The 72,089-nt window shown below is 38.0% G+C and overlaps 1 long non-coding RNA gene across 1 annotated transcript; it reads left to right on the plus strand.

Annotated features, from left to right (window-relative positions):
* Positions 1-10,551: 10,551 nt before the first annotated feature.
* On the plus strand, positions 10,552-41,036 carry LOC135315311 (uncharacterized). The gene is made up of 3 exons (XR_010374748.1): positions 10,552-10,624; positions 38,408-38,459; positions 40,967-41,036. It is a non-coding gene; the product is annotated as an uncharacterized LOC135315311 (long non-coding RNA).
* Positions 41,037-72,089: the final 31,053 nt, after the last annotated feature.

Consider the following 72,089-nt stretch of genomic DNA (forward strand, 5'->3'; position numbering starts at 1 on the left):
TTGAGTATAGCTGAAAGTAATCTTAGACTTAATTCTTCTCCTGCAGTTGTTAACGCAACACAGAATGCAGAGCCGCTAACAAATATCAGCATCCTGTCTAAAAAACCTGAGCTCTGTAACACCAGAAAAGCCACTGTGTATGTGGATTCCACAAACGGTACACATTATTTGCTTATATGAGAGGAAAAAAATCACCATTTTTGCACATCACAACCTCTGTTAAAGAGTACAGTGCTGTATCAAGATTACAATATCCACAGGACATGGCATTCTATATGATCATTATCAGACTCAGCATTGCAGAAGGGAAATGTAGGGTGCAACTAATGGAGCTTACTTAGGATACTGAAATGGAAGTTGTAACTCCATCTCTGTTGGTGCTCATGTACTCAATTCTCCATCCTATTGTACCAAGAGAACCAGGTATGAACTGGCCATGGGCAAAATTAGTCTGGAAATTCTTCTGTCATAATAATGATGTTCTGAGACAACATTCTAATAGGAATATCAAATAAAGGCATCTAAAGAGTTTAAGCTGAGGTGTGCTAAACTTGGGAAAGGATTAGATATTTGTCATCTGTGCTAGCAAGGGACTAGACAATGATCATGGCTCTTCAGTCTTATGTTCTCCTTTTGAAGAATCATCCAAAAAGAAGTAAGAGGAAAAAAAGTAACAAGTTGCAGCAAACATGTCATAAGAAAGTAAAACTGTAGGGGTGTTGTGGTTCAGCCCCAGTCAGCAACTGAGCCCCACGCAGCCTCTCCCTCACTCCCCCACCCCAGTCGATGGGGGAGAGAATCGGAAGGGCCAAAGTAAGAAAACTCGTTTGTTAAGATAAGAACAGTTTAATAAAGAAAATAAAGTAGTAATAGTAATAATAATAACAATAATAATATAATGAAAAGGAAAATAACAAGAGATAGGGATCAGCTGTCCTGGCTGTGCCCCCTCCCCTCCCAGCTTCTTATGCACCCAGCAGAGCATGAGAGGCTGGAAAAGTCCTTGACTAGTGTAAGCACTACCCAGCAACAACTAAAACATCACTGTGGTATCAACATTATTCTCATCCTAAATCCAGAACACAGCACTATACCAGCTACTAGGAAGAAAATTAACTCTATCTCAGATAAAATCATGACAAGGGGTAAGACACTGGAAGAACCACCTCTAGAAGAAACACTGTCATATTTCTGAAGTTTTCATGAATATTCAATGCAGTAAGAAATTCAGTAAGAAATGACTCAGTGGTGCTGTGGGAATAGCAGAAATAGTTCTGTAAGTATTCTATGAGAAGAACAATTTGGCATGCATTATGTAAAAGAAACTTCAAGTAATCTTTAAGTCTGACAGTACTGGCAGAGTTCCAAGGATCAAATATTTGCGTAAAACTGTGTACCTGGGGACTGATCAATGGTATAATGTTAATGATAAAATCTGACTATTGTGAAGGCTAATTACTATAGGTTACAAAAAAAAAAAAAAAGAAAATCAAGTATTGCCAGGCTGTGAATGAAGAAGCTAAATATTTACCAGCTTCTGCAAAGGACATTATTCTTCCTTTTCTGGACATTTTAGCAAAAATATTGCTGCATACTTGCAAAGAGATAAAATAAGAACTCTGATGCAGTCTGTATAATTATAATGCTACCTGACACATATAACTATACTGCATTCTGGGAGGTGCTAGTGGCAGAACAAATGATGTCATGAGAAAAATCAGTGTTCTCCTTACAGAATGCCTGGCTTTCTAGCTTATAAGAAAATACAATGATATTAAGACACATGCCATGAGAAAAGGAGAACATCTTTGCCATTGTGCCACAAATGCAGCACCATCATCTTCAGCCTCCAAGAGTTTCTAGTAAATCAGTTAATGATTGCCTTTATAGGGAATAGTGAGATAAATAAATTATAAGGAGTTTGCCATCCAGAATGATACTAGTACCCAAAGTACTTAAATTCTGCTTTTTTTCTTTAAGAAAATAAAAAAAATCCACAAGATTTGACCCACTCTAGAAAGGAATGATTTTAATCCTGCTCCTTTTCAGTTTTCAGTAGTAATAAAAATAACACTAAATGCATACTAAATCCTTCAACTTATCTCTACTGGAAAGAATCAAGGTCCAGGCAAAACGCTCCCTATAAAATATCCCTGATCAGTTCCCCAGAGACCCCTCTGGCAGTGTACACGGAGCAGCTCTTAACAGAAAGATGTAACCAACTGGGGATCCTTCCATACATGGAAACAGAGATGGAACTGGACCCCTAGAAAAGAATCAAGTCTGGCATATATGGTAGTCATGAAAGGTCACAGGATAGGCGACAGAATTAAAGCAGACATGAGGTTGAATTATACATGAGATTAACGTAATCTTGGTGTTATAATAAGAACTGCTGGGCAGTGTCAGGCCAAAGGGCCAAACAGCTGTGAGAGCAGCCAGTGGGGCATAACCAGGGAAGAGCATGGCAACGACAATGTCTTTGATGTGTGGTCATGATTACTGTATGTCTGAGCAGCTGATACATGTGGAGGTAAAAAAAGTAAATTAGTACGGGACTATACCTCTCGTAAGGTTAAAACAGGCATGTAAAATCCCCCAAGGCGTTAAACCCCTGCCTTTCTCCCATGCTACATAATTGCAGGCCTAACAAAAATACAACCTGCAGGTAAGAAGGCTGTTGAGTAATCTGATATGTCATATTGTATTCATGACATATTGCACTACAATATGGCACTCATAATGAGGACGCCACAGAAAGGTGGATACTACCAACTCCTGACGGAGAGCAACATGCGTTAGTTCACAGGTGGCCCAATGTGCTAATTAGTCACCATGTCTCCAGGTGGGAACAGCTGGACACAAGTCCTTTTTGATGACAAACTGCTAGAATTGGTATGAGCAAAACTACAAAAACTATAAAAAGCTTTGTATTTAAAGGGACACACCACCATTTTGCAATTTGAGGACTGTAATTTACGGTTTTATATTTCTTTTACTTTGTTTTGTAGTGTCCAATGGAATACCGCATATCAAAGCTAGGTTATAAATAGAGCATGTCAGTCCTTTAAAATCAGGCAGCCTTGCCAACTGGGCAAAGAATTTTGAATTACATTTCTACAGATTTACCACATCACCAGAGAAAAATGAAAAAAATGCAAATAAGATATTTAGTACTCAAGAAGCCAGATGGCAGAAGTTGTCTTAGTGCATTCTGAAATAGCAGTAGCGCAAGAAACCAACTTCTTCTTCTGACAAAATTCCACATCATAGCCAAAGTGAACAACTTGGTAATTTGGGCAAAAATTAATAGATGGATTTTAAAATATTTTTAAATAAATTTTGGGTATATCAAGTTTTATCACAAACCACCTCTCAGTGTTGGTAAAGAGTGGAAGAACCACTCTGTGTTTTGAAAGAGTCAAAGTGGACTGAGATTCTATTAGAAGGAAATATATTGATTTCTTAATCCAAAATGTGTTTTCATTTTGAAAATATTCTTCCTTTTCCATTAAGTTGTCCCCTTAAGTTTTTGCTTTTCAAACAGCAAAGCAAAAGATATGTTAGTTGGAACCCTTTGGTCATGGTACTTCACCAAATAATATGACATTTAGATATGCTTGGTAGACAAACATCTGTTATTTTGACAGTTCTGTTGGGAGGATGAGGTCCAAAACTAGGCCAAAGTATATTTTTTCTATATTAAGAGTTACTAGGTTTCTCATAAGGATTATGCTTGGATCTGTAAACTGTACTTCATGATAAATTAACATGGTAATGAACATATGTCTTACATATTTGGCTATCACAGTACTTCTCACCCAGCTGCAACTATTGACAAAGAAAACAGTGAGACATTAAAAAAATCAAACTAGAGAAAAAAAGACTGTCAGTCCTTAAAGTAAAATGTGCTTCCCTAATATAATGACTTACTCTTGGGGCATTTATAATCAAAGAATCACTGCATAACAATGCCAAAGAAAATGACTACATATGTGATTCTCTGATGCTGAAAGAAAACTGATTGATGAGAACAATATTGACTTAAATATCACCTAATCACAATCAGGAACTTTTAGTCTGTAACCTACCTGCACCCCCAAATGCATGTGAAAAAAAGGCAAAGTTTCACTGTTCATTCACAGGAACGTGCAGCTGAGAACCAAAACACATGATGGCAAAAACCTCAGTGCACATGTCTTTAAATATTAAATAGTTGAAAATTAAAGTATCAAAAATCCAGACAAAGGGGTATTATGCTCCACAAGGTCTGCACTTGAACTTTATGTGACAGAATGGTTTTCTTTCAGATCTTTGTGAAAAGCTTTTCCTCTGCCAGCCACTATTCTCCTCTGAAATAGTTTCTACTGCTTCACTGCTGGTCAAACATCAAACTCTCACACTGGGGAACCAGAGAACTGTAGCCCATCCCTATCATCTTGGTCACACCAAAATCTTCAGTAACTACTTTTCACCATTCTGCAATAAGTAGGTAACAACACTCACCTGCCCTCTGAAGATATTTCCCAAGCAGGAAACGCTGAGATACAACATTGATAAGTGGCATCAGCAGAAGTACAGTTAAAAATCCATCCTTTGTCTGAATAAATGCACAAATTTCAAACGCAACCATTTTATTCTAATTAAAAAACCCACATTGATGCCTGCATGTAATTTTTTTAATTTTCCCATGCTGAGAAGTCCAAACCCTGCATATAGGCTATGTCAACATCATCTTTTTTCTAGACAGAGCTCCTTTTAAACAGGCTGCCTCAGAGGCTGAAGGGCATGGAGTTCAGTGTGGGCAAGACAGCTTCCCGTATGTCAGCATATGCTGTCAACAATACCTGGGAGAACTAGCAGCGCGGTAGCTAGACACATCTGCACACACTGAACTGGTCGCATCTGAACAGCATGAGCAGTCACAGATATGTTTGCAACTGCTACTTCTCTGAGCATCAGATTTTATCCTCTCCAGCACTAAAAAGACAAAAATCAAATCCAAGAGTAGGTAGTAAATGGTAAAATATGTGGGATTGGTGACAGCCAGAAACATCTTGTTAAGGACTAAAAATTTGTGTATGGTCTGTGGCACTTTCTGGAAAAAAGCATTCATAGTTGTTAATTGCCTTTGATTGTCTTAACAGCCTGAATGTATTAGGGCTTGGGACTAAAATATTCAAGCAAATACAGAATGGAAATGCTATTCAAAGCAATGAAACACCACGAAGACTGTGTCCTTTGCAAAGGACTTCACCTTCAGAAAAGTCAAAAAGAGAATCAGAGATACACAAATTGATTTTATGATCATTATTTAATGTAGAAGGACATGAGGGTCCTTTGAAGCCAAAAATTATTCTAATCAAGCTATTATTACCTATTTTCATCCTAAATCAATTTCCCTCATAGGCTTTCACTGAAATCAGTAAGGTAATAAATGTCAGTCCTGTAAATTCAACGTGAGAGAAAGTTCCTAAGCATCTGTTCCTTAAAAAGATTTATGTACAAACTTTGTCATCTTTTCCTGAAAGCCTGATGATGGATGTGTAAAGGTTCTTAGCTACGCCTGACAGGGGTGGACACTTTGTAAAACATAAGAAACAGTGCCCTTGTAGATGAAAGGCAAACAGCCAAGCTTAACCTCTTGGAAAATGGTTACACCTGCCATAGTTTAATCCCAGCTAGCAACTAAGCCCCACACAGCTGCTCGCTCACTCCCCACCCTGGTGGGATGGGGGAGAGAATCAGAAGAGTAAAAGTGAGAAAACTCATGGGTTGAGATCAAGACAGTTTAATGGGGAAAGCAAAAGCCACGCACACAAGCAAAGCAAAACAAGGAATTCACTCACTCCTTCCCATGGGCAGGCGGGTGCTCAGCCATCTCCAGGAAAGTGGGGCTCCGTCACCGGTAACGGTGACTTGGGAAGACAAACGTAATTGCACCAAGTGTCCCCCCTTCCTTCTTCTTCCCCCAGCTCGATATGCTGAGCATGACGTGGTATGGTGTGCAATATCCCTTGGGTCAGTTGGGGTCAGCTGTCCCAGCCGTGTCCCCTCCCAGCTCCTTGTACCCCCCAGCCCCCTCGCTGGTGGGGTGGGGTGAGGGGCAGGAGAGGCCTTGGCTCTGTGCAAGCCCCGCTCAGCAGGAACGAAAACATCCTGGTGACAGCAACACTGTTTCCAGCACAAATCCAAAACACAGCCCCATACTAGCTACTGTAAAGAAAACTAACTGATCCAGCCAAAACCAGAACACACCTCACATTCAAAGGGAGCTACAATTTACTTTGCTATCGTATTAAAATGTTAGTAAAACTACTGAATGGTATCCAGTTTCCCCAGGGGAAGCACAGAGACTGACAGATCCTGGGTTATAACAGAAGCCTCCAGAGGCTGTGACAATCCAGAGGCAAACTTCACACTTGGTGTACAACGATTCCTCTTGAGGTAAACCAGAATAATTTGGGGTTTTGTTTACTGTTAAAAAAAAAACATTTAATACTGACCAGGATAAACATATTGTATCTAATTGCAATTGGGCATGTAGAAGTCCACCAGGACACGGAGCTGAATCCATGGCAGGTCCCACTGGCTCTCCCATAATCTGCAGGCACAGTTTTAAACGACCTTGTTTATAACCATAGCCGCCTTTCTAGCAGAAGAGTTTAGAGTTCTGTTTGTTTCCCTGGCAACTATTAGTAATGCAAGCAAGACACAATATGGAAAAAATAATATTTTACCCAATCCTATTTCCAATAATTGTGCTAATTTCCCTCTCGTATCAAGGGGAATTTTACACTAAAATTTTCCCTCCCAAATCAAGGGTGGCAAGAATAACAGATAATGCAACAACTCTACCACAATAAAGGCCTTTTCATAGCTCTTTAACCATCACATACGATCCTGCCTAGAGTTGTACAAAATAAAAGCTGACCTTATCAAGATGTTTTCTGCAAACAGCTTTTAATCTGTGTAGGTTAGTTCTGTTGTGTTTCTGGAGGGACCAAGGCAGGGAGGTTAAGCAAAACACAGACAATTCTCACTGTTCAGCTCTATACATTTTTCTGAACATACTCCCCTCTTTTTCTGTAACACATGGTGCATCGGCAGCAGTGCACATAAACCACACTCCAGAAGAGACAATTCAGCCTAATTTGGCAGGACTGGTTGGTGACTTCTCTCTGTTTATTCTTTTTCATTATTATTCTAACACCAACTGAATTTAGTTTCTGCAGAAGTGCCTGATATCTTCTTTTCCCCCAGTACTGGTCCTCACAGCCTACCTTTGCTGCTTACACAGATTCACCTTCTCAACATGAATGTCACATTCAAAAGGGAGACGATTGCTGACTTGTAAAATCTGTGTCAGTTTATCCTCTGTTTGGCAGAGTCGGCATTTACATGGACAAGTAATACTTGGTCACATTGCAAAGCTTTCACCGGAACTCAGAAATGAGCAGAGGATGACCTTGAAACGTACAGATGAAAGGAAACATTATGTGGCAACCACAGCTGTGAAAAGCAGGGGAAATCCACCCCCCAAATAAATAAATAAATAAAACCGGAGATCGGCTGAGAGGAACAGGAAAGAGTTAAATGTAACAGAGAATGTGAAGATTAAGTGAGTCTGTAGCAGGAAATGGAATTTCAGCTCTTTACTGACAGATCTGGAGGGAAAAAAATAGGTATTTATATTTTTGAAAGGCTGTGTTTACAGCAAGGATTAAAGGGCAGGATGCGGAACTGAAGTGTTCTTCTAAGGGGTGAACATACAGTTGTTCATTAGGATTTTATATAAATGATTTACAATATATAATTTTCAGCTATAGGCTATAGATTTACACCTCAATATTCTTTCTATAGCTTAAAAAACGTTTTCATATTTTTACAGAATACATGGATAATTCTCTACTTAAATAATTTTTACAGGAAAAGGGTTCTCAGAGAACAGAAACTAATGAAGATTCTAACGTATATAAAACCCTGTGTCTTCACCCACAGGCTTTTCTGTCTGTGCAAGCCCATCTCATTAACATAATTTTATCTCTAGACTAATTGTGTCAAGCCAGATGCAGTTGACAACAGGGTAACACATCTACTCTTTCCAGGCATTTCTAGCAAATGAGATGCATGAAGCCTGGAATATTAGTAGCATTCTTTAATAAAATGCACCAAGGAAAACTGTATTGCTTAGTGACGTAACTCAGAAGCTCCAGTTTGCAAAAGGTAAATCCAGAGAGAGCATTAAATTACTTCATAGACAGAGTGGGAGTGAAAACAGAAGAGGTAAGAAGCAAATTGTACCAAACTGACCTTCTGTGTACCAAGTCAAGTGACAACCAAGTCCTGTAAGCATGTGTGCCGCTCGAAGAAAGGGCATTTGCTTTGACTCCACCTTTAACTTAGGATCTGCAGTTGTCTTCACACACCTACAGTGCAGTGCAGTCTGGTGCAGAGATGCAGCCAGCGACAAACAAGCAAGTCCTGAAAGTTGCTGCAGGAGAAATACAGCAGTGAGGTGCTAATTAGCATGGCCAGCACAAACACACTGCTTCCAGGTGCTGGTGTCACTGTAAGACACCTTTCTGTGTCAGGTAGAAGTACCAACTTATTGATTGTTAGGTTAGAATCTTAATCCAGGGTCAAACTGTGCTGTACAAGCCTGCGCTATGTAGAACTTCTTCGCAGACATTGTGCTATTTGTTATTTTCCTTGAAAGGAACCACCACTGGCAACCAAGGGCTCATGAAAGATGCTCACCTTTCACTTTCCTTTTCTTGAAGCAACATCTGGCTTTAACGTTCACTGAAAAAAAAAAAACTTGAAACAACCTGAGTGGCTCACACAACTGGAAGCCAAATGAAGAAAATAATCAGGGGAAAAAAATCCCTCAATCATTCAATCCATGGAATTTGAGCATTCATATCTGAACCTGTATTGTACCTCCTGTAAATCCAGCCCTTTACAGAAAGAGGGTATAGTGTAGACACCATTCCCAGTCCATGTTTTGGAATTTAACTGATTTGAAAATGCTGTTCAATAGCTTCAGTAACTCTGCTGGCATCTTAGAGACACAGTCAGTCTTACATCAATGGGGAGCGTATACAGAAGTTAAGATATATGTCCATTTGTCCTTCCTCTAACTAGATTCTCCTGTTTTCAATTTAGCCCAGTGAAGCTTCTGTCATGGCAAGGGTTGTAGACAATAAGGCTCATGAAGATAAATGTGGGGTAACTCCCACTGTCTTAACCCAGCAAGCAGAAATGACTGTTCCAATGACGAGACTGGATTTGATTTTTAGCTCTCACTAAAAAGCGCTGCCCTTTTAACAGCTATAATTTGCAGGTCAAAAATTACTACAAATGCACTTTTGTGGCCTCTAACTGTATAACAAGTATCTGGGTTTCTGATTACGCTTATTCAGATGTCCAAATGACAAGTTTCATCTGGAAGTAACTGTGATAACAAAAAGGGACTAAATCACAGAAACTCACTCAGCATGTCGGTGTGATCCACAGTGCCATATCATTTTACTATGGAAATGCTGTCCAAGAAGGGAAGAACCCCCATTTTGATGAACTAAGTTACCTAACTAAAGCAGCTCTCTGATAAACTTCCATTCAATAACAAGACTTTCACAGTCTATTCTCTGCAGGTGCCTCTCTTCTGTGCAGTTGTGGCTTATACAGGGACCTGACAGGGCAGAACCAAGGACTTACAAATCTGTTCCTCAACCACATTCCTCTGCCTTTCCAGTTTTACACAGAAAAGGACAATTCAGTCACTACTCTGGATTTTCTCGCTCCTTTTCTTTTGGAAAACATGCATACTTCTTTTTTGTGCCATACATACATAATGCTTATTATAACAAAAACCAGCAATTCTAATTAACCTCATTAGGTCATAGAATCACAGAAATATTCAGATTGGAATAGCCCTTTAAGATCATTGAGTCCAACTGTAAAATGGCACAGTCCAGAAAAGACAGTAAAGATAGAAAACCAAACATAGCTGTACCTGAAAGGGCGTACCTCCACAGATGCTGGAGTACAGTATGAACACCTCCAACTAACTCCAGAAGCAGAAACAGTCTCTGGAGCAAAGAACATTCCTGCTTTGCTATGTGAAATGTTCTTACAACAAATGGTTCCTAGAAAAGGCTACAATTTTGTCACTGTAGTTGGAGAGGAGAGGAGAGGGAGAGGGAGAGGGAGAGGGAGAGGGAGAGGGAGAGGGAGAGGGAGAGGGAGAGGGAGAGGGAGAGGGAGAGGGAGAGGGAGAGGGAGACGGAGAGGGAGAGGGAGAGGGAGGGGGAGAGGGAGAGGAGAGGTCCTGAGTTGGAAGGGACCCACAAGGATCACCAGGCTCGGTGCCGTGATGCCTCCCTGGGAGCCTGTTCCAGGGCTCCACCACCCTCTGGGGGAAGAACCTTCTCCTAATACCCAGCCTGACCCTCCCCTGGCACATCTCCCTGCCATTCCCTCGGGTCCTGTCGTTGGTCACCAGAGAGAAGAGATCAGTGCCTGCCCCTCCTCCTCCCCTTGGGAGGGAGCTGCAGACCGCGATGAGGGCTGCCCTCAGCCTCCTCTGCTCCAGGCTGAACTCAGGAAAAACATAATCAAGGTATTTAAGCTTTCAAAAGGTCCCTAAGGCAAAGAAAAAACAGTGTTGTATTATGGGTTTTTCACAACACAGACTTTTATAAAATAATGGAGATATTAGCCTTACAAACTACTGAGTCTATGGGATAAAGAACCAATGCAGGGAAATTCATTCAGCAATACTTTTGTTCAGCTGTTTTAACCATTCTTGCAAGAAATAATGTTTTTCTTGAACTTTGCCTTTACCTTTACTAAAACAAAAGGCACTTCAGGACTACAACTTTAATTACTCCTTTATTATTAATAATTATGATGATACTTAGAGCAAATGAGCAATTTTTGAAGTATAGAAAGATTAAAACTTGGGTAAAAACTGTTTACATCAAAGAAGTAGGACTTTATTCCTTGAATCAATTATATCAGGCATTTAGCTCATCTTCAGTAATTTCTCCTAGGAACAGAAAATGCTTCCATGAATTTAACCTTGATAAGTGGAGACAAGCCTTGTTTTGTATGTTATTCAATGCTTCTGGAAGACTACCAATGAAAAAAAAAAAAAAGAGAGAGAGAGAGAGAGAAAGAGTTTACTAGTGTCCTAAAAATTGCTTATTCTCTTGAACTGATAAAACTAAAAATGATGAGTATATTGAGACTGTTGAAGATGTAAAGGGAATAGCTCACAGAACAGGAAGGAAACAGAAACTGCCAGCTTATGCTGAAGAGTATCCACAAGGTTGGACAGCAGAAGTACAGTAGTCAGCAAAGAGAGAAACACCAGTCATAGACGTAAATAGGCTTACAATGACTAATGGACCTCAAACACTGCTCATTCTCAGTATATTCCTGACCCAAAAACTTTCTTTTGGGGGTGCCTGGAGTATGAAAAGATTCAGCCTCTGCTTGGTGAGTGAACTGAATGTATAGGCAGTTTCCACTTAACATGTGCATCTGGCAAAAGCATTGACATTCCAGATATGATTTATTAAATAGTTCAGTAAAGTTCAGCAGAATTACAAACCAAGACATGGGGAGGCAAGGGTTAAATTTAGGATGTTAGTTTTGGTGCCTTAGAGTCAAAATCCCTATATAGTCATTGGAGGGACTGAACCCAAGCAAAGGCTTATTCAAAGGATCTAGGCTGTGGGCCTAAGGCTCTCTCCATTCACTGTGCAAGACCTGTAGGATAGATGGCTAGTATCACTTTGTGTCAGTACTCTGCAGCATGTGTATGCTTTTGTTGGTTCGGGGAGGGGGGTGTGAAAAAACAAAGTGACCTAGACACTTGCGAGTTTACATCAAATAATACATGATTAACATTTGCAATGAAGAAATTTGTTAACCTGCTGCGCAGATGAAGGCAGTAAAAAACACAAAAACCAAATGGTTTTGATCTATTTGGAGATACTGTCATCACGAAGAGCAAGTGTAAAGCTGTTTCTGTAAATATTCGAATAGCGTCTGAATTTAGTGGGTCTTCCAGCGCCTAACTCCAATTTCTACCTAATTGGGTAGAAGGCTTACACGTGCTCAGGGAAAGGCAGATAGAAATATCAGGTCTGGAAGTACTGTGTGTTTCCCTTGTCACACATCAGAGTCTGCAGCAAAGGGAAGTTAGGCAAAATGCCCAAGGTCAAGGAGAGTGAGATGTAAATAGGAACTGAAATGGGGCTAAACACTCACCCATTAGCTTGCTGAAAGCTGACTTCCTTATGTTCCCTGTCATTACCCTTACTGGGCTAAAGGTATCGTTTTTCAACATAAATAACTCTTCCTCCTTTAACCAAAAACCAAGGCTTCATTTAAAATTACAGATTCTGTTTTGCTCTGAGAGACACAGGTCCACTGGTAGAAGTAGAAAGAATAACAGTTACAGGAGACTTAAAAATCATGTGTCAGCAGTGTAGGGTAGTGTCATTATTCCAGTTTCAGTAGGGGAGGAAGGAAGCAGGAGGAACAGCTTCTAACAGGTAAGTTATAGAGTCTTCAGTGCAGCTACAGTGAGCAAGAGCAGTGCGGTTACCATCAATAAAAATGGCTTGGTAAATGATACAAAATTCTCAAAAGGCTCAACAAGAAAGTTTCAAAGTACATTAAGGAAGGAGATATCGAGATGCTAACTTTGGCATTACAGTTAAAACCAAAACAAGCAAAATTTTAGGCTTTAAAAACAAAGTTAATACGATAAGAGTTATCACAGCATATATAATGACTGAATTCATTTCTACAATAACCAGGAAATATATTCAGGTAAATGTAAAAAGGCAACACCTAAAGAAATATTTTTAAATGGTCTGTAATAGGGAAGAAAACCATAAATAAAAAAAAAAAATACTCTCATTAGCCAAGTTTCCTGAGACCACACTGCATATCATACATTGATCCATAAACTTTCAGATTATGTACCAAATTGATGTTTCATCCTTTACAAGGTGAAACAAATGAAGCCAAACAACATTTCAGTGGCTTCAGGTAGTGGTGCAATAGAGATGCCATGTAAGTATGACTTTATTATACAGTCAAATATTTGTAAATGTGTTTCAGGTAAGAAATACCCATGAAATTTAGTCACGGAAGTGCTAGCATAACAGTGCTATCGTAAGAATTCATCTTTTTCATTAGAAGCCTGCTCAGAAGCATCTTCGGCTCTAACGTGGCACTGTTCCTATGGGCTTATTGAATTAACTCAAGTCACTGTCGTAACAAGCATTCAGTTTAGTCTCTATAAATTCTGACATTAACTTAGACTGTGAAGAATTTTTGCCACATTAAAATAGAAAATCTACCATTAATCACCAGATTATGCAAAACTGTGCTCATGGAAATGTTTCCATAGTTTAGCAAGCAAATCATCAATGGAATTGCATGAAACTGAGATGAATATCATACCATACTTCCTAAAATTTCAATTATAAGTGCTTATAAATAACAGATTATGTGGAAGTGCAAATATGAGCACTGTTATTCTGAAGAGACATCTTGTTTTCTAAGCTTTATAGAAGTGCTTCCAGTAAAGTGTTTTGCACAATATTTATTAAAATACAAAACAGGACTTTTTCCTCTTAACTGAGCTTCTTCAAGAGAGTAGCTTCAAAGCTATGAGACATAATTTTCGCCTGTAAAAAACCAATGCTCCTTATGAATAAGTAGCTACAAATCTGCACACGAATCAGTTGAATTTCCAAACAAACACGACCAAATAAATCACTCAAAATGACATCAAAACAATGAAAATTTACTGCAAACACAAAACAGCATTAAAGGAGACCTGGGGACACATGTCACACTATACATAAGTGATAATACAATTTGCTCAGACTGAACCTTGATTTGTTCCTTTCTAAGATGGTGATGACCTTCAAAATATGGAAGTTTAAGTTGAACGGTAGAGAAATGTCCCTGCCTGATCACAGTGGAGAAGTTCAAATAGAGTCCTCCTGCTCTCAGTGGCACAAATCGTGAGGTGAAATGTTATGAATATAAACAAGCTGGCAGAATTTAACAACATCCAGAGTTAACTTCTACATGAATCAGGAGACAGGAACAGGATGGACTTTGGTTTGGCAACACCCCTGGGGAGGACCCAAACTAGTTCAGCATGGACAAGAAACTGAAGCTCTCCTGCGGAAGAGACAGGTAGCAGACCTCTAACAGCAAGAAAGCCTCTGCTCTGAGATGCGCAAAGGTGTCCCTCTGTGGGAGAGGTTTGCAAAGCCATGAAAAATTACTACTAAGGTTCTCCCACTGCCCAACTTTTTAAAGGGAGACAGCAGGATATATTGCTGTTTCTTGGTTTTCTTCCTGAATTCTGAAATATTTAGATTTCATTTGATACTAAGGATCCATTTGTAAATTGTTTATAACAAAGCTAATAAATTATCAATATATGTTTGGAGCACTCAGTTAATCTTGGTATGAACCGTTAACAAGTTCGACTGGCAAACAGCTTGCTAAAATCACACCTAACAATTACAGTAACAAAACTTTCCATTGATATTGTTTCAATATTCACAATATTACTAGGGTTTGTTATGCATATAACTTTTAATAATAAACGTTTTCACTCATTATAATTTATGAAGCCATGGCATAATGAATTAAAATTTAAGTGTGACTAACATTTTCTTTCAACATGATAAATTTTAAATTTACATTGGACTACTGATATATAAGTACTGGAAAATTTACAAACCAAATGCCTTCTTTACGTCTAGAAAAAATACTTTAATACATACTTTTCAGGGAATGCAAAATCCGAGGTGAAAAAATAACAGCAAAAAACTGTGATGAATTAATTAATAATATTGGTGGACTTGGCAGTGATAGGTTAGCTGTTGGACTCGATGATCTTAAGGGTCTTTTCCAACCTTAAAGATTCTATGACTGTAAACACTGCTGTAAAAATTAATTTCCCATACCTCACTGGATGTATACAAAGTTTATCTTCAGGTCTTGAGTATTAGGAAGGAACAATACCTTTTAGAAAAATACTTTTAGAAATATTTATATTGTGCACAAGGTTACCTCAAAGCTATAATTTAAGGTTTTAGCTAATTATGGATACTTTCTTTTTATTATGCTGCAAGATGGGAAATGGGTAACCAACAAAACTAAAGGTGAGATATAAATCTTCCTGTTGATTACCATCATATATCTCATGAACTGCATGAACTCTGAAGAGAAACCTGAACCAGTACAGATCCTGCGCACCAGTAAGCACAAGGGAATTTCCACCACATGAGCAATTCTCTCCATTCCCAGTTCCACACCTGTTTGCTCCACTTTAAGCATGCTAGTTTCTTAGATATTCTGAATGGAGCCCAACTAGTATTTTTTCCATTAATCTGGCTTCTCACTTCATTTAAATGTTCTTGTATCTTTGTTTCTTACTTTGCCTCCCCATTGAAAATAGTTTGACAAAGTTCACCAGTAGTCTTTATTAGTCAGTTTATGGCTTATCGAATCAAAATCCATATTGCTACTCCCCTATTTTATGCTTCCTTATAACTACATGTTAAAAAAGCCTGCTATCCTTTGAAGGTCTGATTTAAACTTCTGCCTAAAGTAACTTTGAAATTGAAAATGCTTTGAATAAGATGCTTCTATTTTTTTTCCATGATTTTCCAATGTTCTGTTAAAAACAATTAGTTAATATACACGCAGAAAAGTTGTTTACAGCTTTATATTGAAACAAAACATCCAATTACAACCAATGATTGATTAATGCAAATTTTTTTTCTATAGGAATGTGTGAAAATTCTGAGTGTGATTTTTGTCAGAGTTTTAGCTATAAAATCCTTTAGGTAGATTTTAGGTTTTCAATGCATAAAGAAGTCATTTTCTCTCTCAGTTCTAGCCATATTCGTTTGAAGTCATATTTCTTTGAAAGAAAGAGATTTCAGAAAGCCACGGAAACCTGAATGAGTAGGCCAAATAAGACTTAACCCTAAGCTTAACTATCCATAAGCTTAATTTTAAATCAACAGTACTTTCTGTTGACTCAAAAAATATTATTTGAAAAATCATATATAATTGCATGATTGGTGTCTGTATTTGCAGCATATTGTGATGAATGAAAATTCATACTGTATTTTATTGAGATAAAGTTCTGTTTCATTTGAATGGTTCAAAAGTTATATGTAATACAGCAGCATACCAATACTTCTATATGCAGTCTACAAAGACAAATTTACCCCAGTCTTTTTTAACATGCTTCTCCAATAAACCCATGGTCTTCTCCTGTAAAGTAGCATGGCTTACCACTGCATTCATCGTCAACCCCGGTAAGTTCTGAGATGCAGGTTACTGGAGGTACAGGTTATATAGCGAACATACAGTATTTATAACAAAGAATATAATTATTGTAGACTAAATAATGACTGCACAGTAATTTATAATATAGAGATGTATTTACTAATGAAATACCAAAATGCCTTAACTTCTACCACATAAAAGAGTGTACAATTTAAAGTGTTAAAATTAAATGCTCTGATCTATAATTTTATATTCTACTATTAAAGAAAATGAAAGAAGAAAGTGGCCTTTTTTTCCCTTTGATGATAAAGAAAGATAACCCTGGGGTGGAATTCAAAGGCTCACCTGAAAAGGTCCCTTTTTCATTCATATCTGGTTTCTTTTCCATATTTTTCTTCTTGGAGGTAATACCAAGCTATAATTTCTTCTTATACACAGTTTGTAGGTACTTTGATAAAAAGCAGGGAAAAGAAAAGCCTCCACTGGTAAGATCAACTAATGTTGCTTTGGAGCAAAAGCAGGATGGCCACATTTCTGTCAAGAATTTCATACAGGGTATGTAAATATGCTGAATCGTACAAATGCAGCAACCCCTCATTTCACATAGATGGAACAAAACATACTGGACTTCTTTTGCTTAAGCTATAAATTTTACCTAGACATGTTGATCCCACACATTCCAGGAATTTCTAGGCATTTAGCTAATCCCAAACACATACAATCCTTCTATCATGCTTCGCTATGCAGGATGGATGAGCCCTCTCTGTCCTTCTAGAAGTTTCCTTTCAGTCTCTTTTCTATTCTGTCTGTCTGTCTATCTATCTATCTATTCATTCCAGCTCTTCTCTGGACCCATTCCAACACTAGTTTTTTTTTGAAGCTGTATAACTTGAATAATAAGGTCTTAGCAGGCTCTTAAGCAACTATACTGATACTTTACTATTTCACCTGGGAACACCTTCCCTAACATATTCCAAAATTATATGTAGTGTTTCAGCAACTATACCACAATGACAACTCTGGTCATTCTGTCATCAAAATCATCTCCTTGATCTCCTGAACCATTTGCAACTGAAGAGCCTCCTTCTCTAGAAGAAATAGTCATTATTTTCCCATGCACACAATACTCGTGCATTACTGCATTTTGACCTAGTTCATCACTCCATTCTCCAAAGTTATTCAGGACTTTTTACAAAATGATGGATCTTCCTCTACACATGATTTCCAAATTCATGATCACTGCAACTTTAATACTTCAGACTTTGTGCTACAGTTTTACAAAGAAAATGCCGAACGGTTTTCAACTCATGAAAAACTCTTCAAAACTTTCACTAATAGTTCTACCCCCTTTCAAGTAAGTTAGTTTTAAATTCCCTCTCAGACACTAATTCAGATTAGTAGACAGGTTGATATTACCTTTTATACTACTTTGAATTTTAATTATTTGCCATTCTATGCAAGACCTGATTAATCACTGGCAGCAATACTTGTGTTCTGCATCACGGAATCCAGTTTCTCCTTTTGCAGCAAAGAGGCTGGATGTACATTAAATCCTCAGGAGCTTAAAATGAAAGAAGATTTCTGATAATTAGCAAACCAGTAATGAAAGAGTTAACATTTCAGAAAGAGCGGGGGAGAAACAAGAAAAGGAGAAGATGATTATGAGACTTAAATATAAACAATCAGGAGAACAACATTATTCCTACATATCCTTGCAAAAGAAGATATACCTAGTAGGAAAACAAATCAGTTCTACCGTATTCTTCTGCATGGCTTCAGCTTGCAGTCAAAAGTTCAAAATATACATAAGATGCATTACAACTGCGGTTGTTAACTTTATTGTCATTCTCTAAAATATTTGAGCTGTGGATTTATTTCATCTTTGCAATGTGCTTTGTCCTCAGTTTCTTTTTAGCTTAATATAGTACTTATTTTATAGCTGTCTCTCTGATACGCCTGTGACAGGCAGCACTTACTTGCAGAATTAATGATAGGTTTGTTTGCCATTTCAGCAGTTGGTGGCTGACTGATGTTGAGAGCTGTCTTCTGAATTTTTGTCTCCGATAAATTATAGTCAAGTTTGCTGATAAGATGTTGAATTTCAACGCCAGTATCAACGCCACCAAATGTTTTCCAAATTATGAAGGCATCTAAACCACAAAATAGTGTTTTCTCTTCTCCCACTAAATCCCTGTCCCATGTCTAGCACACAGATATACCCAGTAGCTCTGTCTGGACAAATTATGATTTTTCATAAAAAGGCCAAAGCAGCGCAATTGAAAATATTTTAGTTCCATAAAAAACAGCTTAAAGGCAGATAACCATTTATGATTTAAATCACTGATAAAAGCAATGGCAGCTTAGTATAGCCATTGCAAGTCAAGATACTGAGATACAACTGGATCCAGAGTCCATGTTCTGTTTCTTTCTAACCACTGAGGAAACTAAAGTACAAGGAAGTTATTGTCTTTTGAGACAATAGATGAGGCTGTAATTTCTACCTTTGAGACAACCTTGGAGTAGATATCTGTGGCCTCAACCTGATGCTCAAAGTCAGAGGTAAGAGTGAACATTAATATATATTTTTTTTTCAGGCTAAGCGTTAAGAAATACTTCAGCAAATCTATGTTTCTGAGAGACAAAATATGTAGGGTCAGACCTAGAACAAATGAAAACCAAACAGAACTATAAAAGTTCCAGATATATAGTCCCAGCACTGAGAGGGAAGTGGGAGGCAGGAAATCATTTATCCAACACAGTTTGACTTTAGACATGCTCTTCAAACACTGAAAATTCAAGTGCGAACCAAATCAGAATAGCTTACTACACTGCATTACTTATAGGGACAATATTGGACTTACTTGGGGGGAAATCTGGCCTGTGTTACGCAGAAGGTCAGACTACAAGTTTATAATGGTCCCTTCTGCTTTTCAGATCTATGAAGCTATGAATAATTTAAATAACTTTGCAGGACAAACAGAGGAACTGGAATTTAACTGCTGAGAAGGCAAAAATATTTTTTCACCTCACCAAATGAAGTTAGGCAAGATTTGCAAATATCTGCAAAAAATAACATTTAAACAGCGAATACCTGCTTTCACAGCCTTACCATGGCCAATATAGCTGGTTTTGGTGTTTCAACCTACTTACTACAGAGATGTATTCAGTAGTACAGCTGTATAAACCAGGACATTCCACTTGGCTGAAGATTTTTGCTCTGTTTGCAAATGAATACAGTAAAATGTACTCCAAAATAGCTTATTTTGGTAATTGACTTACAGATCCTTGGCCCTAAGAACATGAGGCCGTGTCCACTTTAATCTGGCATTAGCCCAGGATGATGGTGAAGAGGAGCATCTGTCCAGACATCCAAACAAGTATCTGACTCCAATCACTCGGGAGGACTGATGCAGCTCACAAAGTGGCCACACAAGTGCCCATGTCAGCACAATCGAGTCAGCTGTGGCAATTGGAAAGACAGGCCTGAATTTATGTCAGATTTAAGTAATGCCATAATCACGGTCTGGTTCTCTACCAGTTCAGTTGACTGAAAAACCTAAGATGATAGCTTAAAGCAAAAGCATGCTTACTTTCTAACTCACATTAACTCACACTCTGCAACATGTACAGTGGATTTTTAGGTCATTACTTTTGTACTTGTGACCCAAAGATTTATTCAGTTTAACAATTCCTTCATTACAATTCACACTGCATCATTGCACACTCAGAAAGCAAGCTGCTGAATACAAATATGTGAATTAAAAAAACCCAAAGTCTGTCAATAAAGCCTTTATATGAAAAACAAAGAGAAAATAAACACTCCTGTGTTTGGCCTCCAAAGGAACTCTGTTTTGTGTGTTATTAGAGATAGAAATATGTTAAGAATCCTATCAAATGACATGATATTTTAAACTATATTCATATCACAATAAAAAAGAAAAATGTAATCTGTGGGGACAAACGCAAGGGAATTTTGAAAAGGAAACCCAGAAAGATAATGTATCGAAGAGTAAATGTGAAGATAATTTTCTCCCCTCAGCCTTTGAAGGACATCCAGGAAGTGAAATAGTTTTCTCAGTATCCAAATTCTCTACATGTAGGAACCTATTGCCTACACTAGGGATTACTACCATCCAAGAGCACATCATAAAAGACCTCCAGGATCCTCATAAACCATTTAAAGACTTTTAAACTACAAAGCTGAAAAGTACATGACAAACCCAACTACAGGAGAACTGCACTAACGTGCATCAGATCATTAGAGAATTTTTACATTCCTCTGTCCCATCTATCTATCTAAGAAGCTGTGTGGCTCCACAGCTGCTGCCCCTCCTTTTGGAGCATTTCTTGAGAGACAGTGAAGAGGCATCATCCCTGATCTAAAAAGGTTTTTAGTTCACTATTATTATTTGCATGACCAAAATATTTACAAGGCCTTGGCCACTGTACTAGTTGCTATAAAGAATAGAAGGAAAAAAGCATGAGCCTGATATTGCACTTCATCTCCAGAATCTCTTCTGTTCACAATCTTTTTATGTCTCCATGAGCTCCTCTAGACCTCTCTACGCAATGTTCTATACTATACTGTATTCTATACTTCTTCTCTACTCCATCATTTATAATTAGGTGATCAAATAAAACCAGATGCTGATTCCCACAGCCCTGCTTTTCCACAAAATTTATTTTGACACCCACACATAGGGTAAACACTATCTGGGAGCCTAAATAAAAATAAAAGCCCACTTTTGGTCACAAATATAACTTAAAGAAGTTTATATCTAAAGGGAGTCAGCAATATTTCCTCAGCTGCAGAGAAGTAAAAATGTACCCATGAGTCTGCTCATTTCAAACTAGGAAACTGCTTGCTAAAGTCTTTCATCTATTTCTATTCATAGTTGTTAATTTTTAAAGAGACCAAAACAGCAAGAGAACAGAACAGTCAATCCTGCCAGATCCAGAGAAAAAACACATTAGTCACCTCCTGAAGTGTGGCTCCTTATTCCAGCCCTCCTATAGTTTATTTAGCAAAGTCAATGTTCTGCTTTTTCTCTTTGGCCCAGATACTGTGCCTCCCACTCCATCTCAGCTAACCGTGCTCATGCTTTGGCTTGACAGAGAGAAGCAAGAGAGAAATATAATCCCTAATGCTCCACTCTACAACATAACTCCATCTTCCCAGCCACACACTGATTTTGTAGCCCTTCCTGTTATAGCTCTTACTTAGGGATTCACTTGCTCTGTGAACAGACACACAGAGGAATTGCAGCCATAGACTTGCTATCCCAGCGCTAACTTTGTGGGAACTACTGCATAAAAATTCAAGACATAAAACCATAATTTACCCCATCCTGCAGAGTGCTGATAGATGGGATATGAGATGCTTTTAGAGCTGTCTCAGGAAAGGTATAGAGGTTGTATAACCCTTTTCTAATGTTCTCCAGTCTCTTCTTTGCTTTTATGATATAATCCACTTCATTTAAAATCTCATGTGCTGAGTTTGTGTGAGAAAGACTAAGGGTCCATTCCTCCAGCCCTGACAGTGCATAAAGCCTGACGGACTGACTTCATGAAAGTAGGTTTACTTTCATGAGTAAAGTTTCAGAAACAGATTTTCTTGAGCCTTATTTTCATCTTTGATGTTCAGGAGTTCCCCGTGAATGCATTACTGCTTATAGCCGATTACACAGATTTTTATAACTCAGGAAACATGATATTCAATAAAGATACCAAAGAGACTGGAATGCCCAGACTTTGGTACAGCATTTTTCTAATGAACTACACTGGGCCTTTTTTCCAGCGCTTTCCCATTGTTTGTAATTACAAGCATGGTTTTGATAATAACAGAGCTGTCCCATAGGTTTGATCTCCTAGATACACTATCTCTGTAATGAAACAGTATCTCTTTCCCCCTCACGCTTGAGTGCCTTGTTCCACAAGCTATGAAGTCTGTCTGCCTGTCTTTCCCTGCTTTCTTCCAAATTCTTCACTAAGTAGTGGTTCCCCTGCACTGTTCCAAGTCCTTTCTCCCCTTGAGGCTTTACTGTTTCTTGACTAATTACTGTGATAAAGAAAAATGTCCCTGCAGAAATTTGTACACTGGAAGGCTAGATGCCTCATAATACCAGAAAAACCAAAATGCATCAAAAAATATTGCCTCATAAATGACAAAGTATTAGTATTTGGAAGTCTATGTGGGTCTGCTGTGGTTTAATCCCAGCCAGCAACTAAGCCTCACACAGCCGCTCGCTTACTCCCCACGCCGGTGGGATGGGGAAGAGAATCAGAAGATTAAGAGTCAGAAAACTCATAGGTGGAGATTAAGACAGTAAATAGGGAAAGCAAAAGCCACGCACACAAGCAAAGCAAAACAAGGAATTCACTCACTCCTTCCCATGGGCAGGCGGGTGCTCAGCCATCCCCAGGAAAGCAGGGCTCCATCACGTGTAACAGTGACTTGGGAAGACAAACGTAATTGCACCAAGTGTCCCCCCTTCCTTCTTCTTCCCCCAGCTCTATATGCTGAGCATGACGTGGTATGGTGTGCAATATCCCTTGGGTCAGTTGGGGTCAGCTGTCCCAGCCGTGCCCCCTCCCAGCTCCTTGTGCACCCCCAGCCCCCTCGCTGGTGGGGTGGGGTGAGGGGCAGGAGAGGCCTTGGCTCTGTGCAAGCCCCGCTCAGCAGTAACAAAAGCATCCTGGTGATATCAACACTGTTTCCAGCACAAATCCAAAACCCAGCCCCATACTAGCGACTGTGAAGAAAACTAACTGTCCCAGCCAAAACCAGCACAGGGTGTCTACAAGAAAAAAAAGAAAATTAAATGTATTTATGTGTAGAAATTATAACGTAATATGGTAATAGTATAACAGAACTTCTACTGTTACAGAATTTTGAGTTGAAACAATATCTTTGATACTTAAACCACAACCTGATAAACTTCTTGACATGGATTATTGTCTTACTCCCTGACTGTACAGAATTATGCAGCGAGTATAACATTACTTTGTGAAAATAAATAAATGAATGAAATGTATCTTGAACTTTTTCATTTGCAACTGCTTAATTCAAGCAGAAAATGTTTGCATCCTGTCAAAATATTCATAGTGGAATAACATTGCTACAAAATGGAAATACACCACCGGATGATCAGTGGGGGAGAAACCAAATAAAAGATTTTTTTTAACTACCAGTTTCAAGGTGAGAAACATTCTAAGTACTCTGTTACTAAATTAGTCATTATGCAAGATCACATGCAAGAATGGCATCTAGGTTGAAAGAGAACAACAATTTAATGCTCGAAAGATGACCTGTCAGAACAAAGAACAATACAGCATTTGCATTTCATAAAAATACCACAGAAAGAACCCAATAGTTTGAAAATGATTGCAATCTAGATGAAAAATAAGGCTGGAAACAAGGGAAAGAGAAGGAAATTTTAACCCCTTAGACAATAAAAGTAGAGAGTAATTTTTTTTTTTGCAGGAATCGCATGATTAACGTGCATGGCAAGATAAGCCTACATCATAAATTATCTTTACATCTGACTCGACCTTCTCTCCTTCTTTTGGCCTGATAGACGCCATTTTATATCTGTTCCAGAAACTGCAAGGTAGAGGTGTGTGACAGACTGCCTAGTTATATTTAATTTGTTTGGCCCATCCTACTTGTAAACATCTGACACGGTGGTATCTGTCATGACCCATGGGAGACCATGGGATAGTCTCTCAACACTCACAAGTTCCTTTCTCAGCACTAGCAAGGTTTTGTCTTGGGTCTACAGTGCAGATGAAAAATATGAACAATTTATTTAGGCAAGCTTCAGAAGGAGAGTTTTTCCTTTGCCTTAACTACCCCTAGCTCAGTGAGCAGTGGAAGCTAGGCTGTCATTCCTGAATGAAAACAGATTGCACACCAGCCATAGGTGTTTGCTCCTTTTCCAGGATAGCTACAAAGACGTTAAAATAATCAACCTTCAGAGATGGATTTATGGAAGAGAGACAATGAGATACAGACATTGGGTTTCCTCTGTCTCCCTGCCCAGACTGGAGGTGTAGGAATTCCCCCATTAACAACCCTGGTTCTCTCCTGCTTCCCAGTCTTCATGTAAAAAGAGTAACAGAGTAGTTGTGTTGTTAAGTAGGGGTGTTTCTCTCCCAGCCAAAGAGGCCTCAACATAGTCACATATCTAAGCATGGCTGCAAAATCATGGTGCAGCCAGGCTGCAGCCATTTGGGTTTTACCAAGAACATAGCCAATCTTTTTTCATTAGTGCTACATCCTCTGATAAGCAATAAGTATCCGAGACCCACATGTACACTATAACTCAGCACTGGAAAGACATCACAAAAAGGCTCATTAAGAACATAATATTTCTCATACCCTCATAATTAACTGCAAATTAACCTTAAAACTTTTAGTTAAAACAAGAGGCATTGCAAATGTTCTAGTACAAACAACTAGAGGTGCACTTTTTAATTGGCATGTATGTCTGCTTCCACAGAGCGTCATTTGGTCGCCGTCTGCTCTTTTATTCTAAGTGACAATTGTAGCCAGAAGAATTTTTCCCCTTGCTTGAGATAGATGATGAGGATTGTTGCTGTTGGAGAACAGTCATGCTACAACGGCATAATTAAATCTGACTGAAAATCTCTCCTGGTTTGCTATATCCTACTACCTAAAATTCAACCTCTAGAAAAAACAGTATTTAAGATTTCAACTAAAAGGCAATGTAGACACATACTTCCTGAGCAGCATCTTCTGCAAAGATCATATATTTGTAACCCACATAGTCCTCTTACTCAATTATTTTTTTTACTGGGTGTATTTCAAAATGCCAATTTTCACACAGCCTTACAGTTTGGCTACTAGCTTGCTAAGTGACCATCTTGTTCCATGTATTCCTTTTTTCTATTGAGATGATCTGAACACTCTTGCCAACTGTCCTCAAGTTTGTGTAGAACTGTCAATATTAGAAACTCATATTTTATGTACAGTTAATTAGACATAAGGCAGTTTCATCAGAGACATAGCTTTTCTCTATTTCTTGGCTTTCTCAGTGCAGAGACATAGATAAGCCAAGATACTAATGTGATTTGAGAACAGTTTCTTTGCACAGAATGCTGTGATATTACAGATGGTAGCATGACATGAAATAACATAATATAACAGACCTTAATTTTTTTAATGAATGTTTTCCCAACTGCATTCTCTTTGGTAATTGGATATACTGAGTCTAAAAAGCTCCACTGTATAAACACAATGAATTCATTGGATTTACAGTTTACTAGAAGTCAGAAATGAGGCAAACACTGTAAAAGATATTTTAGGATTAGCATCTGTATGCTAGATGGTCCAAATGCTAATGAGGACATTATGATCATGCAAAATTTCATACTCAGTTATGACATTTCTGCCTGTGCTATTTGCTAAATTGACTCACAACTCTACCTGCTATACAGCAGCAGAAGGGAGGTTATTTCTCATTGACTCAAAAATTGGCGACCCCTCCACAAAAGCCCTTGTGACTTTTGCAACACAGGAAAAAACTGAGTTGTCTTTCCTAGAAAGGCATGAGTCAACCAATTAAATGACTACTGATCTCTACGGAGGTGAAATAAAGTTAGAAAAATAGACGTTATTGTTTTAATAAAACATGGTATTGTATTGTCTGCACTCAAACATAGGTACAAACCAAGAAACTCTAGGTTATATACTTCCACCACTACATGCATGCAGCTTTCAAATGGGTAAAATGCAATTCTGTTCCACTGGATGCCACCTTAGAGACTCACAGGCAGATTCTGGAAGACAAAACCTCTTTCAATTAGCAGTATATATGTATTTGTATTTTTTAACCAATGCACCCTTATCATGGACAGAATTATACCTTTATAAACTTGGCTTATCGTCTTTTAGTTAGCACAGTTAATTTCCTTCCCAAATGAATAAAAGCTGTATCATTAATACACTTTAATTTTTATATCCTTGCAACCACACAATGATTATGAGGCACAAAATGTTGTGCCCTTTTGGTTTAACCATATACTTAAATTTCAGTGAGAATACAAGTTTATTCAGGTACCAGTAATTACCTTTCCTGTTCAAAATGTTTGAGTTATTAATATTAGCTCACCACATTCAGCACGAGCTTCCTCACCAGTTGTCTCATTCTTTGCTATGTGTAGTTGGGCTATTACCTTTTTGGTACACTCAGCATATTAGGGACTATGTGTCAACACTATAGCATCTTCTTATTTCTCCCAGTCTGCAACAAAATAAGATAGAACATGACATTTCAAAGGTGATTCTACAGGGCCAGGCTACAGATCTGTAGTGTCTAATACTCAGTGCAACAGACTTTAGTTATTCAAAGCTATGTAAAATCACAGCGTATGACAATTCTTTAAAATACTCTTTTTTTTATATCACTATCAACAAATAATAATAATTTCTTGAACAATGACAATTTCCAACAGCATTCTTTTCTTTTCCCACTGTTTTCAAGACATTCCTTTCAATTTAAGAGAGGACACATTTTCATTAGTTTTAACAATTCTATTGTAACAAAATATTTTAAGTTTATTGAAACTGCCTTAAAAATATACTTTAAGGTAAATAAATAATAGCATATTCTTTCCTAGAGCAACTACAGTTTGATAAAATAATTTAATACTATTTAGATCATGTTTTTCCTCAGGACAAAATAAATATGTATACTGAATACCATTCCGTCAATAACTTTTGTTGCCCTTACAGCAGAACATTCTGATCAGTTTCCTAGCACGCAATTTAAGTCACAGCTCTGTGAGTTGTACATCAGTTTAACGAGCGATTGTTACGCTGCTGACCCAAAATGCAATGCGCTCAGTGCAATGCATTGACTTCAACATGCATTAGAGGGGTTTTTGCCTTTTTTTTTGTTAAGGCACACCTCCAGTATTAGAGGCTAGATTAACCCATGCATGCACAGAATACATCTTCCATTAGAACAAAAAGGTTTAGCAAGCACTAATACTTGTCTGAGTCAGATTTCTTCCGCTCTTATAAAAATGAAAGCAATAGGCTGGGGACAGGCACATATAAGAACTTACCCATTAATATTATTTTAATCACTGTTCGCTCCTGCTTCTGTTTTTCTGTGTGGCTCCAAGCTAGTTTCCACAGTCACACAGTGGTTCCTTTTCAAAGAGCACTCTCTTTCTAACAAGCTTTCCATCAAAACAGTTACATTTGTTTAATGCAAAAAGCTATCTGACACTTAGGATGAAACCATTTAACGTGTGAAGAAAACCTAATTAAATAGGACTGATTTGCACATCAGTTGCAAAATAGTAGAGCACTTTTGTGGACACATTTGTCCAGAAAGTTCTCTTTGAGCTTCAGTCTGCATATTTTATTTTGTGATCAATTATTGCTGATGTTAATGTGAGTGTTGACTCAGTAGAGAGGTCAAGATTCAAATTTTTAAGGGTGAAAGTTTCCCATGGCTCACCACACCGAAAACTGCCTAGGTCGTTTTCACACAGAAATTGTCCTTTAGCAAATGCCCACTTAAGCAGATGAATGAAACAGATTTCTTCAAGAGTCCCTAAACTTTGATCATCCATTCTTCTATTTGGAGCTACTGGATGTTCTGCAGTTGAGAGAGTAATTATTTTGCTTAGGGGTGGAAATGGGAGCTCCACATTTTTAGAAGTTTAGTCCTCAGTTGAGTGTGCTAGAGGTATTTGTACAGCTATCTAGCCAGACTCGACAAAGCTCTAATCAAGGTCCCAAAAAATGGAAACATTTGCATGTCCAACTTTGAACTAGCTTAGCAATCAACCTACCCAAACAAAAATGAAAGAACTGGGCAGAATTGGTTCAAGGTTTTCCATTAGTCATACAGGCAAAATTAATACTATCCTCATCCTCAGGGTAGAAGAATCAATTTTGCAGGACCAGCAGCAGAGACTCCTGTTTGGAAGAAAAATTAAATAAAGATCTTGCAATGTGATTTATATTTACACTTATCTAATGAAAACCTGATGAAAATCCTAAAATTCAGCAATATTTGAATGAGCCCTAGAGTCTCCAGGGATCCAACAGTCTTCCTATTGGAAGAGTGCAATAAAATAGGACAAGAATAAACTCCCTGAGGGTATCCTATGGTTTTCATATTCACAGAATCCTTCCACAGAGTCTAAAAATGGGATGAATCCAGCCTTAAATAATAATGCTTTAGCTATCCTTCAGTTCATTTGTATTTCCGGTAGATGTAAAAAGCCTCAGACCTTCATAATCCATCCTCACTGTAGGCAGGTATTACCAGGCATGTCAGAGCACTCAAGTTTTAGGGACCTAAAGATTTCTTTACCCTCTAGGCATTTCAACAGATGATTTTTATGCTTCTCTCCCTGTTTTTTCCTCATAGAATTTCCCTTCACCCACAGGCCATTTTTCATACATATTTCCTATCTCAATAACTAAAGCATTTCACATGAAGTGGTCTTGCTTTCATACCATTTCCAAGGTCGGTGAGCTTTTTCTGTAACTTGGAAAATATGAATTGTGTCTTGCAGACAGATCTTTAAAAAAAAAGTTAATGCACTTTATAAATTCAGACCCTTCAGCATACTCTGGAAAACCAGTTATTTTCATGTTTGATCTTCTGTGGTGATTGTCCAGATTGTCAACCTTCTCAAGGAGATAAAATATTTCCTTGTTATGTTATTCTTTATCCTTCTTATGGCCTGAAATACCATCTTCTGAATTACTAATCCTTTCCTCTACAGTACTTGCTCAAACATATATTTTATTTATTAAATAATACCAGGTCCTCTCAGTCTTCCTTTCCTGTGGTACCATCAAGACTGAACCAATGCAGAAACATCTCTATGCAAAGAATAAAAAAAAAAGCGCTTTGTGTGCATCTAATTATGCAGACCTGCAGTGGTGGCAGAATTACTTATTAAGTGATTATCTACAATAAAGAACATTCTAACCCAGAATTTTTTCCCAAATATGTTATGAATCCACAACTTTAATTCCAAGACTTATTAGCCGTATTATCATTACAGAGAGAAATGCTGGCCAGGGAAAACTCAGAGCATGTCTGTGAGACTGGAGAGCAAGAGTAGATGATGCTTTTTGACAGAAGAGGCAAAAAGCCTACTGAAAAGGGGGAAAAACGTTAGGATAGGTTATTAATTGGAATTTTTAGTCCTGAAACTCGCTTCATTTGAGAAATTCCATAATTACTTAAAATGAGGGTTCTAGTTTACTATTCGGCTGAAGAACCACCAACTGCTTTTAATTCATACTTTTAAGTGCTTTTCATGGCTAAACTGAAAAAAAAAAAACCAATAAATATTACTCAGGTTATGTCATTTTATGTTTTCTTATGGAAAAAGAGTGAAAGCAATTCCCTGTCCTTAGAAAAATGCTTCAAGTGATTTGAAGTACATAATATTTTGTGAAGAAAGGGATATTAAAGTGCCTTACTCAACTGATGAATTTAAAAATTTAATTTTTTGTTATTTGTCCAAACAGTGAAGGTTTAATCAACATTGTCAAATCATTCTGTTAAGAGTACTTTCTAGAAAATATATTGGTTCTAATGTTAGAAACATCTTCCAAATATGAAAATTAACCTAAAGATTTATTAAACCAAATAAAATAGTTTATTAGTCATTATTTTGTACCTCCTCTTTGAATATGAAAAATAGCCTATTAAGTAAATGTGAACAGCGCTTGTACAAGCTTTGAGACACTTCCAGCTAAGTTTTGCATCAAATTTTATAATTCCTGTCCTCCCATGCCCCTCCCATAAAATAAAGGGTGTTCTTTGGAGCTGCAAAATTATGGACCATTTCTTTAACTCTAGTTCAAGTTAAGGCTGATTTCCGTGTGGACACTAGTACTAGACTGCAAATCAATATCTACCATGACTATTATTAAAGGCAAAGGGTGTGCATGTGTATAAGGTCCCATTACTATATAGGTATGTAAAGATTAGCATTCTGCATACCCTTAGGCTTGTGTGGTTAAAGACTTTAAAGGCATAGAAAATATTAATTCCTGAATTTGCTGATTTTATAACAAACATGGAAGTAGGGCAAGTTTGGATCCACCTTGATCTTACAAAAAAAGTAGACAATTATTTTCAGCTTGAACACTTTCTGTGACAAGGACACGGCCATGAAGCCTCCCAGGAAATTGCACCCCAGCCAGAATCTGAGGCAGACCTAGTTCACTTACCTCGTGCATCTACATTGATTCCTAACTCCACTGTTGTGAGACATGAGAACTTTAAAACACCTGCATTCTGTGGCAAAGTTCCCTAGATTTTGCAACATCTCACTGGAACAAGCTAGAAAACAGAACTTGCTATTAAGATAATGTTATCATCAATTCAGGAGCCAATTGTTCCCAATATTCAGGAGTGCAATTGGGCATCATGTATTTTTCTGCCGTCAGAGGAGGTAGAAAAATTATTATTATAAATTATATATAATTATAAATTAGATATTATTATTTATATTATAAATTATCATAAAAACAATCTGTTTATAATGAAGTTTGGGGGGCAATAGACATTAAAAAATATTATGGTGTTTACTGTTCATTGATCTAGTTTAGTACAACTGGATATCACATTCATTCTCTATAGTTCAGTACTACTATGATAATTCTCTCAAAACCAAATGATTTACTGTATTTTCTTAAAAAAACCCAGATCTTCATATCAAGACAGTTGTTTAAAATATTAATTTGATACTGTATAGGTTTAGTGTTGGTCCATTACAGTAATTAACTGTTAATTACTTTCTTTGCTGCAATATCAAGAAAAAAAGTGTGTGTATTGAACCCAAGGGAAATAGACTTTTGTTATATCTGCATGATTAGCTGCTATACAATAGATCTTTTTACTCATTACATTCTGCACAACATTCTAAAACACAATTATACTGTAGTGTTAAGTATTAAAACATAGCTGAACCTAGCAGTTGCATGTTTTATTGTCTTTTTAAATGAGTGGTAGTATTAAATGCAACAATAATACAAAAAAAAGAGAATATTTAATGCGGTGATTTTAGTTTAGCATTTGGCAATACACACAGATGTTGTAGGGTGACAATGTTGCCATTATTTGAGGAACAGTGTCCACAGGTAAGAGGATATAAAAGTCAAATGAAATTTGGAACAGTCTATTAAAGATTACGAAATAAGATCAATGTGTCAACAATCTCACCCTGTAAATTATACAGACGGTTATCTTTCTTATTGCTGGGCTGCAGGATGTGTAAAATGGCCTCTATGGTCCATTAAACGAGATTCTACTAGGCACCAAAAGTAGGACAACTCCTCCCTTCTGTCAAACAAGAAACTGATCATGATACTTTGGTTCTATTGAACACAATTTTGGCAACTAAGTATTCAATGCTTTTCTGTTCCTGTAAAATGACCTATCTCACCCACAAGAGCAAGAAAAGCTGTTGATTTTATAAAGGTAAGCTGTAATAGCAAAGATAGACACTACTGCTTGTAGTATCCAGGATTTTCTCTTTAGTGCATGACTCCTAATACATAATATTTTCAGGGTTTGGTTTTAAAAGGTCAGTTTGAACATGACGTTATAGTTCCATACAGAAATCAGGTATTTCCATAACAGCCACCTATGAATGATTTGTCACCCTAATATTGAAAGAAAAAGAAAAAACAAACAAACAAACAAAACACAGAACAAAAAAACAACCACCACCAAAAACCCAACAAAAACAACCACCAAGATGGTAAAAGGATGTTTCCAAAAAGCAAATGGTCCTGCAACTTCCATTTATAAGATGGCTTCAAAGCTCAGTGTCAGACCTGACTGCTGGAAGCATTAACAATTATAAGTTATCCAGAATACTTAATAAGGACTGCATATATTCATCCTCTCACTTCACCTCACAATACCTATGGTCTGTAACTTTCAATAGCCATTGAACAGGGCCTTTATTCTCCCATTTCTATCAAATCTCTCAAGGGTTTCAAGAAAGCCGTTTGCTTGATGAACCACTTATTTCTAGATAGATCTTCATAGAGAGGGCAGGCATGTAGGACACCTCTGAGAAATCTTGTACTTGGTTAGGTGATTATAATATATGCAACAGGAGTCTATTAATGAGAAGTCTAGATGCTTAAATGACCCTTTGAACATTTAGGTACCAATCCCACAAGTTCTGAACATTCTTCTCTTCTGTTATTGTCACTGTGAAAGGGAAGATCCATCAACAATGTCTGAAAATACCTGCCTGCTAATCCAAACATTCAAATCCAAGCTCTAAGCTTTCTGTTCAGATGCCTCTATTTTAGAAGTGATTTTTCAACCCATCCTTCTCAACTTCTCCATAACATTTCCAGGAAAAAGCCTGTCATTTCTACTCACTCTTGCAGATTTTATATGTATATGTATGTATATATGTGTATCCACCTATAATTGTTTTACCCAGAGAACAGCACAAATATTCAGTGGCTTCAAGCAGAATTCTGTAGGAACCAAGAGGATTATGAGCTTGGTTCTGAACATTTTTGGCATGGGGGAATTCTTGCAGATACCCCATCTCAACTCTTTCTTAAGCCCCCACTATGATTTAGAAACGTACATGCAAAGGTAGTGTCAGGTCAGCATACATGGCACACATGCTTGTGCTACAGAGTTGATGGATTCTGCCTGTGGAGGAATGGATAAATGAATCAGAGGGAATTAAAAGCTATTGTGAAAGGCAAAACTCTCAGTATGCAAGTTCAAGATGATGACACAAAATCTTCTGTCCTCTGACTGGAGAATCTTCTAATAAATGGCATTCTGCAAGAAAAGAGGATGCAAAGGAGCATAGAAATAAAATTTCTAAAAGCTAAAACCCAGCCAATTGATGTTTCGATGTCCACATGCAACATGATTCCTGCCTTGATTCAAAACCCACTGACCTTTTGTCTAAAAATATGTCAACCTCCGTCTTTGAAATGGCTACCCCTGCACTCACACCCACTCAGGTTCCGTGTCTGAAGGGCTGGTTGTGTTTCCATTTTTCTGAATCAGTTCACAGCAATCATTTGACTTGTACTCTTCAAGGCCTAAATTATTCATCAGTTAGAGAGCTGACAAAAAGAATTTTATTAAGACATAAACACGTGTTGGTTCATCTCCATCAAAGACACAGGGCTTGCTTTGTGAAGATAAGTGTGTCCTGGAATTCCTCTGACATATCTCTGTGCATAATACATAGATTTAAATGTTGATTAATTAAAAAGCCCAGGCTCTTCAACTTTATGCATTTAATTCTCCTACACACTGGCATGAAAACAAAGGAATCTAAATAAGAAATTTGAAGGTCAAATTATCGATTATTAGTAAGCAAGCATATCTGAGCTTCACTGAGTGGATTAATATCCATGATAAATTTGTCTTCAAAGGTTGGTCTTTCATGTAAGGGAAATTCCTACTTCTAATGTAGGAACACAGGTGTCTTATTGCATGAGATGGCCATTGTCCCATTACTTTACCATTATTCAGTTCTTGAAACATAAAAGGAAAGAGAAAGAATTCTACACTGAAAAATTATTGGCTGACTTGCTCACAGATTGTGATTCATGAAGATTAATACAGCAGACAAAACTAAACAAAATATTATTTTACTGTGCTCTGGTTATTTAGGGTTTAATGTATAAATATATAAAAGTATTAACTTATTAACTTGGGTAATATCCTGTAGCAGTGAGCTCCATAGCTGAAAGCATTGTTTGTTTTAGCTTGTTTGTTAGTTTTCTACGGATTCTCCCTTTTTTGCATTCTGGAAAGGCTGGTCTACAAATAAGAAAATGTTATCACTGTTAGACGAGTATATTAGTCAGTCAAGTCTTTTAATCTGCCTGCTAAAATGATAATCTGCCTTTTTGCTTCTGCTGACACATAAGCTTCCTCCAAAGAAAATACAACACTTTTTCTGGGTTGAAATCTGACGTTCAGAAGAGCGATATGAGATTTTAAAGTTCAGAAAATTTTGTTACAGTAACAAAGAACAGAAGATCAAATATAACCAGAGTTTACTTTCAAATTTATTTGTCTTGCAGAAGTGCCCATGGGAGGAGAAATTGGTAACCACTCTTGAATGCAATAGTAAAGCATCTCTTCAGGAACTGTGATGACTTACAGAGTTGCTAGCTGTCTCAGATAAAAGTGTTCTAAAATGTTACACTACAGAATCCTTACTGGATGCTTGCATAGTCACAACCACCTTTGCTGGTTTGGTCCTGTATTTGGCTATGTTGCATCCATTACCCACACTTACGTATACACTGTATATGAATTTCATTAGGTAGCACGAAACCAAAGTTGTAGTAAAAAACATATTGAGAAAGCACACAGAAGTAACTGCATTTGTTCATCTTCTGAAACTTCTAAGAGACAGGAATGGAGCACTGCGCAACTCCCAGGGACTGGATTCACACAGGGATGAATGTCACTCTGAGCATGGGTTTTCTGTCCTTTCTTTGGCAATGGCTTTGAATACCTTCCCACAGGGCTACATATTCTTCTCTCTGTTGGATGGGCACCAGTTCCTTTGCATTGATATCAAACTGCTTTGAGGGTTACCAGTTACAAAGGTGTAATGATTCCAACACTACTTGCAGTGTCTACCAAGAGCAAAGATGTCCTTTTCAAATGGAAATACACTTCTTCTAAGGACAGTATAAATTACTGAATCCATTGTACTTTGATCGCTGGTTGGACTTGATAGATTACTTGTGTAAATGCTGCTCAATATAGAAACATATATGAATAATATAAATTCTAATATTATTTTTACATTGTTTTTGTAAATTTATTTCAGGAAAAATGAGCAGCTTTTCATCTTACTAAAAAGCACTGAAGGAAAAAGATACAATACTGGAGTAAACCATTATTTCGGCAGAATTAGCATTGTCTCTGACGATACTTACTCCTCAAAGTTGAAAAGGCAGATGTGAACGTCACTCAGTACATTCAGCTCTCAAACCTGTATCACTGGTATTCTTGGGAGATGAAGTATGAAATTTGATTTCAAAGCCTGTAAGAACACTATACAGCCCTGTCTAAAACTCACTCACCACTTGATTACACAGCATAGTCCCAACCTGACTAAAAACTTGAGGTCAAAGTCATGTAAGTTCTAAATTTTCTACAACATTTTGATATCTGAGCACTTGTTTTCCAATATGGTGTTCAACGTCTTGAAAACATGGATAAGACCAGACAGACATAAAACAGCTGAAAATATGTTAGCCAGTGCTTTGTAATTATCAGATATACCCTTTTGCATCCTCCAATCTGAAAGTGTAACTTGACATACAGACAGAAAATCAATTAAAACCAGGAGGTATCCCAAAAGTAGACTGAGGAACAGAGCACCCCAACCTTTTCTTTTCCTCATTCAAATAGACAAATGGAAACTCCTTTTTACAGCTAATGTTTTAGTACTGCATAAAAAACTTCTTCCTCAAGGGGCATGATTATACTTAAATTTTACTGAACTAATAATGCATTATTTTCTTTGGTGCTACTTGTCCTCTTTTTGCACAAACCTTAAGGTACGAACAGCCTTTGGTACATTCTTCATGAGGGAACCTTGGCCGGTGCCTTAACTCGGTAAAGGTCTCATGCTGCATTCCCATTGCCAGTAATCAAATATCAAAACTTATTTTTAAGGCCTTAACTCTGCTCCGTGTGAACTTTCCAAGAACAACTCAGACAGCTCTTCCTGCCACTTCATGCATAAATTATCCCATCAAAGAGCTGGTGTTTATTCTGAGCTCTTTGAAATTCTAATCACTTGTACACACCTCCTCAGGCCAGTCTGTGCTTTGAAATTTGGATTACTTACAATTGGGCTATTCATAACGTAAGGCTATAGAATGTGACTTGCCACCCATTTACAAGCCTCTGTACATCTAACATCTCATCAAGGATTTCTAACTGACACACTTCTATTCTTCAAAACTCTTTTCCCAATGTAAGTTTAATATCAACTATTTAAATCACAGTTAAAAATTTTTTTAAGAGAGTGTGAAACACACGCAAGTGTAATGTTAATTTAGTCTTTCTACATATTACTCAAAAGAACACTTGCAGTGTTTACTTATTTGGTGTGAATTCTGGCTATGTAGGTTCAGAAGCTGCCATTATATCTGATCTCTGGCAGAAAGTGGTCAGCTAAATTGTTTATTCCAAATGGTATTTTACCCTACACCATTAAACTGTAAAATGAGGTTATTGCAAAGAATGACACAAACTAATTCATACAAGGCTTCTGTGAGACCTGATAGGACATCTTAGAGCTTTAGTTAGACAGTTTCCCACAGGTTGACAGAAGGATGGTTTCACACTGAAGGTCATCAACAGCTCTCTAGAGATTCCCTCTACCCCTCTCCTGGTAAAAAGCACAGTCGCTTTATACTAGCACCTGTATGAAGTGGTAATTTGTGACTAAAGCATTGTCAGTTCTGTTTGGCTACACATAGTTACTCCTTACAGCTACAAACAAATCATGAAGGCTTTTATCTACACACCAAGGAAAACAGTAGTAGTCCTCCAACGCACACCAGGTGCAGATTTAAGTGAAAATTCAAGTCCTAAATCAGGGAGAAGAATTTTTTTAAAATACCTTTACTGCAATCAAGTCAATTCCTCTTGCAGTTACAAGCTATGTTGTCTCTGTTTCATTATTTTTAATATAGTACCAAAAAAATCACTGGAGGCATATCTGATAGTCTGTATCCAATAGCCATTACAGGAATATTATGTTTTTTAATTCAGCCTGGCATGTAGTAGAGGCAGCTTCCTAGAGGTTGTCTTCTGCACTCCCAGGGTATTTCTCAGCAATCTTCTGTTTTTGTCATAGTCTGCAGATTTTGGCAGAAAGAAAATGACTGCCTCTGTTATTGATGTGAATATTTCAAGGCTGCATCTTTACAAACATTCAGTTCGTGGGAGTTCCTAATACTTTACTCAAGCAGAAGTGAGAAAAAAGAGAAAAACTACACATTTCTATCCTTTCAGTCTCTTATATCATTGGTGATACATCATGTGTGTTTGAAGTTTCATGATCCTAGGTCTGCATTTGTGACTTGTACAAATTGAACAGAAATGCTAAATTATAGAGAACAGGAAAAAAATGCACAAATATATATCTGTTTTTATGCTCCATGGTTCAAATTCACACAGCTTTCCTAGGCATCTTCTAGAGCTCAGATGATGAAGGGTGAAAACATTTTACAAGACTCTATTCTACCTTATGAAACAGAGTACTAAAAAATGGAGTATTAACCATAATTACCCTTCATGATAATATATTCCTTGCCTTCACAAACATGTGTCAGTGAAGACACATGACAGTGGGAGTTCCAGTAGAGTAATAAGGTATACAAGACTGCATAAAGGGAAATAGTAAATTAACTGGCAGGAAGCCCATTGGGTTTAAGCATATTTTTGCACTTGTGTAGTGTTTATATAACCAAGTGTGGAGATAATGACAGAGAACCCCTCTCCTTCCCATTATATGATTATTCACACAGCTTACAATATTTATTTATGGATTACACATCTGCTGTTGTGTACCATCAAACACTGTCTTGACTCTCTGTGACTTAGATGCAGCTCCACTGGTTGAGTTCCTAACACTACTGAACAAACTGCCAGTCCCATGCACAGTGTTTGCATTACTTACAACTCACCTACTTGCATAAACAGCATTCCATAGATGCAGTTAATAATGCAGTGATAAAAATTAAAGTGGAAAAGAAGAAAATATGTGGTTAATAAATTCTAGAGCATTCCTTGCAAAGGGAATCCTCATGAAAACTTCTGTGCCCGTTAATCAAACAGCAGAAGAAGGAAGAGTACTTTTATCATTGCTATGAAGTATACTTTCTGAATGTAACTGAGAAATAAGATTTAAGGTTGGTTTTTTTCTAATGGGATGTCAGAATTTTTTCCATATATATTTATATCATTTTATTCTTTTTCTTATCTTTATTTTAATTTCAATGGAGTTGTGGAAACTTTCACCAATGGAAGATCTGAGGCAAGGTCAAATATATAGAGGTAGGTTTTTAATTGTAAAGTTGAATATGATACATAACACAACCAGAAACTAGGGGAAATATTTGAACAGGGTGGCATGATTAGAGAGACCTTTAGCAAGGGCGTGCTAGGACAGGTTACAGGATAACCATAAGGCAGACTGTGGCTCACTTCACAAAGGATACACTTCATTCCCGTGATTGACATAGTGCTGGAAATGTGGATAAAAAGGGTGCTGATGCTTTTGTTACTTGGATCAAGCATCCTACCTGAGGAAAAAAAGCATGGTTTCTTTGGCCTAACTTTAAAACTTAGATATATGACCAGAAATGGGATGTATCTTTAATCTTCTGCAATCTTACAACATAATACAAATAAACCTGACTAGTCTTTCATTTATTCTGCCAAGATCTACTGCTCTGTAAGTCTATGGCTTGCCACAAAAGACATACAGAATTTTTTAAAGTAAAGTAGGGTAGCATTATTATTTAGTCTACCCTGATTAAAAAAAAATAATCCTGCCTATTCCTGCTCTTTCTCTGATTATAATATGAACAGTTATATGAGACAGGCAATGATGAAAGATGGACCACAGCAGTTAAAGGCAATATACATTAATGTAAAACAGAGATTTGTCAGGAGATGATCTAAATACCTTTCAGACATTAATCAGAAAATACAGAACTATGGGAAGATTAAGGCCATAGTCCTGCAAAGTCTCAATTTCACAGAGAATTTCACCCTAGAGAGTTTAGAGGATTGTCCTAGAGGGCGATTTCTCTTTGATTCCAAATCCATTATCTGATGGAACAGTTAAATAGGTCAGCTTATACCACCCATCAGGCAATGTATTTTTTTTTCCTTAAAAAGTAGAGAGATGCATATTTCCATTAGAGCTTATTATTATACAGTATTACAAGTTTATTTTCATGCCTTTATTAGCTCAATGTCAAGCTTAAAATGTAGTTTTTACACAAAAACTTAAACAAGGGTGAACAAAGTTAATACTGCAAGAGTAAGGAGCTTATCAATGTTCCTACTAAGACATTCAGATGGGGAATCACTACGCACAGATGAACTCTGGAGCTCAGTCTATTTAGATATTGCTCAGCAGAAAGAATAAAGGGCATTTTTAACATTCCAACCACTTTTTTTTTTTTTTTTAAGCTAAGTCCCTACCATTTTTCTGTAGAAAAGATATTTAGGCATGTAGTTCAAAGGTTTGCCCCAAATAGTAAGCCTGCACAGTGTTTTCATTTGTCATTTGGGATTTTAACCTCATGACCTACTGACAATAAAGCAATTGAGTAAGTAGCTTGTAACCCATTTGAACTTGAGGCATTCCAACTCTCTATGAATATGACTCAGATACCTAGAACAAAATACGAGAGCAGAACAACATGCTGGAAAAGTCCAGCATCACAAGAGCATTCTCAGTTTCTGAAACCAGTGAGAGTCCTTCCCAACAAACTTTTTGGACTTTGGAGCATGCTTCACCCTGACAAGGGCAAGAAGAAGGGATCGTAACTTACTCTTTCATATGATCTAAATCTATATGTTTTAAAAGACTATTTTAATGCAATTAAACCGTAAAGAACATAAAACCACAGTTCCTTAAAATAAACTAAAACTATTCCCACTTAAATTTGCCATTTACTTCAAAGAGTGCATTATAATAAAATATCCCTACAAATAAAAGTAATTTCCAATCAACCACAGGTTTACAGAATGAGAACTAAAAACGTTAAATCCCTGCTTCCTGCCCTTGCTGAAGTTCAGTCCAAGCAGATCTGTTTTTACACATGGCTGCAACTGAAAAACATTCATCAGCGATGTCTGCTGAGGAAACCAGAATCTTAAATCTTCAACAACAAAAATGAACCTAATTAAAAGTTACCTTTTTTTTCTAAAATATGTAGAATATGAGTATGAACTCACAGTAAGGGTCTCTTTCTTCACTGAGGCACAAGCAATTCTGTGTTTCCAATGAGCTTAATGGAAGCAAGTCAGAAGTCACCAGCAATTAACCGCCAAACTACCAGATCCTCTGTTTCTTCATAATCCTGTTTATGACACCATACTGTTGTATAAATTCACAACTAAAAGAAAACCTCGTATAGTAGCCCAAATTTTTCCATCAGCTTTTGAAGAAAGAACTTAAAGAAAGAATGTTAATAAGCTCGAAACTTGAAAACACCACTGTGCACAACTCATTCAGAAACCAAAACTAAATTATAAGAAAAATTGAGGGACACATGGCTGATAGTACACTGTTTTAACTAAGTTAAAGTACTAATTTTGTTACATTGTTGCTTACATACCGAAGTCACAGATTGGCAACATGTCAGTTCTTAATACAACTGAGCATATTTATTCTGCATTTCTTAGCTACTTTGTTCTTGTGGCTGGGAAAAGACAGGGAAGAATTATTTCTCAGTGGGCCATGAAAAGAGTTGTAGGCATTTAAATGCACTAAAGAAAGATGAGTCATGCAGAGAAGACCTTATGCTGCTTTCTCCTCCTGTCAGGGCTCAGAGATGCCAACACGTACAAACTGGGCATATACGCACACTGAAGTGAAGTGACCTTATCGCTCTCTACAACTACCTGAAAGGAGCTTCTAGTGAGGTAATTAGTGATAGGATGAGAGGAAATGGCCTCAAGTTGCACCAGGGGAGGTTTCGGTCGGATATTAGGAAGAATGTCTTTACTGACAGAGTGGTCAGGCTTTGGACCAGGCTGCCCAGAGAGGTGGGGGAGTCACCATCCCTGGAGGTGTGCAAAAAACATGCAGACGTGGCACTTAGGGACATGGTTTAGGAGGCCTGGGGGTGTTGCGTTGATGGTTGGACTTGATGATCCTAGAGGTCTTTTCCAACCTTAATGATTCTATGATGAACTAAATATCATTCATGAACTAGTCTCCTTTCCAATGAAATTATTCAAGCTTACAGGCTGTATGCACAGGTGTGTGCGTGCGTGTGTGTGTATCGCTACAGAGAGATACACATGTATATATCACAGGCTGGATTTTTGTGGGTATGCCTAGGCATTTTCCTGCAGTAGCTTTTCCACACAAATGAGACAACACTGTCTTTTAGCAGCCTCTCTCCTTTCTCATTACAGCTGAGATATTACTTTCTTTCCACTCTAAGCTTTCCAGCTGCAATAGCCTCCCTGTCTCTTTTCACTTTAGGGTGCTACCCTTTTCCATCACTGCCACCCCTCTGGCTGAGTCAATGACCAGATGTAGGGCAACCAGCAGGGCTGAGATCCAACCATCCCCTTCTGGAGTGCCTCATTCAGCTTCTGCTCTGCCTCTGGCTTGCAGCAGTCATTTCTGGATGAAATCACCAGAGATTTATCTAGCTAACGAGCACCACTCACTTGAATTCCTACCAGGATTTTTTGGGGGAGTTCACTAATGACTGTCTCTAGACATCTTTAATAGCCAATGTGACTCCCACACTGCATTCGCTCCCCACCTGAAGCATTTTAAGTAGAAACTTGATGCAAATAGTCTAAACAGAAACAACCCCATACCACCTCACTTCCAAGGCCAGAGTGCCTGCCCATTGTGCTCTGAATATAACTTACACAAACCAGCAGTTTTGTTACCATTTTCTTCAAAAGAAAGACAGATCTTTTACCACTAATGCATAAACCCATAATGCTTGCAGAAGTGAAAGTTCAAAAATAAAACTACTTTACAGAACAGAACCTAAAAAATTGCTTTGTTTGTTTTTAATAATCTGGTAAAAATTTTAGTGTTCAAGAGTTTAGAGACTACCTTGCTGAAGAAAAAACTTACTTAATCAGATCTAGCAGCCTACCTCTGGCAATGGCCCACACCTACAATTTCTAATGACCAGGAAGGAAAAGTAGCTTATTGGGCCAGTTGCACTAAGTTACATCGCAGGATATCTTCATAATCCTAGCAAGAAATCAGTTCATGAAGCATTAGGATTGATATCCCTTGTAATTTTGAATCTTGACAGAATACTGACAGATTATATTTTTGTTCTTTTGGAGCTCTGAATATCGGGTTTATATAAGAGTCACTAATACAAAATTTGGTCATATGGCTGCTTCTCAGTAATACCATTCTTCAGTTTTAGGGGAAAAATCTTATTACTAGCGCTTAGAGTCCTTTAAATATAAAAATATAAGCAGTTCGGATTTTTTGTCAGTATGGCCCATTTGTTCAAAGCAGAAAGGAGGAAAAACTGGAACATTTCAAAATGGAATGCAGAGGAGTCTCTTACAATCCCACATATCCTCTACTTACTCTTCATTAAGCACCTGGGTGTGAAGGAGGGAGATCGAGTCCTTTCCAGTGTAAAATAACAGGAACCCATGTAAGCTAATGCATGCTGCAGCATTTACAGATGAGAAAACTGTCACCACACAAGATGCAAATGCAGCACAAAATTTTTTTGTCTTCCAAAGTGAATGGAAATTTTGCCTGGCTTTTGTCCTAGCCTTACATATAGAAGGTTTGGTTTTGTTTGGTTTTTCCTTACCGAAATACTCCTTGTTCATTTTAACCAAGAGACTAGACTTTTAGCCTCAATGCAAACCAAGCAAAATGGGGTTTTTTTGGTTTCTATAATGGCCATACCTGGGAATTCCATCCCCAGACCATCTTTGCAATGACAGCCTTTACTCCAGAATGCTATGGTCTACAGTACAGGCTGAAAGCAAGAGCTAGTCAAGATAGACAGGGTCAGAGAAGTGAAAGACAACAAAATAAATTGGGTTTGGCAGAAAAACAGAAGCCTCAATTTGTCATTTGCCTAAGCAATAAAGGACAGCAGTGATAACTCATAAGGAAGGCTTGAAAGGCAGATAAGTACTGACTGACTGGGAGTGCTGCTGCAGTGTGGGAGAGCTATCAGTCTCAGATTAGCTGGGGAGTTTGCAGACCCCAAGGTGTAACTGAGCAATTTTCTTAATCTTGATGATTTAGGATATATTATCATTGCTGTCTTAACTCATACATCTACAAATGTTCATGATCAGCTTTATCTCCCTTCACACATAAAATCCTTATGTGTGCATTTATTTGTCCTTTGCACCCAGTCCCTTTCACAGGTGGGAATGCATTTCTAAACATGAGCTGTGCTACAGGTTTATTTTTCCCTGATATCCAAAACCAAATTGGTATGTACTCCATCAGACTAGACAATCACCAATCACAGGTTGTCTGGACATTCATGGAAAGGCTCAGAGACACTAACTGGAATAACTGGAACACTGGTTCTGCACTCCGGTATGAACTTTTAGCCCTAAAGCATGAGACGCAGAAGTATTACATTTCCAGTTAACTGTGCAGTACAAGCAGCAAGCGCTTAAACTGTTACTGTTTTAAGAATAGCTGCTCAACTATGACCCTCCTACAGAAAAGTTTTTGGTCCTCACTCTGAGCATAAAGATTCTCAATACACATGCGACCCTGCAGCAACCTAGTATTATAAATAGAGTGAAATTATGAAGATTGACAAGTAATGTCATCGGCTTCTCACAGTCTCACTGTTACCTTCCTCCCTTTGCATCATCCCCGGCTGTGTTCTCACTAAATTAAAGTCTGACTCTGCTCATGTTCATTGAAAAAAGGCTCTGTTGAGTGAAGCAGTCCTGGATGGCAATACTTCTGTCGTAGTCCTCTTTAGTCTTAATTTTTACCTACGTAGGACAGGAGGAGTGCCAGATACCCAGTAAACAGAATCCTGTTCTGAAGCAGACAAAGCCCATAACCAAGCCCCTGTGAAAGAAATTCAGATCTTTCACTAACACATTCTGGGATTCCAGGTAGATTGACACTGCTGTTGTGGCCCCCGTGCTTGGCAAAGCTGAGAAGCAAAGCCCAGACAGTCCCCCAGCTGCAGCTGAACATAATTCAACTATTCCAACTCAGTGCGAAGTCAAAAGGTGAGCATTGAAAGCAACAGCACTGAAAACAGCTGAGCACCCAAATCTAGAAGCCCCTGCAGAAAGCACCTCAAAGCACGTTGAAATACAAGACCCGAACTTCATAATCTTCACCCAAATTCTAAACTGGTGGTTATCAGCTTTGATGACATTACAGCAAGTTATGCCAGTTGGGAATCTGTTCCACTGCAGCTACGTGTTTTGTAATTGCCAAGTCAGAATCTGTGATACATTAAGGTTGTTTTGCAGAACTTCTGCCATACTGCTCTTTATGATCCATGATTTTCATTAGTCAGTGCCTATGATTTCAACATATGTTTATGGGAACAGCCTGCAATTTATTACACTCAAAGCAGTGCCTCATGCTGCACATCACTGTGACAGGCAGTTAGTTCCCACTGAGTAATTAATTATTAATACATATATTTATTTAAGAACTATTCCTAGTAAAAGTTATAATTATTTTTACTCTAAAAATATAAATAACACAAGCAATTACTGCCATTTTGTTTTTAAAATATTATTTATGCAGCTACTCTGAAAATGACAATGCATCAGGAAAATAATATGTTTTGAGTAAAGCCAAACAGCTACCAATTTCTTGTTCAGGTAGAAAAGCCAGAGGGTGATTCCTGGCCTATTTCAGGAATGAAAGCAAGGACCAACGAGGGGAAAAAGTTGTGTGGGCAACTCCATGTAGAACAGCGGAAAGAGATGTACAAATAAAAACTAAGAAAATTCTGCCGTCTCAAAATCACACTGAATGTACCTCAGTTGCACACAAAACACTCAAGCGCAAGAACAAAGTGGAGCCATCGGGGGAGTCAGCGATGCTGCCGGGCAGCTTGCCAGGCCGCAGCAGGAGGGTGTGCAGAGGCAGAACCGAGCTCTCCTCGGAGAGCCAGGGATGCGGAGCGCGTCTCTCTGTGGGCGCTGCTGGAAGGTGGCAGAAAACTGCTCCTAGGCCTCAGGCTCAAAATCCGTTTGAATGCCAAGCGTAGCAACTGAATTTAAAACATTTTGTGCTACAGCAGGCTCGAAGTATAACAGCCGGGGAGGGAGGTTAGGAACCAGCTCCCTCCCTGCTCGGCACCCACTCTCGGCTAAGCGTGGCTCATGAAGCAACCTAGCACAGGTGGCATGGTGGCAAGAGAAGCCACACAGAAGGACGCAGAGCTCATCTTAACTATGCGAAACAAAGGCAACACAATTTCAGCACAGTTCCAGAGGTCACATTCTCCATCTTTCAACCTGAGTTCTGTAGTAGAACTGGAGAGGAGATTACTATTGATTCAGATGGGTGTAAGTGGATGAAAAATGGGTGCAGATAACTGATTCAAGGTTCTTTAGGTTTTTTTATGAGAAGTAGGCTTTGAAGGAAATTAATAATGTTGATGAAATTTTCCTTCCTTCTGAATCTTTAGCTGGAAAAAGTAGATTTTTTTAAATATTTCAGGTTAACTAAAATTGCAGGGGAAAATATTTTTATTGAACACTATCTGCAAAACACCCAAAGAACATAATATTTGTACGTCCATAACATGCAAAAAAAAAAAATTCATTGCTTTGTCATAATTTTCTTCTTCCAGCACACAAACAAATATATATCTTTTGATATTTTCTACAAAACAACTGTCATTTTTAATGTCTTTGGTTAGAGGGCAATTTGTAGAGTTACAGCCTTTCAAATGAGCAGATGTTCTGTTTTCCAGGGGGAAATCATATGGATACCAGAGTAGCTACAGAGGGATGAACTGTTTGTATGTAGGCCTGGCTTCTCTTCAGTGTCTCTGTGCCAGTCTATTCAAGGGCTGAGCTGTAGTGACTAAGAAAGCAAAGATGCCAGACATATACCTCCTCTTTGTTGATGATAAACACCACAGAATAAGATTGTGTGATAGGAATAGCTTAACTTTTTTGCTTTTGATTTGCCAGCAACATCAACAGTGACTGAGCTGAAATCTGGAAAAAACACAGGATCATCATATTCATGGGAAGGAACCACGATGTGTCTATGAAGCAGTGGAAGCTATTCCTTCTGAACATCTATCTGAACATCTTTACCTTTTATGTATGTAAAACCGAAATAAAATAAAATTAAATGAAGTCAAATGCCTCCCTGCAGATAATGTACTCTAATTATGTACGGCCTCACTTCTCAGCAATACGTATCCTTTACAAGCACTATTAAACTGACAGCACTTCTGCAGAAGATAGATCTCCTCTGTTACACTATAGCAATGGTGCTTTAAACAACTGCAGAGCAAGTATTTACATCTCCACTGCAAATGTCTGCAAGGCTGAAACTACATGCAGAGCTGTTTAAGCACTTGTGAATAGGTGCAAAAATATGTATTGAGAATTTCTAAGCATGATTACACAAGATATCTGACAAGTCATCTGGAACAATCATCAAAGCATGTCCTGAATTTCAAGAGGTCAGTCTTAACTTGATAGATATCAAGGTTACCCTTCTAAATGAATTGTCTAAACAAAGAGACGAAAAAGGCTGTCAGCTAAGTTAAGAAAAACACTTTAAATATAAGAGGCTTATTTTCTTTTACTGCAACATGAACAAAATGATGCTGTTTCACTTCTCAAGAGGGAAATCTTTCCCCTTCATTCAGAAATGGTTTGATGCATCTTAGCTAATGTACACGCTTAACATGGCTCAGCTTTTCTGAATTTCCCCATATGGACATATGAATCAGCACCTCATTGCACCACCTCTCCCTCACTGAGGGGCACAGAGGAAATAAAACTGAAAACATTGTCCAAAAAGTGGATGTTTGCTAAGGTCTTGCACCGCAAACTACCTAGAATGTCCTTCCCTCCCTCATGTATCACCAAAATCTGTATAATCCCACGCCTCTGGGAGCCAAACTCAGCAGGGGAATTCCAGTGGACTTTAAAATAAGGATTATGAAATAATACCATCACACAATATCCTCCCTTAGTTCATATTTAAATATATTTTACATTCATTTTCTTCTTTCCATCACAAGGATTAAAAAAGTTAGATACCTCCAGCTAGCTCAAAAAGTAAACCATATGTGCTGGCTTTGGCTGGGATAGAGTTATTTTTCTTCGTAGTAGCTGGTATGGGGCTGAGTTTTGGATTTGTGCTAAAAATAGTTTTGATAACACAGGGATGTTTTCATTATTGCTGAGCAGGGCTTGCACAGAGCCAAGGCCTCTCCTGCCCCTCACCCCACCCCACCAGCGAGCGGGCTGGGGGGTACAAGGAGCTGGGAGGGGGCACGGCTGGGACAGCTGACCCCAACTGACCCAAGGGATATTGCACACCATACCACGTCATGCTCAGCATATAGAGCTGGGGAAGAAGAATGAAGGGGGCGTTGTTTGGAGTGATGGCGTTTGCCTTCCCAAGTCACTGTTACACGTGATGGAGCCCTGCTTTCCTGGGGATGGCTGAGCACCCGCCTGCCCATGGGAAGGAGTGAGTGAATTCCTTGTTTTGCTTTGCTTGTGTGCGTGGCTTTTGCTTTCCCTATTTACTGTCTTAATCTCCACCTATGAGTTTTCTGACTTTTACTCTTCCAATTCTCTTCCCCATCCCACCGAGGGGGAGTGAGTAAGCGGCTGTGTGGGGCTTAGCTGTCAGCTGGAGTTAAACCACGACACTATGAGTCAAGAATCAAAGCAGAACATAACCTCAACAAACTCCAGCAGCATTTGACAGTGCTCACCTGACTTGGTTAGGAGCCTTTATCTTAAAAACACTGCAGGTTTCAAATTGCCTAGGAAATCTGACTCATCTTTAAGTAACTTTAGCTATCAATTGTCTTTGAAAAATCACAGTTACCAACTGTGATTAAGCTACTACTTAAATAAAAAACAAGTCAATAGGGGCCAAGTGCTACTCTAAGCTCATATTCACTCATTGTTGAAAGCTCCTTTAATATTTCTCTAGTTCATCTTTCTTCTGCTGCTGGTATCTCACAGAAATCATCCTGCCATTGTTGAAAGGTCAAGTTCATTTTAGGAAACTCAAGATGCAAACAGCTACAGGCTCCCCTGCTGATGTGCACGCCTTTCTTCGGTTCTCCTTTAAAAAAATATTATTCTATAAAAGTGAAATAAAATTGCTAGTGACCCTAAAATTACTAGCTTCATATGATGCTGTAGTGTGCATGTTCTCTACCTATGGTGTGCCACAGAAGAAGAAAGGATAATTATATACTTCAGCTCTGATGAGTTCCTGCTGTCAAGTGTGTCTTTAATTCCAGAAAGTCAATAAATTCCAACTTTTATTATTGATTTTTCTTTTTTCCCCAAGAGCCATTTCACCACATGGGAAAATAGATATTATGCCATATTTATTTCTTATTCAGCTTCCATCACTTCTGAAAGGAAGACATTTTTTCCCTTTGCCTACAATAAACAACAGCATTTTAAAACAACTTTGTAGGCATTTCAAAAGCACCATTCTTCAAATGCCTTTTGAGCAGTTCCATTTTCATAGTCACCTTGGACAAATAATGCCAAGCCAAATGTTTTTAGTACTTTGAGTAAATTAAAACCGAATTATTTAGGAGAGCTCAGGAGGAAGGAAACAGGAATTCATTAATTAATTTTGACTTAACTGATTTATGAGTGGTTAAATCAAATGACAGCAGCTTGGAGCCACAGGCTACCAGCTGAGCTAGATATAACAGGAAGAAGCTGAATCAAAAACGTTGAAGCAGCAAAATAAAATGCAGCCAGTGGCACTCTAGGGCAGAGTCCCTGTACATGACAAACACTATTTGTGACCCAAGGTTGTAAGCTTTCAAGCCAGCACTAAGCAGAAGATGTAAATGCATGTTTGAAGGCTGCATACCAATAAATCCAATGCAATCAGGCACCAGCTAGGAGACTCCGCTCGTCTACCTGGGTGCTGTGCAGGTGCTTGTCACTCCAGCAAGTTCAGTGAACAGGAGAGAGCTGTGAATGTGGATATCCAAATGGTGTGTTTGCTTTTTGCCTTTAGAACTTGACAATCTACCAGGTAGGTGAACAAACATTACTTTTCCAAACTTAGTAGGTTTACCAACCTCAGATCATAATTCCAAAAATTAACTGGAGAAAATAAATGAAAGACATAAAGGGTCTAAATTTTCATACACAATGAAGATTAGAAATATTGCATCATTTGTCAGCATGGACTTTCAACCTTTCAAGCATTTCTTCTTGCCTGTTATTTGCAGGTTAATCATTTAGGTCTATTTCTCAAAAAACATTTATAATATGATAATGTTTTTTATTATTCATAATGAAAATAAAGTTCAGACTCTTTCTGGACGCATCAGAGGAATAATGAAAACATTTCAAATAGAGGTTTTGGGAGAACACTTCAATCCCTTTCTCAAAAATAACCCCACAGCAATAACCTGAGGTATCCAGGAGCCGTTTGACTAAAGTGCGATTCATCAGCCTAAGTAAGGTCTTATGAACCTTTAAAAGAATTGCTTTCTGAGTAGAGAAGAATACAAGAAAATTACAATTGGTCTATCCTTTCCCCTGAAAAATCCTTCTGACTTAATGACAATTTTCATAAGAATGCTTACAGATCTAATTTTATATGATAGTTCCCAATAGTCAAAGTGTTCAGTGGTAGGGGAGGAAGAAATTTTGTGTACCTTGATCTAAAAAAAAAAACAAAACAAAAAACACCACAAAAACAAACCAAAACCTTCCATAAAAGAAAAAAAAGGGTGCTGATACAGGAACTTGTTTTTTAGAATTCTCCAGAGAAAAATAAAATACATGCAGTTCCCCAATCAGTTATGTTAAGTCAGGTAGAACTGAAGTATTCGTAGTCCTGCCTGAAAACAGTGCAATTTTCTGCTTAACTTTGCTCATGTGATTTCTACTTATAGCAGCAGTGCAAAGAACATCACCTACCACCAGTGAGCCAGAGTATTACCACAGGACTTGAGAATTTTAACGGCTTTCTAGTACGTGCCAGTCTCCCATTAGATACAGGGTGTAGAAGGGGGACAGAAGGTTAAATCTAGCAGCAGTAATGTGAAAAACCAGCGCCATTGCTTAAAGCAGCTCTTTACACACAATTCACTATCAGAGATGAGAGTTTGAAAAGAGTGTTTTACATTTCTTTTTTAACATTTCTTCTCTGAATGTTGGTCAGCACTCAAACATTAGGTAGCCACTAAATACAGAGCTTATTTAAGGTTGCTAAATGGTGAGCTCCTTATTAATAATAGTAAATACACAGAATGGACAGGTAGGACCTTTCTTTAAAGTTGTGATCACCCCTTTAATGTCATGGGGAAAAAAATATAAACATGATCCAGTAAGGTAGGAGGTACTTAATGAGAAGAATGAAGTCTAACATTTAAATATGCTTATCAGATGCAGACAATGTGTTCAGAAAATCTTAAGCTTTCAGCTCTGAGAATTAGCTATGCTTTAATAGCATTCAGGGAAACAATGAGCCAATGTAGAAGCTGTCTGTTGAGTCACTGAACATTGATTCAGTCTGAATGCGTTCACCGCAATGTACTGAGCTACTGGTTGGGAATGAGTGGGAGTTCATTAACATACAGAGAAAGAAACAAGCATGCTGGTGCATAGTATCATCTGTTTCACAGCTTCATATTTTACCTATAGGAATTGTGGCAAATGAATAACTTTTGGGGGACCTTAGCAACAATCAGCAGTCACACTCTGCCTACAAAGAAAACAGCAAATTGGTTTAAAATCACTTCTTAGCATATGTAGTGAAAACCATTACATGCTGTCAACATGTTCAAGTCATTGTGCTAATGAGATGAGACAGGTTGTGTGACAAAGCAAGCAGCATGTTTCTCAGCGGTGAGAAGTAATGAGTCCGTTGACCAGTACAGAGAACCTGAATCCTTGGCTGTTTTCAAATTAGGCACTCCCCCCATTTGGCAAGATGCTCATCTCTGCATTTAAGCTTTCTGTTATATTTTAGGTTTGTGGGTTTTTTTTAATCTGTCTGGCTGAAGCAGGAGGGCATATTCTTTCCAACAGTTGGGGCAGAGATCACATGTGCTCATCCACACGAGTGGGTCAGAAATACCTAGCTAGGCTTTGTAGGTCAGTCATCTTATACTAAAGAGTGTCGATGATGATCTTGTGCCTGTTTGATCAACCATCTTAGCTATATTCTCTATTATGAAACAGCTTGCTTTGATAAAGAAAGCAGCCAACCAAACTTCGTAGGCAAGCAAAAAAAGTAAATGTCCTTGAAGACTGTGCCCCTTTCATGCTGTGATTAATTAAGCAATTAAAAGTATGATTGGTCTTTTTAAAGATGCCATAAGATATGGCAACTTCCCGTTATCCAGAATAAATTACAAAAATATCTTTGGTCCTTTTATAAAGGACTAGAGCTGCAGGACAAAATGTTACATGCCTCAGAAATTAGAGTTTTCTGTTCTCAAATATCATTGCAAAGCAGCATGAGTCAGATGGACATGACAAAGATCTGATCGTAAATATTTTGACTATTTCTATCTTGTATCAGCAACCCATGTTGCTAGATGAATATACTGCAGCACTAATGATTTTAGCCCTTCAACATGGAGCTGTGCTCCTGCAAACTCTGGTGTCTTCTCGTCAGCAAAACCTACATGAAAGTCAACAGGAAACTTCTCACGCATGTAAGCTTATGACTTCAAATCTGGTTAAATGTAGGAGACAACCAGACAAGACAAAAGCTAAGAAACTAGTATAAAACTAAGAAAAAAAAATAGGACTTTTCACACATAGCAAATTTTCTTTAAACTAACAGACTGAATACCTCTCAGATATTCTCTCAGCTTTTGAAAAGATAACCCAAATCTCCTGTCACTTCACTATTAAACAAAGGCTCAGCAGCCTTCACCTGACTTGAGAGGATTTAGGCTTATAACAGGAAAATCAAACCCTAGTACTTTGTCCTGGCGGCTCTTGAGATATTTTGAAATTGTGACTTATTCCTCAGACCAAGCAGAAACACAATTCTGTCAAGCTATCTTTGGCCACTGATAGATAGGCTGAAGTATTTCAAGCTTTCTAAGTCACGCTTTTCTCACTACTATCTGTTGCAATGACAGTATATCTCTAGCATATCTTTCAACAAAGAGGACTATAATGAGAACAAAAGAGATGGAGTAATATGATGAACAATTTAAACAAAATTTCATGTCACTCCTAGTTAGTTCCCTACGCTTACTGCAACTTTGAGAGAGAAATCACTTATTCATGAGGAAGTTCATATTTATTACCTCACCAGCTGATTTAGTTATGTCCCACTAGTGCTTTGAAAATGCTAATTAATAAATTTACTTTGGGAAAAAAAAGTTGTTGCCCTCATTCTGGCTTCCTACATAGTTTGGCAACAATCATTATTTCAGATAAGGCACGACTGTTTGCAAACACTATGATGAGGAAGCACAGACTGCAAAAAATCTTCACAATCTATTGCTTTATCATCTTATTTCACAATATGCTTTAAACAGTAAGTGCTTTACACACTGAAAATCAATTATGAAGAAGCAAAAAAAATAATAGCACAAGTCATTTATACAAAAAAATCAGTGGCACATATTTGGAATGAACACAATTAATCCATACAACCCACTTAAGCCAAAAATGTCATGCAACAAATTGACTGACCATTTTTAAGGTAGGTGGTAGCATATTAACAATATGGATGTGCCAAGTTTACTGGAAACAATTCACTTACCTCATAACAAGTGCTACTCTAGCCAGACCATCACTTAACATGTCAAACATCTATAACTATCTGATGCATTTAAAGGCTTAGGAAAAGTGGAACAGATTCCACAGAGTGGAATAATCAATTTTCAGGGGCAGAGAAGCATTCACTGTGGGCAACATTTTGTAGTCCTTATGGAAATGCATAGTTTTTCTATAGCTGCTTGTATGGAAGCATGTTTAGAACCTGTCTGAATGTACATAACAGGATTATTGCTTAAAAGTCCGCAGGAAGTCATAGCACAGTACAGAGAAAACTTCACACATACAAAACTAGCGTTTTCAGCTTGCTGCATCCTTCATGCAACACATTACAAAGTCCCAACACCAACACTGATTCTTCAGCTTCACCTAGACCATTACAAGTCTCTGGACTTTTTTCTCTCGCAAGAGTGGCAGTAGCATCTATTTCCTGGTCCTTGCACCCCTTAATAGCAAATATTCATCTTTCCTATTAAAAACATAGCACGTTTCATCTCTCCACCCTGCAATACTCTATCACCACAAGAGACAGTTATCTGAAATTGCTGTAGAATAAATGACAGCTTTCTTGGCTCTTTTGTTACTCTGTCACAGTAAAAGAGAGCCAGTCCTGTGAGTATGGCTGAAGACCATATAGTTCTATTCTGCATACAGAGCTGGGAATCAGTATGCAATTAAAACCATCTAAAGTTTGCTGGATCGTTTCAATACAGAATGACTAAAATACAAATAGAAAATAGAAAATGTTCTGTTCAGCATTTTAATACAAATCACAACCCAAATTAGTTCATTAAATGCAAGCTGTGAAACTTAACTCTGATCTGTAAGTCGCGAGAGAAAAGCATAGTAAAGAAAAGCTGTGATAAACAACTAGATTTTCTAGTTTTCTCTCCTTAGAGCTCTCTCAGAAGAGATCCCACCGTTCCTTTGGAAGTTCTTTTCTTCTAAACACCTACTCCATGGATCTGTTCCCAACCATAGGTAAAAGGACAAGTTTTCATTAGGGTGCAGTTAGGCATGCAACTCCATTACTATTAACAATGTAATGAAGAATAATAAGGCAGAAATAAGAACATTAACATTTTTTGAGGTAACAGATCATTCTTAATGGAAACTGTGTGCCTTAATTCCCTATACATGGTAATACAAATGTAGCTCATTTTGTCAGTTCATGAGGAGAAAAAGGACAAACCTTAAAAAAAAAAGACACTCCATCCCACCCTGCCCACAGCGAACCACAGCAAGAATGAAATGTTGGCCTTCTGAATCTCAGTGGGAACTTTCCTTTTACTTCACTTGGGGAAAACTTCACCTCATGGCTACTCATCTACTGATTTTAACTATTTTAGTAAGTACAGATTCACATAAACACCCCTACTATCTGGAAACATGCCAGAAATGTGAAAGTAATCTTGGTCATATCTAAAATAAGACTTAATCCAATATTAAATGAAGAGCATGAGCATTTTTCTATTAACTTCAGGAGGTTTTGGATGGAGTCCATTTGGAGACTGCACACTGAGGAGGATTTCTATGCTAACCACAGTGTTCTCTTTGCCAGAGAAAGAAGATGTATTTAAAATAATAGCATTTTATCAATTTGAGAACAAAATATCTGGTCTCCTGCTCTGGAGTTGAGAGGAAAACTTAATTTTCTTTACTATAACTAAACTTGTTAGTTGTTACAAAAAAAGCCCACCAAAACCTGAAACCACGAACACCATCCAACACATACCTTGTTATTATTATTAAAACAGGGAAGTTATTTTCATTGTAATGTATATCTTAGTTTATGCATTTACCATCTTTCCTACTGCAAAAGGTACAAATTCACAGCAGCTGCTATGAACCACAAGCTGACAACCTACCTAGAAAGCTGACAAAACATTTGATTAGTTGTGCCTGGTGATAGAGATGGGCATTCACCCAACAAAATTAAACAAAGCACCTTCAGTCCAACCCTATGAGAGGTTTTTTGTGTGAACTCCAGCTGACCTCACAAAAGGCTTGATATACAAGAAAATTTAGGAAAACAGAATTATAGGAGATTATATGCTGGATTAGACCAATGGTCATAGATTTAACTGAGCGTCAGTGACAGAGGTCAGTAATAAAGCTTATAAAATCAGGATAAAACCAATACGATAGAATCCTATGTCTGCAGGTAATGTCTCATGCAAATTAGTTGAATGCTGGCTTGTTACAGGAAGTCTGAGGGCTTTTAGCAGCTTTGTACCACGTCCTCTTTCATAATTCCAATTTATATGGCTGCACAATTCTATTCTTGCTCTTCCTATAAGTGGGAAATCCCTCTCTTGAGTAGTGCCATGCACTTGGCTTCTGTAGTTGGAAACTACCTGTGTAAGGCTTATATAGAAAGCACAGGGGCCTAGTACTCCCGCTGCAACAAATATTTTCAAATCTATGCCAAAAAAAGAATTACACAGCCAACAAAAGTGCATGTGGTGCTACTTATTAACATTGCTTTGGTTTTTATTGTTTATTTTGCTTTTATCTAGTTTGCTTTGGCAAATTTACTTGTTACTCTTCCCTTCATTCACATACATAGCATGCTGAACATATTCTGAAATGGCTTTTCTTCATACCTTTATTTCATAGCAAGACATCAACTGGTTTATTAAAAAGCTTCCATTTCAGGACAAATCTCAGAAAATACTGTGGAAAATAAGTATGTGTCAATGTCAATATGATTTTTTAAGGTATTAAATGTCTGGGTTTTTTCTCCTTATGCACTTTTTATTGCTGCCATGGTGCTGAGGAATGCTAAATTGCCCTCTTGGACTGCTCTGAAAGCTGGAATCCGGCATCTCACAGCTTTCCTCTTGAGCTGTAGACCTCTAAAATGTGAAGGATAGATTCTCTGTCTATTTTTCCATCTCTGCTGGAGACATGAGAGAAGATTTCTACCATACAGCTGTGGATCACTTTGAAGATCCCTCTGGCACATAGACTGCTGCATTTCAGTGTTTTTTCTTGGGAAGTATTCCTGTTATGTTCTCCATCTATCAATCCCTGTCCTCTCCTTTATTTTTATACTTTTTTTCTTTTTAATAAAAAGTAAAAGGTGAAGTCATCCATGACACAGACTCTTCAGAACAAAAAAGAACAACACTCCCTTGCTTCAACTTTAGTTGTAGGAGTGCTGCATGTATATCTTGCACAATATTGAAGTGAGAAAATTACTGCTGTATTATATAAAGTGTGGTTAGGCAAAATCAGTCTGGATTCACCTCTTCAAAAAAAAAGGGCTTCTTAAATTGCTGTTACTGCTATCACTTCACAGGTCTGATTGTGCAAGGATAATATCTCTTTAGCTGTATCAGTACTTAGCTCAGAAGCAACACCCCAAGTGTTTTTCCGTATTTTTTCTACTTTTTTTCTGATGGTACTTAATTGCCAAAGTATTAGGTTGTTCAAGCTACTGAAAGAGTAAATCATTGCGACAAGGGAAACCTATGACTCATTCACAGAGATTCAAGTTCTGTTTGTCTCAACATGGACAGCCACCTCAATTTCTCTTGGCCTAGAGCCAGGATGACTTCATATAGGTAAGTAAAAATAGAGCTGGTTTTACTACATGTGTTTACAGTAAAATAGCAACGGCTCAGGTAAGACACTGGTTCAGCAACAGCCACAAACTACAGGATTACCCTTTCAGGAAGACAACAAAATAATGTTCAGTCACTGTGTATGAGGTGGCTGTACTCCCGTACATTCCTCCATGGTGTGCCGGCCCTACCACATACTTTAACATACTTTAGCAGTGGTTCAGCTCAAAGACTGGCAGGCTGCTCTGCCTGGGGGGTCTAGGCAAGGCTATCATTATAGCTGGAAGACCCACAGAGGTTCTAACAGCAATACTTCCCTCTCTCAAGACTGGCAGTAAAGTGACTAGTATGAAAAAGAAAAGGCAGCTTGAATCTTTAGGAGATGATAGTAAAATGAAAACAAAAGCCCCAGAATCCTCTGCCCTTCTAAACCCAGTCAGTTTACCACTTCCAAATCCAGTCATAAGCCAGATCTCAGACTATGCAGAGATGCTCACCAGGCTCTGCTTCCAATGGATTGTCCTGGCACGGCTAGTATCAAAATGGGCAGAGCACTCCCTGTGAGGTCCCAAGGACAGTTGGCATTTGATGAAAATAAGTTGTTGGGGGTTGTTTGGTTTGTTTTTGTTTTTTTTTTCTAGGAGAGTATGTGTGTAAGTATAAATGCATAAATACACATGTCAGTTCATATACATACATGCATGTATATCCTTTCAAATCACCAGATCAATGTTATAGCCTTTCTACTTTAAGTCATAATTTTAGCCAACTGATCTGGTGAAATATGGCCTAGAGGTCTCCCATCCCCAAGATTTCTGACATGTTCTTTGAAGGCCGCTCTCTTTCCTCCCATGTCATCTCTTGGTTTGACAGGATGAGAACATGTGCCTTGGAAACCACTTTGTCAAATCCCTTCCAATCTTTTGGTTCCATTTCACTCCAGTGGCTTGTCACAATATATTAATTCTTTCTAACCAGTCTGAAAAATACTTTTCACTAACTCTGCTGGCAACACATAGTTTTTCGCAGCTTCTCACAGCTGTAGTTTAAATCATAAAGTGCCAGGTACCTGACAGGCAGCCATGGTGCCAGAGACACATGAATGTACACAGTGAGGCAGTACACAAAAAAGCTAAATTTATGAGTTTTGGATGCTGTGTTTGGACTTTCAGTGTGGGTGGTCTTTTCTACTGCCTTTGGTAACATGGAGAAATACTACCCAGCATAAGTATGTGTCTAAGCTCACTCTTGTATGATATATCCTTCTAAATGATTTAGTCCCTGCTTGGAAAACTATCTGGTTCTAAATTCTTTAGAGTAAGGAGTCTGCTTGCCAGAGGGGAAAAAACAATGTGCAAACTGAAGGAAACACTAAGCTATGCAATACCCCCATTGTGCTATGCAAAGTAAAAATTAGTTTTCTTAAAGACACAAGTATGCCTCCTTTATTCCTTAGTAGGAGTCTCAGGCAAAGCACTAAGAGCAAACTCAGATCTTCCCTCACCCGTGCAAAAGTCTGAATTGCTTCTGACATGGACCATGGGGTTACCACTACACTGGACACTGAGCTCTAGATCCAGGGCTAGGATATAATGCACATTATCATTACAGAGCATAAACAAGGGATCATATTAATTGTGTAAAATGTGTTAGTTTGTCCTTGTTACGCATAGACTTCTTGTTCTATTTGCCAAGCCATTACAGCTGTAAATCTCCACTATGCCTCATAACATTCACTTATCAATGGTAGAGTCATTAAGCACATAAAATGCTTCACATGGTCTCAACCTCCTCCTTCTCCTTCTTTCCTTGAGAAAACATGCAACTTCCATTCCAAACTTGATTTACTACTTGCAGCCTGCTTTCTAATAAGCCTGTGACAAACTGCGGAGCATTTCTGTTTAATTTTGTTTGTCTCATGATTCACAGTAATGTTTCAAAACCTGTTGCCTAACTATGTGGAAGTCAGTGATCAGAGCCTTAAGGGCAGATGCAACATCCTGAGAAAGGAGGGACAATAGTGGATTGGACTGCAATCTGTAGCCATTGCACATGACACAGGTAGGGTGGGTCTTGCCCCTTACTGGACATATCCAGTCAATGACAGAGGCACGTGTGCTTGCACTAGGCCATGTGTACAGGGGAAGACAGTGGTAGAATGAGAAATTACAGCTAAGAGAAAGCACGCACTTTCTAGGCTGCTGCCGTGTGGCATTGGCAGCTTCTCCCCTGCTCTGATCACCCACAGAGCCAACAGAGAGTCAGTGGCTCAGCAGCTGCCGCTGGCAGGTAGGGATGAAGAGCTGAAATTATGAAATTGAGCTAGGGATGGCTGATTTGCAGCACTATATCAAGGGAGCAGAAGGCCAGGGATAACTGGGGAATGAAAGAACATGTTGCCCCCTCTTATAATTTTATTACTATGTAAAACACTGAGCAAACTGGACATACTAAAAAAGAAATCTCATCTTTCTGCCATTTTAATATTTGAAAAGGTGCCTGATTATCATTCTTTAAGCTAAGGTAGCCCTACGGTCACCAGTCATAATAAAGGCTGTATTGCACCGGGGCAGTAAACTCGTACTGTAGAAGAGGATCCTTATCCCAAAAGGATTTGAAGTGTGCAATGACAATTTAACTAGGCTGATGGAACAGTATTCATTTTCATTACAAACAGCTTCCCTTAAAATTATACACGCATACACACACACACATGTATATATATAAAAATAAAAAAAGTAGGGGTGATCAATATTGAAGCTCTCATTGTTTCAACATTTGCTTTCAGACTGTGACGCCAAAAAACAAAATCAGTCTCAAGGTGTACACTTTACAGTAAAGCAAAGCTGTATGCTCCATAAAATTGCAAGGATAATCAAAACACTTCATTTACAAGCAATATATAACATGCATGTTTTTCCATACTCTGATGAAAGAGGCTGGGTTTTGTCTTTTCTTCGTTTTCTTCAGAATAAGACATAATTTCTGGCTGGAACCTTCAAGCATGTGCAGCAAAGCTCCCTGCTAACATAGATTCTGACTTATATTCTCCAGTGATAGCTGTCATGGGTTTTCCAGACAATTAAACCTGTGTTACTTTGCACGTAGAGTAAAATGCACTTGTTTTTAAGTACAGAGTGGGAATATGGTAATTTTAAATATGAAACCAATTCACACTTTCCAGTTTGCCACCGTGACATGAAAGAATCATTCTACTTTGTCTTCATGATAGCTTTAGTGACTTTCATATCAAACCAGGGTTTATGCAGGGCTGAAATATTGGGAACTCTGGAGAGATTACTCCTGTAACAACAGGTTATTCTGAGACCTAGACTTTAGGTATGGAAGCAGAATAAAATAATTAAGGACTTACTTCCAGCACAACCTCCCTTGAAGAGACAATCCAGGTTCACCATGAGAAAAACTGACCAGTTATTCAAGATTAAATCCTTCCATATGTCCTATTCAAGAGTGCAAATAATCCAACCATCATTTAGCTGCTTCCTCAGAATACAGGATTAAGAAGACTTCAGGTATTATGGATCCTGAATTGTTTTACAAGACACAGGCAGGTATGAGCACCTTTATTTGAAAGAAGTGCTTGAAACACAGAAAGTTTAGGTGACATATAACTCAGATGAAATCATAGCAGAAATGAGAAAAAATTGCCTGCCTCTAGCACCCACTGCTCTATGGATGCCTACACTGCTCAGATGAAACCCTATCACCTCTTTCTATGTACACATGACAAACTTGGACCAATATAAAGCTGCCAGAGCACCTGGCATGCTTTGCTCTGTAATAAGTGCCCTATTCCTGCAGGGCAGCCTGTGTAATTACTGCTTAAGAGCAGCTTTTTTGCTGAGGGTTGACATTTGCAAGAAAAGTCATAGCTGCCAAAGGAAGAGTAACGATGCAGCCCTGTGGTAAACATAATGAACAAAAAAAATGAGGGAGAAGGGGAAGAAGCTGGCCATTGCTTCCAGATCTGCAGTTTCCCTGGGGTTCAGACAGATTATTCATTACAAATATTTACCTGGCAAGTGCTGGCATTTTTCTTTAAGATCTATATTGCTTGAGAATATTACTGACACAGAACGTATTTTTTTTCAATGTAAAATATTGATTTTTCAGGTAAACTTGCCAGTGTGAAGGCTAAAATGGAAAAGGTGAGTTACAGACAAATCTTCCCAGGTCCTTCATTTTTTTGATATAAAATATAACACACTAAACCAATCTTTTTAGGCCAGGCTACTCTTTCATTTTTCTCTGACTAGAAATTAGATTAATTTTCTCAGACAACAGAAGAATGGAGGAATAGTGCTGCTTTTAACAGAAAAAGCAGAAAAATTTCTCCGACTCTGAGGTTTGACAAATCTTACAGACTGTCAGGAAGACAATCTTCCTGAGAGGTTTGGTCTACTCAGGTTAAATTCTATAATCACATACTTCTCTGAAATTTGGGCTTGTGCTCCTCCATTTCTAAAGCTGCTATGTAAAGTTATATTTTACTTTTGGAAATAACAAGAGCAGGAAATTTGTTTCATAAGGGAAGGTATTTGGCTAGATATTTCACAGGAAGTAATCCAGTTGAATATTTTACTTAGCAATGATTTTCCATTCTGGCAGCCTGTAGGATGGAATCTATTCCATTATACTGAGAGCAGGTTAAGATAATCCACCAATAAAACCTACCCACATTCAAGGCCCACATTTATACACACACATATTCCTATGCTTACGCTTTGTTCATACTAAGTAGTTCATTGGCTTTCAGCAGACCTTCCTGTATCATGACCTTGACTAATCAAGGGGTCCTAGATCCGATATCAGTGCATAATTTGGTGATTTGCACATAACAACAGAAATTATCATTCTGAATGGACTGGGGAACAGCCGTATGTGCTGTGGTAGCACATCATGTTCTTAACTCTGGGGCACAACCCCACATAGGTAATTCCACAAGTTCTCAGTTGAAAAGTAACTAGTAGACTTGACCATCCAACATTCAGTTGAAAATATATGAGATACAACATAACAGATCAGTTGCTGATATTGTTCAGTTTCTCCAAAGCTGGAACCAAGATGAGTAGAGAACAGATGGGGGGTTTTTTGAGCCAAAACAGGTAAAATTTTCAAAGAAAACAACAAGGACACACACTGAAAGAAAAATTTCTACAAAAGTGAATAAAATTTTCATACATAGGACTTCTGCAGCTGATGAATCATTTTCTAATCTTGTATATACCAACATTCAAACCCACCCATGTACGTTGTTACATACATTCAGAGAAGATACTGACCATGCTGCTGAGGCGCATGACAATGACAAATCAGACCTATGGCTGGAGTATGTTTGAAAGCAGACAGATAATAGAGAAGAATAGCAGTAAGTTGCAATAAGTTCCAGCAGCAGCCTTGTCAGACTCATGCTGTTTCCTTTTATTCCAATATATTGCTAAAACTCCTTTCAGGAAGTATATAAAACATAAACATAAAATTACTTTGAGCTGTTGCATCCTGATCAGAGACAGCTAGCAAGAGCTCCCAAAGCTCAGAAGCTGTGCATGATAAGAGGGGTGGAGAAGAGAAAAAGTTTCTGTTCATTTATGTTTCCTTCAAGCAGAATGGAGCTCTTCTGTCAGCATGATCTGGTGGAAACTTAATCTGTCTTGATTTGATTACTCCTTTGATTTCACAATGGGTGGGACCCTCCTGTCAGTAAAGTCAACAGGAATTTCCACTGTGACAGTAATGGGCTTTATCCTGTTCATTTGAGATCCTTTCTTTAAATCAGGACGTGTCCCACTTTTTATTAAACAAAATTAATACTGCCTTTTTTTTTTTAAATAGGTGTTCCACAAAATAGCTTCAGTCTCATTGATTCCAACTGCTAAGTACTGACATGTTTGCAAAAATAGTGCATAGTTGACAGACAGGCAAATTATTTAATTTTCTTCTCATCAAAATGTAGAAAGATTCTAATCCCTTCATTGAAACAGCAGAGACAATGGACTCAATTTCCTTTTACAGATTGGGTGGTATTTTTCCCTAAATGCTCCACACACGTTCATTTGTTCTAATATTCTTGCAATGCATACCTGACAACCTTTTTGGCCCCCCTTCAATGGCAGAAATAACAGAGGATTAGTACTACAGTCTTACTTTTGCTGCCTTGTCTTCTCTTCAGAACCATCAGCATAGGTGACTTGCACTGTACTGGCTAGCAAGTTATGCCACCAACCGCACTCTGCAGAAATAAAAGCTTTTGGTAACTTTAGATCTGTGATAAAATTCTTCTCTCTTCCGACACTTTTCCAAGCTAATAGTACTGCCATTTTAGAGATTAAAAGTTTTACAGTTCTGCAATCAAATCCAAGGTGAAAGATCAGCAGTAAAATATCAGATTTCTCCTCAGCTTGGTAGATTCAGTGTTGCAATACAGTCAGCTGTCATATAGTAGCTGCTTGTACTTAAAGCTCCCAGGTACCCTCCAGCCCCTGGTTCATGTAAATAAAGGTGTGGTAAGACCAAAAACCCAAACCAAATATATGGCACGTCTAGTTCTGTCTGATCTTTATTTCAGAGCAGTTTGTATTTCACAGAATCACAGAATGGTTTGGGTCAGAAGGGACCATTAGAGGCCGTCTAGTCCAACCCCCCTGCAGTGAGCAGGGACGTCTTCAACTAGAGCAGGTTGCTCAGAGCCCCGTCCGACCTGGCCTTGAATGTTTCCAGGGATGGGGCCTCCAAAACCTCTCCAAACAAGCTGTGCCAGTGCTTCACCACCCTCATTGTAAAAAATTTCTTCCACCACCTTTTAGCTTAAAACCAATATCCCTTGTCCTATCACAACAGACCTTGCTATTTCCCAAGATACTTCCTAGGATATATTCCCAAGATATGCTAGATATCAGGCTATCAAAGGATATTTTTATTAGTTTTTGGATTTCAGCATTACTTGGTTATTCCTTACATTAAATATAGCGCTCATTTTTACTCAAGGCATCAACCTTCATCTATATTCCATTTGTGTTTTGGCAAGGCTAGGGATATTACTTTCTCTTACTTTTGTGCTTGATTATTAGACTTACATGACTTACACTGATATTTATCAGCAAAGCTGAAGATGCTACTCTGCCTTTTGTTAGGCATCTGCATTACTGTTTTATGTGCTGGCTTATAGGTAATAGAATTACATTAAGACTCCAGCACTGTTTATTGTATTTGATCAAATTTGTCTGCAAATGGAAATATTACATTCAAGCTGCATTAAAATAAATCATCTCCAGAGATCTGCAGATAGTATATTACTCATGGGGAAGATTTCTGTGCATATTAATAGTTACTCTGTTCTTCCAGGTACTCATTTTACTTAATAACTTTCAATACATGTAATATCTCCCATTCGAACATATGAATGGATTAACTGTACAACAGCCTTTTGCAGGGTTGCATTTCTGGAAAGGACAAACATACTGCTAGTACCAGGCTCCAATTCAGTTTAAATTCAAGCATACCTATTCTGATTCCAAACTGTAGCTTTATTATAAAATAGCAACTGGTAAAAATAAAGGTAACAATGCATGAATTAAAACACAGCTGCATAAACTATTGCCTTTATATAATATGACCACACACTTAATTATGCTTCAGAAAACTTGAATTATTTATCTCACAAGCAATAACATTTTATAGTCCCATGAAACAAATGTGGAAAATGACAGAAGTGCAGTAAAAGAACAATAATGTATCAGTGTCAAAAATATGCAATTATTTGAGACACAGACTATGTGATTAATGTCTTATGAAGCTAATACAGCTTTGAATCCAGATCAGATTGCTGCAGAAGTCCAGGACTCATTCATATTAAAAATCTGATCTTTATATTTAGACATTTAACAGAATTGGAGGATGAAAAGGAATGAAGCAGACTGTATTTGGAAGACTTAGACCAGCAGGTGCTGCCTTACAGAGCCTTACCCTCCTATTTCCGCAATCCTAGTTTTTCCTAAGACTGTCTACAAGCTGGAAAGCATTTTCTGTATATACAACACTCATAACAACCACTTGTATTTGACAGCAATATTTCTCAAGAATCAGACCATTAGGTGTGAGCATGTATTCAGAATATCACCTCTCAGGAACAATCTGGATGAGTAGATTCCCCTCCACCTTCTGCACATGAATGAAATTTAACTTTCTGCTCTTTCTTATTATTAACTGATACCACCACCACTCCCACCAAAAAAAACCCCAACCAAACAAAAAAAAAACCCAAAGAAAACAGATTACATTTCACACTTCTTATCTTTCTCCGATATAAGCTTTACAATAGCTACTTCAGAGAAAGTCAAATCAAGTGATTAGTGCTGTTCTGCCTCCACAAAGTAGATCAGAAACATGAATAATAAAAGCTGCTGTTAATTTTTCTGTGAGAAGTTACTACCAAGGATGAGCTGTGCCCAAAAGTGGTATGCAGGGACATACCAGTTTGCTTGCTCATTGGCTTGGAAAAATATTAACGCAATTAGATGTTTTTTAAAAAAGAAAAATGTTGAGGGATTTATTTTTTTTTAGTCTGGGAGCAACTGGCATCATAATGCATTTTCTGCGCTATGTGTAACACCTGGCAGTATCTCCTTGTAGAGCTATAAAAGAGAGTTGCTTGTACAACTTGGAAAGGAGGCAATTTACTGAAATTAGGTAATTCACCACTTGGGAAAAAGTGCTCTGAGCTCTCCTTGGAAAACCCCAGAGTGTCTCTAAGGAAAGGCAAGGGCATTCTTTGCCTTGTGTTGCTCATTAGCTAAATTGCAGACACAACTATTAATTTGGTGAAATTTAAGAACAGCTAAACTACATCTCACAGTGCTGTGCCGTTTCTTCCAGTATGCTGTTTCCAACTGTAACTAATACTAGATGTTTCAAAAAAAGGTTTGAGATCCCCAAGTGACCATGTAGTGGATGATGTTTTAGCAGCCTGTGCATAAAGTATCTTCTCCAGACCTGCAGCACGAAGATTTTGCAAGAGTTATTATCAAACCTCAAACCAAATAACTTCCAAGCAAAAAAAAGACTATTTTCTTTTGCTTTGCTTTACTTTCTGCCAAAGCTAAACTTTTTGCAGCAAAATTTGCAGGTTTAAGTTTCAGCGGTAGACTAAGAGCTATATGCAATAGCTTTCTTCCCAGAGACTGTTTCTAAACTCCATCTGCTTCTCTTCGAGCTTGGCTTACTTCCAGTGGGCACAACCCCAGTGCATTCAGAGAAAAAGGGAGAGGGGTCTGCACAGACGCCCTCTCCCTACTCTCCTGCCTCCAAGCCACACCAGGGAGTGCAGGTGCACCCACAGCCAAGGAAAACCCTTTTTCTTTTTTGGCCTGAGGACTACAGGATGCCAAAATATTTCTGCAGCTTCAGAGGAACAGTACTGCTGGGTAGCAGCCAGGGATTCTGCAAGCTGCCAGCACTGTGGGCAGGAGAAGAACAGAAGAGACTTACAGGGGAGGGTTAAAACCCTCCTAGCTTTCCCAATGAACTCTAAGCACAGTTTTGAGGTACAGCTCCAGCTTTCTATTACTGACATCACCAATATGTGCTATTATCTGACCTGAATATTTCTAGCATTTCTCAGTTTCCTTTCAGACTCTGATTTTAAATAATGCCCCTCAATATCATGATTTGTCTGACCAGGAATCTAGTCCCATCTTGGTTTTGAGAAGTCAAGCTCCCTTCTGCAAATGTTCCTCCTATTTCACATTAAACATAAAACACGAATTCATTCTTAAAAATTACTGAACATTTTCTTCTTAGCAGCCTACTGCATTTCCATAATTCTTACATTTTTCTGACTTAATGGTAAACAGCAGGTATTACAACTGCATGATCTTCCTAAGAAGCAAAATCTGTTAAGGGCTAATTTGTCAGTTACCCATCACTCACACACCTTTGCTCAGGAGGCAAAGTCAATGCCAGTTTTCAAGGTGATCAGTACCTCCATGATCACTTATGCTTCCTCTGCCAGTCTCCTGACTGAATTGCAAGACAGTATGAACACAAGTGAAAAGCATTGGAGAATATCATTTCCACTCCTGTAAGGAGGTTTTCAAGTATTATCAGCTTAATATCCCAAAAACGTAATTTGATTTGCAATGGAAAATGCATTTTTACATGGCCGCTTTGCATGTATTACAACCAATTTTGCTTAAACCTGCATTCTGCTCCCTGGGTGTAGAAGACTAAAATAACACAGTATTGACAGAAATACTTTCATGTTTTAAGTAAAAATAATTTGACTCCAAAGTGTCTGCCATATAGAGCACCTCATATGCCAAACATGGAAGCCTACCATTTGTAATATAATTTGATCGCAAAATGTCTACCATATAAAGCACCAGTTATACATATGCCAAACATGGAATCCACTCAGAATTATCATGCTTCTTATGTCTTACCTTTACATTACACACAATTCCTTTTGCACCCTAGTCTGACTTTAAACTTGATAACCAGATGCAGCAGTAGGCTTATTTAATTCTGCTGATTCAGAATACATGCTCTATCCTGTGGCATACTATTTGACTTTTCAGTGTCAGCATGAATGACTATCCATTGGAAGATTTAAAATTCTTAACTACTTCATCACTGAAGTGTTTTAAACGTTCACCTACAGCTCACTGAATTTTAGAAGGTACAACAAATTTTAACATACAGATACTAGCAGCTCTCTACAAGGCAAGCAAAATGAGTATCATTTATTCCCCTTATGGCTTCAGCAGAACCTAAACACTTCCACTTAGCACAAAATGATCTCTGATTTTTGAGAACTCCATTTGCTATGCTTCCTGTCTGTGCAACTCCAGACTTTTGGATGAGACTTAAACAATCCCAGGAGTTTACTTCTTTTTCCTCCCAGGAATTATGAATCCTTCAGTGCCTTGCTTCCTCAGTCAGGCTGAATTTACCTTTCTAGTCTGCAGGGACTGATGTATCCTACAACTCTTAAGCTCTCCATCTTTAGAGAAGCTAGCTAAACCATCTCTGGTTATAACAAGGGGCAAAAAAATATTTAAAGCCTCAAAGATTAGTCAGGTTAACTTGACAATTCCCATAGGAACTATTTTCCATTGAGATCCCATATCTTAAGAGTCGGATTTCTTAATATGTCTCCTGGAATTTGACCTCCCTCTTCAGAAATAAATGATGTGTTGTACATTAAGGGAACCAAGTATAGTTATACTCAATCTTGTTCTTTGTAAAGTTTTCAAAGCACTTAGGTCTGGCAAACTCCATCCCAAAGTGTTTAAATAGCTGACATCACTACCTTTAAAAATTTGTGAAGGGTGTACACACTAAAAAGAACATAAAAGAGTAAATGCAGCACCTATCTACAAAACTGGTGAAGAAATGAAGCACTAGAATACGTGGCTTGAAGAGACTGCATGGTATCCAGTTTGGAGGTCTTCAGGATTAGGTTTCTGATCCCTGATATCAAGACTTCTGCTGAGACTTTTCCAAACATTGAGGTGTACATTGTGTCTCTCTTCCATTTAGATTTTCTGATCTCTAATAAATAGCGTGATCTCACATTGCAGTCTTCCTCTCAAAGACAATGTCTAGACCCTCTGACAAATGGGCTATCACATTAGTCAATTAAAATACAGACATCGCCCTCTTCTAGTCAACTAATTTTGTATGACATGTGGGTATTTAATATCTTTAAGAGCATTCAACAGCTTAAGCTTACCAGAAGTCTGCCAACAGGTCAAAGAGTTATTAGAACACAGGCAGTCATAGTCACACTGAGGAGAATGGCATGCACGTCATTTCATTATGAAAAGAAGCTGAAACCTGAAGTTTTCTCATGGTCAGGAAAAGATTTCAGACCCAAGCATATACTCAGCCACTTCTGGCTCACCCTTGCAGTTTGAAGCAATAGCCACAGATGCTGCTTCAGACTCATGATATATGAGAAATATAAATCAACTCTGTTCCCCCAAATCCTTACTAAAACAAACTCTTTCTCTCTGGTTAACATAACTTTTACACTTCCTTAAATCATTTTAAAGAGACTGAACCATTTGCTGTTCTAAAAAAAAGAAAACATTTTCAATACAGATCAATGGCCAAAGAAGCCTTTTGATTTGGGGTCAGTCAAAACTTGTATTAATTTCACTTACAAAGACACAGCACTTTGATGTTTTTTGTAATGAAAAACTTTTTGCCATAACAAAGTCAAGATCTGGATCAAAATTAATTCTATAATATGTGCTACAGCTGGAGTAAATAACAAAACCAAAGGTATTCAATTTCAGTGCCTCATTTGTTTTCACCTCAAATAGGTAAAGACATTATCTTTCAGACCACAGAAACCTCTCTTCCACTTCATGATCTACAAGAGAGATGATGAAGAACCTGGCTTCAAATAAAGTATGTAGGCTTGTGAACAACCTGATGGAAAATATGAATAATTTCACGTATACCTTGACGGTCTTTGAACAGTGAAAACTGCAGAGAAGTCCTTGACAGCCAAGCAGCCCATGGACTGGCAAAGCTAAATCCCTGCCAGACCAGGATTAATCCCTGGGGCAATATACCAAAAGGCTGGAGCACATTAACGAAACCCTGTGATGTTGTGAGGCACAGGAACTTAAAGGGCTATCCAGTCTGTCCTAACTCAGACAGGCTGCCTCAGTCATATTCACAAGCTCATTGAACTATTTCTCACAGGCTTGGAGTACTCTGTAAAACCTGAGACCGTGTTCACTCTGCGTCACCCAGAAAAAGACAGATCGGATTTTGATTTAACTTTTAAATTAGTTAAGTGTTCTCTTTTCTCCTCCTAGAACATCTGCTTTTGTGATGCTTTTCATGGCCCATAGGGTGTTGTAACAGTAATATATAGTTACATGTGTACTGCATTTGTCTGCCATTAATACCAAATTACATTTAGAGCAATGGTGACGCACAATGGTCCCTGCTCCCTTTCTGCATCTTTTTCAGAAAGATAACAAAACCCAGTAGCAAAAAGAAAAGCTGTAGCATGCAAAATCCAGTTCACGGGTTCAGCTGATGGATGTGAAGCCATACCCAGAAGGATGACTTTTTCCCCTTAAATAACAGAATAAGAAAATTCAGTGTAACAGACAAAGCAATGAATGCCATTGTGTCTGTACTTCTGGAACATACTTCATAGAGCTTGTCAGAAAATGTAACTTGAAAATATAAATCCAGGATGCCTTGACTCGAATGCAGCACAGATAAGGGAAGCAAACTGAGTAATAACAGCAGCATAGCAAACTGGTAAGGGATACTGAAGGAGAAACAATGCTGCATGGGATGCTGTAGAAATCTATTTGGCTCTTCATGTACTCATTAGGTAGGTGGCCCAAGAGGTAATTGGCACTTTGCCTTTATTTTGCCAGTAGAACAAACTGGAATTTATGTCTTCACAAACATTTGAAGCAAAGGACTTGATCAGGAAAGAAACGTGAGTGAGAAACAGAATTAGATTCAGCTGGGGAAAATGTAAAATATGAGTAGGGGAAAGACTCTGCAGCTCAGATCATCCTCAGGACATGGTTCACTTTCTTAGACAATTTCAGCCGTTCCACTACCAGAACAACCAAGAGCCTCATGTCTTTTTTTTTTTTTTTTTTTTTTTTAATTTACCTCATCATTGCTCCTTTGAGGCAAATTATTTAATATTATTTTCTAGGTGGGAAATGAGCCCAAAAGTACTGCATTTACTTAAATACATACAGAGTGAAAAGTAGGGATTGAATCTAGGTTTCTGGGGTCTGTGTAGCATGCTAAACACTAAAACCTGTGGTCAGGTATGCTTCTTTCTACGGACCATCCATCTAGCCTACGACTGTAACAATATACATATGGAATCTAAGACCACAGGCCTTAGGGGTGAGAACCACTGTTGCAGTATTCATCCTTTCTCTTCTGGGTTGCCTGAATACAAATTACACGGTTCAATTTTAAGAACACAGTTTCAAATTATGGAGCATTATAGGACTATCTTCCCTAGATGCTGAGTAAGGGGAGTCAAGAATTTCTTATTAGAATTATTCCCCACAGAAATGCCTTTTTCATAAAATACAAATTTACAGGGAAGTTCTAGTTTTACCCAAAACATTTCATTCTCTATTGAGAAGATTTTAATGGTGTCTGATGCCTTTCTTCTGCAGGCAAAAAAGAGGCAGGTAGCTCTCTAACTGAGGGTCAATTTTTTGGGGGGCTTTTTTTTCACTTCCCGGAATTTACTTCCCATAAAATCCAATCAAGTATACATTTTTAAATCTCAAATTTGAGAAGAACTTCTAATTTCTTTTAATTTCACTGTCTTTCTATTTCAAGATTACTGATTAGCATTACTGAAAACAGAACCCACCATCAGGTATGAGAAGGTTGCAGGCAACAAGAAGTTCTGGTGAAACAGATCCAAGATCCTCATAGCACTAGGCAAATAAAAACTCAGTGCCACAATGGCAGAGATATATTAAACAGGAGCATAGTATAGTTATTGACATCAAGTATTTAAAATTGAATTGAACAATAACTGAGAGAACAATTATATTTTGACAGTGGCATAAATTTTATTTAACTTGTATATATAAGAGGGTAGTGTCATTGCAAATTTTTTCTCTCTTTCCATAAGCAATGAAAGTGATGTGTTTGCATGGGTGTCTGACTACGTGGTAATAATTTTTAAAAGGTCCTGGCTGAAAGCTTGATGGAAGGATACAGCCTTGGAAAATAATAAGTTCTAAACAATATCAAAAAAGAGGTGCTGGGAGAAGTAATGGACTCAAATTCATATCTCCATAAGGGAAAGTCTGGAGTATGATCTCAGGTACAATATTAAGCCGTAGCAAATCAAAGTGAAAGAGAGACGTTAAGAATGCCCCAAATGAAAGAAATGCTTCAAAGTTGCCAAAGTATTAGACAGGAGATGATTATCTAACCAGGAGCTACAGGGAACCAGGCCCTGTTCACAAAAGTACCTGCCACACACAAGACGCGACCCAAGTGGGCTGTGCGTGCCGCACAAGCCACACTTCAACAGCACGTACCGAGGCTTGGGAGAAGAGGAAGTACAAAGACTAGGCCATACCAACATTTTCAACTTTTATACAGGACTTTGAAATCCTCATTTTAGCATATTTTGAGGTAGCAATTAGCTTGCTTTTTCTCTGCACTTTTGTTCCAGTAAATGCCCGTATTTTTATTTTGCACTAGTGTGCCTCACTGCACAGTGTTTGGTATAAAGAAAAAGAAATGTTAACTCTGTTTGCCATAATCAATAATTCATATCAATGTTGCATGGTTTAAATAATTTAAAAAATGATCCATTTCCGCTAGATTCCAGTATTATTTCTACAGAAAAACAAAACAAAACAAAGAC

This window comes from Phalacrocorax carbo, chromosome 11 (genome assembly GCF_963921805.1).
Source record: "Phalacrocorax carbo chromosome 11, bPhaCar2.1, whole genome shotgun sequence".
Lineage (NCBI taxonomy): Eukaryota > Metazoa > Chordata > Aves > Suliformes > Phalacrocoracidae > Phalacrocorax > Phalacrocorax carbo.